The sequence below is a fragment of the Nomascus leucogenys genome, unplaced genomic scaffold (genome assembly GCF_006542625.1).
Source record: "Nomascus leucogenys isolate Asia unplaced genomic scaffold, Asia_NLE_v1 000599F_183625_qpd_obj, whole genome shotgun sequence".
Classification (NCBI taxonomy): domain Eukaryota; kingdom Metazoa; phylum Chordata; class Mammalia; order Primates; family Hylobatidae; genus Nomascus; species Nomascus leucogenys.
This window is the reverse complement of record NW_022096264.1, coordinates 43,179-114,510: the sequence shown is the minus strand read 5'-3', so window position 1 is coordinate 114,510 and position 71,332 is coordinate 43,179. Positions and strand designations below refer to the sequence as shown.

Below are 71,332 nucleotides of genomic sequence, written 5' to 3'. Positions count from 1 at the left end.
AGATGGGACCATAGCGCTGTGCCTCCCATTCAGGTGCTGGTCACCCCACTCTTTCATCTGTGGAATTATCTGTATGATCAAGTTTGGGGCTGGGGGCAGGGCAACCACGGTTAGGCAGGGGTCACTGATGCCAGACTGCCAGCTTTCAAATACTTCTAAGTGAAGTTCTTCTCACAGAGCCTTGGCTTCTTTACGTGTTAAGCAATGAGGATAATAACAGACCCTGGGCCGAGCATGGTGGTTCATGCCTGTAATCCCAGCACTTTGGGGGCCAAGGTGGCTGGATCACTTGAGGTCAGGAGTTTAAGACCAACCTAGCCAACATGGTGAAACCCCATCTCTACTAAAAATACAAAAATTATCCGGACGTGGTGGCGGGCACCCGTAATCCCATCTACCTAGGAGGCTGAGGCAAGAGAATTACTTGAACCGGGGAGGCGGAGGTTGCAGTGAGCAGAGATTACACTACTGTGCTCCAGCTTGGGCAACAGAACAAGACTCCATCTAGAAAATAAAAATAAAAATAAAAATAAAAAAATAAATAACAGAGCCTGCTCTGAGTTTGTCTTAAGGAAGAAAGGCCATGATGCAAGTGAGGCCCCTGGACTGACCTGGTACTTTCTAGAACTTAACTGATGCTGGCAACCATGGCAATGCTGGTGGTGGTGCTGGTTGTTGTAGTGGGTTAAACGGTGCACACCCCCCTCCCCTAATATGTCCATGCCCTAATCCCTGGCACCTGTGAATGTGATGTTATTTGGGAAAAGGGTCTTTGTTGATGTCATCATGTATCTTGGGAGGAGGTCACCCTCAATTACCCAGGTGGGGCCTAAATGCCATCACAAGTGCCTAGATTACACAGAAGAGGAGAAGCCGTGTGTAGACAGAGGCAGAGGGTGGAGCGACGCAGCCACGAGCCAAGGAGCACCTAGAGCTGCCAGACACTGGAAGTAGCAGGAAGGGTCCTCCCCGAGCCTGGGGAGGGAGCATCCCCCTGCTGACTTCAATCTCAGACTTTTGGCCTCCAGAACAGCAAGAGACTCATCTGTGTTGTTTTAAGCCACCACGTTTGTAGTGATGTGTTCCTCAGCCGTAAGGAAGGAAATGAATACAGGGGTGTTGAGAATGAGGATGAGGATTAGGATAAGGATGAGGACAGGGTGATGATAATGATGGTGGTGGTGATGCTGATGGTGGTTATGCACACGAATACCGTAGTGTCGAGGATGAGGATGAGGATAGGGTGTTGATGGTGATGCTGATGGTGATGCTGATGGTGGTTATACAAATGAATACGGGGGGTGTTGATGAGGATGAGGATGAGGATGGAGTGATGATAATGATGGTGATGGTGATGCTGATGGTGGTTATATTCACTTGCTAGAGCCGCCTCACAGTTCCAGAGGCCCGAGGTCCACTGTAAGGGTGTGGGCAGGGCCATGTTGCCTCTGAAGGCCCCAGGGAAGCCTCGGTCCCAGGCCTTACTCCAGCTTCCAGCAGCCTTGGCATGTGGCCGCATCACTCCTGTCCTCCAGTCCTCCCATCCTCTCGCCCTCCATCTTCGCATCATCTTTGCTCTGTGTGTCTGTTCACCTTTCCCCTTTTTCTAGGAACCTCAGTCTTACTGGATTAGGGCTCCCCAATGACCTCGCCTTAACCTAGTTACGTTACCTCTGTAGAGACCACACGAAGCCACATTCTGAGGGACTGGGCTTAGGACTTGAACCTAACATTTTTGTCTTTTATTTTATCTTTTTTTTTGAGACGGAATTTTGCTCTTGTTGCCCAGGCTGGAGTGCAATGACATGATCTCAGCTCACTGCAACCGCCACCTCCTGGATACAAGCAATTCTCCTGCCTCAGCCTCCCGAGTAGCTGGGATTACAGGGGCCTGCCACTACGCCTGGCTAATTTTTTGTATTTTTAGTAGAGACGGGGTTTCACCATTTTGGCCAGCCTGGTCTGGAACGCCTGACCTCAGGTGAGCCACGCACCTTGACCTCCCAAAGTGCTGGGATTACAGGCATGAGCCACGATGCCCGGCCGAACCTATTTTTTGGGGGGACACAATTTCCCTCACGACAGTGGTGATAATGGAGGTGATGGCAGTTGGTCATGGAGGTGATGAGTGTAGTCATGGAGATGACAGTGACCGCCGTGGTGATGGTCCTAGGCCTCAGCCCTGGACCCCTAAACCCTGCAGCTGCTCCTTGGGCTGCAGTGGTCAGTTCATAGTCTCTCTGGGAGTCCGGAGTTTGTTCTCTGCAATGGAGAGCAGAGTTGGATTGTCAACTGAAGGAGCAGAGAGGTGAGAAAGATGATCCCAGGATGCTATTACCAAGTTAGTGTCCTTTCTGCACCCTTCTGAAGCTCTGCCAGCTGCCAGCATGGAGGTCTGGGCTAGCCCTCTCATCTCTGCCAGCCACTGGCTGAGACCTGGGTTTGTGGAGGGAGCGGCTCAGCCCCAGGCCTCCGGGAGTCTGGGATGGCACCCGGTGGAGACATGGGATCCCAGCCGCCTCAGCCAGGAGGGCGTGCATCGGGGCGAGTGGACTGCGAGGCTGGGGCAGGTATGGGTGAGAGAGCTCTTCCCGCTCCTCCGCACCTGACTTTTCCATGTCATGTGCAAGCCCTTGCTATTTTTATACACAGCTAAGTCAGTGGTTGTCTCTGGCCCCTCCTTGCTGCCAGAAACCTCCTGGAGGGTAGGGACCATGAGCCGCACGTCTCTGAGTTGCCCAGAGCATGACCAGGTCCTCCACAAATGCAGAGTGAGTCTGGACCATATTTTCTAGAAGAACAGCAAGTACCTCCCTTCTCCCTCCATCTGGGCACTATGGAGATAAGACCGGGGAGGCCAGCTGTTTTTGGATGGGCTCTTTCTCTACTAGGTCCTGGGCTACCCAAGGAAGCTGGGCAGAACCACAGAGTCAGCCTGGCCTGGCCTTTCTTCTGGAGTCCACGGAGCGTGGTAACCATGGCAGCAGGAAGACAGAGCCCGGAGGACAGAAAGCCCACTGGTCTTTGGTCTTTGACGGAAGCTAGGCAGGAGCAGGCCACTGTTTGTTGTTGTTTTTTCTTATTAGACATAATTACATCAACCCTCTCCTCAATCTCTCTTCCTCTCACTTTTGCCAAGCAATATTGGTAATAATAGTCATAGTTAGCATTCATTCTTTTGTCCAATCAATATTTATGAGCACAGACACTTGCCAGGCACTCTTCTGTGCACCAGGAGACATTGAACAGCAAAGCCAAGTTCCAGCCTTTTCTTTTTTTTTTTTTTTTTTTTTTGAGACGGAGTCTCGCTCTGTCACCCAGGCTGGAGTGCAGTGGCGCCACATCGGCTCACTGCAAGCTCCGCCTCCCGGGTTCACGCCATTCTCCTGCCTCAGCCTCTCCAAGTAGCTGGGACTACAGGTGCCCGCCACCACACCCGGCCAATTTTTTTTTGTATTTTTAGTAGAGATGGGGTTTCACCATGGTCTCGATCTCCTGACCTCGTGATCTGCCCGCCTCGGCCTCCCAAAGTGCCGGGATTACAAGCGTGAGCCACCGCGCCCAGCTAGTTCCAGCCTTTTCAAGGCTGACCTTCTGGGAAAGAGACAAAGAATCAGGAAGCCAACACTAGGATCCAGGGAGCAAGGTGAGGGGCTAGAGCAGAGAACAAGAGGGCTGGAGTTTGGACAAGGAGGCCAGGGAGGTGAGGAGATGCCACTGGAGCTGAGACCTGCGTGGAGGGAGAGTGTGAGGCCTACAGGGAGCCTGGAACAGCAGGTGCCAAGGCCCTGGGGTGGGTGTGCCCGGCGTCCTGACCTTAAGGACACCTGAAGCCAGGGAGGGTGAGGGCAGGGGCGAGCCCAGGGTCAGTGTGTGTGTGTGTGTGTGTGTGTGTGTGTGTGTGTTTTGAGACAAGGCCTTGCTATGTCACCCAGGCTGGAGTGCAGCGGTGCGATCTTGCTCCCTGCAACTTCGACCTCCTGGGCTCAAGTGATCCTCCCACCTCAGCCTCCGGAGTAGTTGGGACTATAGGCACATGTCACCACACCTGGCTAATTTTTGTATTTTTTGTAGAGATGAGGTCTCACCATGTTGCCCAGGCTGGTCTCGAACTCCTGGACTCAAGTGATCCACCCGACTTGGCCTCCCAAAGTACTGGGATTACAGGCATGAGCCCCAGCACCCAGCTTGATTTGTATTTTTAAACAATCTCTCTGGTTTTTGAGTGAGAATAGACTGAAGCGGCCGAGGGAAGCTGGGGAAACTGATCAGAATTCTCAGCTGGGAGCTGATAGAGCCCAGAGGGGAGATAGCGGTGGCCTGGTTGGGGACAGCAGCAGTGCAGATGATAATGGCTGGGTTTTGGATATATTTTAAGTAGAGCCATCAGGATTTGTGAAAGGATCAGATGCAGATGTGGAAGAAAGAAAAACATCAAGCCTGACTCCTGTGCCATCAACAATGGGAGGTACCATTTCCTGGGATGAGGAAGACTACAAGAGAAGCTGGGGTGGGGTTGGGGTTTGGGGGGATCACTGTACCTCCATGGCCTTCTCGAAGCCTCACCCTGAGTGTCTTGTGAGACCAGCCCTCGCTCCCTGCTTTGGTTCACTTCCTCTTTCCGCTTCCCCCTGGCCTGGCTTGCCTCCTCTTCCTGGCTGGTTTCTGTGGATGTTCAGCCCAACAGCCACTCCCTGGCACTGCCAGTCCATCTCTCTCCCCTCCCCTCTTACTCTCCCCCCGCAAAACACGTTCCCTCCACCAGGAATGCCCTTCCCTGAGACCCCATCAAGAGTTGGGATTTGCCCAGTTATGCCCAAAAATCTCATGTGATGTTCGTATGTTACACACTTGCAGATATCGAATACTCCCTGAAACCATTTAATCCACATAACCACCCCGAGAGGTAGGCACTATGATCATCCCCATTTTATCGATGAAGAAACTGAGGCCCAGAGAGGTTAACTAATTTGCCCAAGGGTCAGGGCTGGTGAGGATGCAAACCCAGGCAGTCTAATCCCAAAACTGATGCTCTTGTTTGTTCATCCATTCATGCACCATCGCATGCCCTGTGTGCTAGGCCTTGCTCTAAGCTCTGGTACCTTCCATGGAGTACACTGTGAGGGCACTGGGGAGGCAATGGCAGGCAGGGCAGCCCAGGCTGAACCTGCATGGAGCTAACTTTCCAAGGAGACAGGCAGGTGACCTGCAAAGAGAAACACAGTGATGTGAGAGATCACGCTGGTGGGGCTAAGGGCTAAGTGCAAAGGCAGAAGGGAGTCACAGGGCATGCCCAGCAGGGAGGCGAGGCTGCCTCAGAGGAGGGGTGGGGTCTCAGGAGCAGCCATGCAAAAAGCAGTGGGAATGGCATTCGCAGCAGAGGGAACGGCCTATGCAAAGGATCTCTTGGTGGGAGAGCGAGTAGGGAGGACACAGTGATCCATTGGCAGTGCCGGAGAATGGCCGGGGGCTGAGCCAAGGAAACCACAGCAGGGAGTGAGGGCACTAGTCTCACAAGGCCCTCAGCCTGAGGCTTTGAGAAAGACATTGAGGTACCGTGACCCCTAAACCTGACACATCCAGTGCTGGCCCCGAACCCAGTGCAAACCAGGAGAAAGACTGCCAAGACAACATCCTGTTGCACAAAAGGGCCCCGGCCCACACAGGGTGGGGAGGCTCAGCCCCCAGCCCTGCTCCCTTTTCTACTGAAAGCATCAGGACTTGAACCCAGGGCTGATTCCACAGCCACGGCTGGAGCCTGTCCCACCCCCAGGCTGGCTATCAATGAGCAGGTCAGCATCTGCCCTCTGTCCAAGTCTAGAAAGGGCCAGGTGGAGATGGTGTTCTCAGGCCACAAGCCCCAGCTGCCCCAGAAGTCATTCATTCATTCACTCACTCACTCACTCATTCACCTGACAGCTGTTGGTGAATACCTCAATGTCCCAGGTGCCCTACCCCGTGCTGAGGATGCAGCAGAGAATGAGACCAGATCCCTTCCCTCAAGGAGCTGACATTCTGCTGGGGGGAGCCTGAGGATTAACAAACAAATATAAAGTCAGTAGAGGTACAGGTACCGTGAGAAGGAAGGGGGTGGAGACAGGAGAAAGACTGGCTTTGCTGTTGGAGCTGAGACAGACCCTGACTTTGGGGATGCCCCTGTGGCCTCAGGTCTTTCCAGCCCACCCTGTCCCCTGCTCATAGAGGTGCAGTGACCCTCTTACTCCCCACACTCTGCCTCCCTTGGAGCCCCTGCCCCTCCCTCCTTGGTTGGCTTCCAATCTTGGGGCAAAGCCAGATCTCTGAGGGAGCAGAGCACCCTCCCAATGTCCAGGGGTCTGTGTCAGAGCTGGGGAGGGGCTGGGCCCTGCTCACAGTGGGGGGCCCCCCTCCAGCCCTGGGGAGGGTGCAGGCTCCATCACCCCTTTGCTCCCCCACCCCATTTTCTGCTGGGCACAGAAAGCTGGGGAACAGGGCCCATGAGCTCTGGGCCCTGGAGCAGAAACTTCAGGTGGGCTGAGGGCAGAGGGAAGGGCTGAATACCTAAAGACTTGCCCAGCAGATAAAACAGCAAACAACCCCCACTCCCATTTCAACGTCAGCACTTGCTGAGCTCAGAGCATTCCAGGGTGATTTTAGCGCAGCCTCACACCTGGGAGGGTTGTGCTATTGTTATCCCCATTTTATGGAGGAAGAAACAGAGGCTCCGTGGGTCCAGAAATTCGCCCAGACTCCAACGCAGGGCCGACAACACTCAGCGGGCATCAGCAGAATGGCTGAGAGCCCCGGGCATCCAGTGAGAGGCCCCAATACCTAACTCACTGAGGCCCACCCTCCACCAGACAGAACCCCCCAAACCCAAAACATCCAGTGTGGGCTCTGACCCCAGTGCAAACCCAGAGAAAGGCTGCCAAGACCAGACCCTGCTGCAGAGGAGGGCCTGGGCGCACACAGGATGAGGAGGCTCACCCCCAGCCCTGCCCCCTTCTTGTACCGAAAGTGTCAGGACTTGAACCCAGGGCTGACTCCACAGCCACACCTGGAAGCACTGGGCTGTCCCACCCCCAGGCTGGCTATATGGAGGCCCCACTGTGTCCTGAGGGCAGGTGGCTGTATCATCCCCTTAGGGAGGGGGAGGGGGTCAGTCACCCCTCAAAGTTGCACAGCTAGTGAATGGGGGTGAGATTCAAACCCAGGACTGTCGGGCTCCTACCAGCACCTAGAGAGCAGTGGGGAAGAGGGCCTGGGACCTCTGGCGAGGAGGCTCCCCACATCCATGGCGGCGCTAGACCCAGGCATGGAGGCTCGGTCACCTCTGAGGCTGCATACAGTGGTCCTGGTGCAGGACCCATGGCCACCTGGCCGCCCTCAGATCCAGTGCTGAGTGGCCATCTCTGCTGCCCCTGCCCTGACTCAACCCCTCTGCTCTCAGGGCTGTGCCCACTTCCAGATCCCTGCCCTGGGACCAGCACTGGTCGGGCACGCTGGGGATTCCTGCCAGAATTCTGGAAGCTTGGGCCCCATCAAGGCTGTCTCTTGCCCCTGAGACTCAGAAGAGAGAGCCACAGGACCAGGGGAGCCTGCCCAGCCCGGAACCCCACCCCACCATGAGGCGCCTGCAGGCCTGGGGACACCGGGGCTGGGCAAGGAGTCCCCTTTCTCTGCCTCCTCTTGGGGCCAGGCGCTGACTCTCCACTGCTGCAGTAACAACTGCATGGGCTGCGTGTATGAGCTGCGTGTATGGGCTGCGTGTATGAGCTGCGTGTATGGGCTGCGTGTATGGGCTGCGTGTATGAGCTGCGTGTATGGGCTGCGTGTATGGGCTGCGTGTATGAGCTGTGTGTATAGGTTGTGTGTGTGGGCTGCGTGTATGGGCTGCGTGTGGGGGCTGCGTGTATGGGCTGCGTGTCTGCACCAGCCCCTGCCTGTGCCTCCATGTGTCTTTGCACGTGTGTGCATGTGCACATGTTGGGGTAAGCAGAAACAACAGGACAGGAGAGGGAGGGAGACAGGGGAGATGCAGGCAGCAGAGGGTTGGGGTGACACAGAGACCGTGCTGGAAATGCACAGAGAGCAGGGGACGTGCCACAGCTTAGGGGAGAGGCCCTCGGAGAGAGGGATGACAGACAGGACAGAGGGGTCCCAGCCAGGAGCCAGCCCAGGTGGCAGAATCGGGAAAGCAGAGGCCTGAGGGAGAGAAAAGGAAATGGAGAGAGGAGAGAGGAGGAGGAGGGAAGCTGAGTCCAGACCGCAGCAGGGGGCCCAGAGAGTGGGGCAGACAGAAGGGTGCCAAGGCTGGGGGTCTTGGATGGGATGAGGAGGACAAAGCCAGCACATGGTGTGGGGGACAGGCAGCACCTTCTCCACCAGCCATCCTGAGTCAGCCCCACAGAAAAGCCCGGGGGGTCGGGAGCAGGTGGGGAAGCAAAGCGGGGCGGGGGCTCCCTCAGTCCCAGCCCCATCCTGACCTGGGGAGAGGACAGGCATGAGACCAGCCCGGGAAGGAGATGGTGGAGTCCTCCAAGGCTGCAAGTTCCTCACACTTAGCCCCAAACACCTCTTCTCTGCACCAGCTGGGGCTATGTGACCTTGGGCAGAGGATGCTGCCTCTCTGGGTCTCTGAGCCCCGGGAAGGTATTGAGCCTGGTGCCTGAGTGAAGGCTCAGCGAGGTGACACCTGGGTCCTGTTCAGGTGGGTCTGCTGGCAGCGCCCGAGGTGCTGGGCACGTGCCTCCTTTATCACCAGGGAGAGTGAAATAGGGCCCGAGGTACATAGTTGCTGTGACCTGAGCAGAGAGATGTGCAAACTGTAAAGTGTTGAGGACAACAGGTTGCTTATTTTAAGTGATATTCACAAAGATAAATTCAGGTTGGTGCCAGATGGGGGAAGAGGTAGAGAGGTGCGTTGAGAAGAAATCTCTGAAGACCAGGGTTGGAGGGGCAGAGACAGCCTGGGGAAGAGGCAGGGCTGTGCTGGGTCCCTCCCAGGCCGCATGGAGGTCCCGCCAGAGCCAGGCTGGACCCCTGGGAGTCCCAGAAAGGCTTGAGCATCAGGGTGGGCCCTGCAGGTTTGCCTTGAAGACGTGGGCTCCAGGACCCCCCTCAGCCCCAGAATCCCCTCACAATGCCCCCACCTGATTCAGGGGCAGCTCTCAGGGAGAGTGATAAGCCCAGTAAAGCTGAGAAGGGGCACTGGGTCTGGCAGTGTGGGGGTTGCCGGAGAGCTTGGCAAGTGTGGTGGCATGAGAGCCTGACTGGCCTGAGGTCAGGAGAAGATTTTTTTTCTGATACTGTTACATGATATTTTCTATATTTATGGGTACATGTGAGTGCTTGTTACATGCATAGAGTGTATAATGATCAAGGCAGGGTATTTGGGGTCTCCGTCACCTTGAATATTTTTCATTTCTGGGTGTTAGCACCATAGTCCTCTCTTTGTTACTTTGAAATATACAAAATACTTGCTAAGCATCGTCACCCTGGTCTGCTATCAAACATTAGAACTTCTCCTGTCTTGGCTGGGCACGGTGGCTCACGCCTGTCATCCCAGCACCTTGGAAGGCCGAGGTGGGTGGATCACCCGAGGTCAGGAGTTTGAAACCAGCCTGGCCAATATGGCACAACCCCATCTCTACTAAAAATACAAAACTTAGCCTGGTGTGCTGGCATGTGCCTGTAATCCCAGCTACTCGGGAGGCTGAGGCAGGAGAATCGCTTGAACCTAGGAGGCAGAGGTTGTAGTGAACTGAGATCATGCCACTGCACTCCAGTCTGGGAGACAGAGCAAGACTCCATCTCAAAAACAAACAAAAAAGCAAAACAAACAAACAAACACTTCTGTCTAACTGCAAGGTGGAAGGAATCATGTGCTGGGTGTCAGACCTTCCGGGATGTATGTGCAGCTTCTAGGAATCGAAACCACCAGCTCTTGGAAACTTGTGCCAGGCTTCAGGGTGGAAGAGGCAGTTCTAGAGCCGCCGCCGCCAAGCCTGGGAGTAGCCAAATGGCCCCATCATCTCTGGCAAGAGCAAGAAAGTACCTGGGGGCAGAGGCCATAGTTGTACCTTTCTGGGCAAAGGGTCAGTGTCTGTAGTGTCCATATGAGCAGTGAGGCTCAGCGGGGAAGCAGGCCCAGGGGTCTGTCAGAACTGGAAGGCAAAACCCCTTTAGTCTAGGTGCCCCTGTACCCAGCATGTTGGGAGGCTGAGGTGGGAGGATTGCTTGAGGCCAGAGTTTGAGACCAGTCTTGGCAACATAGTGAGACCCCTGTCTCTACAAAAAACAAAAATAAAAAATTAGGCTGAGAGTGGTGGCTCACGCCTGTAATCCCAGAACTTTGAGAGGCTGAGGAGGATGTTAGGAGTTCAAGACCAGCCTGACCAACCTGGTGAAACCCCGTCTCTACGAAAAATACAAAAATTAGCAAGGCATGGTGGTGCATGCCTGTAATCCCAGCTACTTGGGAGGCTGAGGCAGGAGAATTGCTTGAACTCGGGAGGTGGAGGTTGGAGTGAGCCAAGATTGTGCCATTGTACTCCAGCCTGGGCAACAAGAGTGAAACTCCATCTCAAAAAATAAAAGCCATGTGTGGTGGGGTATGTCTGTAGTCTCAGCTACTTCAGAGGCTGAGGTGGGAGGATCGCTTGAGCCTGGGAAGCCAAGGCTGCAGTGAGCCGTGATTGCACCACTGCATCCAGCTGGGACAACAGAGTGAGACCCTGTCTCAAAACAGACAACAAACAAAAACCCTTATAGTTGGATGGAGAAACTGAGGCTGGGAGAGGGGACAGGATGGAGGTTAAGGCTCAGTCTTGCCTCTCTGGGGCAGTAGAAAAGAGGAAGGGAGCCCTTTCTTGGGGCTGGCTGTGTCTTGAGGGTGGCCTGTGCTTGACCTGGGTCAGGGCGGGACCTGCTCTTGCTTTGGCACATTCTGGTGGAGCCCATGAGTCTTACAGGATAAGGCTTTGTGGTCAGCGAGATGGGAGGGGGTCTGGCCTGGCACAGGATTTTAGACATGCAGGCACCTGCACAGACAGACACTTCATCCTGGGACAGCAAAACCCAGCCACATGCTACTGCTTCCCCTCCTGTGCCTTCCTCAGACATCCCTGGTCCATGTACACTCCTACCTGCTGAGCCTCTCCTAAAAAAAAAATTAAACATCCCCTCCTAAAATTAAAAATTAAATAAATAAATAAAATAAAAATCCCCTTCTGCTGGGTGTGGTGGTTCACGCCTGTAATTTCAGCTACTCAGGAGGCTGAGGTGGGAGGATTGCTTGAGTCCAGGAGTTCGAGATCAGGCTGGGCAAGATGGCAGGACCCCATCTCAAAAAAGGAAATAAAAATCTTTCCTCCTAAGCCTCATTGCCCCATCTGTAAAATGAGTCAGGGAATGTGCCTGGGATGCCGCCTGTGAGAGATTCCAATGTCCCCCGCTCAGGGTCACCAACTGTGGCTCTCTCTCCCCAGGGGGGCTGTCAGTGGCGGTGCCCGGGGAGATCCGAGGCTATGAGCTGGCACACCAGCAGCATGGGCGGCTGCCCTGGGCTCGCCTCTTCCAGCCCAGCATCCAGCTGGCCCACCAGGGCTTCCCCGTGGGCAAGGGCTTGGCAGCAGCCCTGGAAAACAAGCGGATCGTCATTGAGCAGCAGCCTGTCTTGTGGTATGTCTGTGGGTGCAGCCCCCTGACACAGGCAGTGCAGGCACATCCCAAGGACCTTGCAGGCCATAGCAGCAGTGGAGCGGCCCTCTGCCTTCACTGTCACTGCAAGAGTCTGCAGAAGGTTGGGCAGTTGTCAAGACAGATGGTTGCAGGTTAGGGACGAAGGGTGATTGGAACTGCAGGCAGGGGAGGTAGAAGGAGAGAGAGAGCAAACATCTCACCTTCTGCTAACCCCTCTGGGTGGCTCAGCATTCCACACGGTGTGACTTAGCCTCTAGGTGAGTCTCCAGAAGGATGGACAGTGGGTAAGAGGATGGAAGGTACCCTGGCAGGGGAAGGCTGGGGAGCCGGAGGAGGCAGAGAGAGGCACAGGGAGTGTGGAGGTAGGGGGATTTGCTTTTCCCACTGGACACTACCCCAGCAACATCCCAGCAGGCTAAGAGGCTGGATAAGCCTCCTCCGCTGGTCTTCATTTTGAAATTCCTCCTTAGAAAGTCCTCACAAATGGAATTTTCTGAGTTGACTATTTATGCCATAAAAATTCACATCTGCTTTCTAAAAGTTGCCAAACCCAATGTAGTTGTGAAGAGTTTGGCTTTGAAAGCCAGAGTGTCGGCATTTGAATCCCAGTTGCACTACGCGCTAGTAGGGTGACCCTGGACAAGTCTTTTAACCTCTCTGTGCTCATTTCCTCATCTGTGAAATGGAGACACATCTTCAGATGAGGGCTAAGATGATGACATGAGTTAAACCAAGTAAAGCCCTTAGCTCAATGCCCAGCACACATGAGGGTTCAATAGATGTTAGCTGTTATCACTGTCATTGGACATTCCAAATATCCTCTTATTTGCAGCTCTTATTATTTATTTATTTATTTATTTTTGAAACAGGGTCTCACTTTGTCATCCCCCAGAGTACAGTGGAGTACAGTGGTGGCTCACTGCAGGCTCAATCGCTCTAACCTTGTAAATACTTCCTGTGTCCTTAGTGCCTGTGCATGATCTCCTTTCATCCCCCAAACAAGTAGTTTTATTCTCTCCATTTCACAGATCAGGAAACTGAGGTTTCATAAATTGCCTGAGGCCACTCAATTCCCAAGTGACTGAGCCAGGACTTGACAGGAGTTCTGACTCTGAAGCTGTTTCTTCCAATGATTCTGTTCTGCCTCGTCTTATCTCTCTAGGAAAGAGGTGGGCTGTTTTAAAGCTCATTGTCAGTTGCCAGATCGAGGACTCTGACTGTCAGGAGTACAGAGCATGCCCTGTAGAAAATGTATTACAGAATGAATCCTGCCAGGGCTACCACACTGCACAACCTCAAGGGTGCCGTGCATGCTGTAACCTATCAGTTGGTGGTCCCTGGAGTTGGCACAGTGTGCCAGGACTTGGTGGCCCTGTCTCCTGCCTCTCTTTTTCTTTTCTTTTGTCGAGACAGAGTCTCCCTCTGTCACCCAGGCTGGAGTGCAGTAGCACGATCCCGGCTCACTGCAACCTCGGCCCCCTGGGTTCAAGCAGTGTTCATGCCTCAGCCTCCTAAGTAGCTGGGATTACAGACGTGTGCCACCACACCCAGCTAATTTTTAGTATTTTTAGTAGAGATGGGGTTTTACCGTGTTGGCCAGGCTGGTCTCAAACTCCTGGCCTCAAGTGATCTGCCTGCTTCAGCCTCCCAAAGTGCTGGGATTACAGGCATGAGCCATTGCACCCAGCTCTGCCTCTCTTTTTCACCCCACATTCTCCGTTTACAGGTGCCTAAACATATCCAGTGCCTTTCACAGTCTCAATGCTGTTAAATTAAAACAAACTCACTTTTGATTCATGCTTCACTTTTTAGAGACAGACAGCATGGCTCTTATTATAGTTACTTAAAGATCTGGAACTGGCCAGTGGAGTCTGAGAAGCTTGGGCCATTGCCAAAACACAGACTTCGGCATTTCTGGCCATGTTTTCCCTAAGAAAATGCTGGAGCTGGAGAACCGTATAGAAATTCATCATACTGCTTGCAAAGTCACTTTTGACTGGATTTTGCTATGTTTCTTGGTGTCAAGATGTCCAGTCCTTGGCAGAGACAGCAGAATTTGTTGTTTTGTAAATAAAACCTGGCTTTACAAGCAACAAAACAGCTCACTGATGGTAAATTAAGCACATACTGTCTTCCAGAACCTTCCTGAGCCTAGAGAATGTAAATTAAGACCTATGCTCTTGAAATGCTGATTGGAAATGCTGCGCTAAAAACTATCTGTCTCGCCCACAGAAATTGTCTCCCACGTTGGGCTGGGCTCCAGAGACGTGGTCTGAAATTCACCACCCCCAGTGCCAGTGATGTTTGCATCCATTTCTTCTTTTCCAGTCACTTGTGGGTTTTTCTTTTTATCTTGGCATCTGTAAAGGCAGAATCTCTACACAGAGCCTGAGGACAGCTCATTCACTGCATTTCCCCAATGTCGAACCCAGTGACACACTGCAGGTGTCCAGAAAATGGCAGCCAAAGGAATGTGTGAAAGAGGCTCCTGCACCAGCAACGCGCTGTGTACTTTCTATCCACCTATCCAGATCCAGTCTCCATCCCCTACTCTAAGGATGATGTCACCCGGCACCCTGCCTTCCAGCGTCTGTTAGATTTGGGTGATAGGAAGCACTAACTGGAGATCAGAGGATGGGAGGAGAGTGAAGACCCGGGAGTATTTATCCACTCTGCCAGGGTCACTTCAGGTTGGCTGCCTCCCTCAGCTGAAGATGTCAGCTCAGCTCCTGTTGGAGTCCCTCTCCTGCACTTGTCTCTCCCTTCCTCTTATAAGCCTAGGGCTAGTAACAGCTCCCAAGGCATGCCAGTCCCACCGTGTGGCACCATCCCTTAGCCCTGTCCACACCTTTGTGTTAAACTCTCATCAATTACCCTGCTTGAGGGTGCCATCTGCTTCCTGCTGAGTGTGATGGATACAGAAACGGATGCATCAGATACATCCTCACTGCAAACTCATACTAATGGAAAAATGTGCATATATTTCAGAATGTGCACAGATGATCTACTTTTGAAAATTACTGTTTTTCCACTTCATTCTTCCAATTAGCACAGCTGGCTAGCCTTAGCGGAAATCTGTCTTTATCCCCTAAACAACAGAATGAGTCCCTACTTCCTCCCTCAGTTCCAGCACCAGCTCATTTCAGTCCCTGCTCAGGCCCAAGCCTTCTCTTGCTGATCCACTCCTGTCCTGTGCTTCCTGTCACCATGAGCTTTCTAGAGCAGAGCACGTGGCTGCCGAATCAGGTCGGTAACTTTCCTTCTGGGAAATAATTGTCGATGCTGAGTCAAGCACCTCTCAGGACAGTTTCAGGCAGAAAGAGGCTGGTTTTCTTTCCTAAGAGTTACTGTTTCTGGCAACAACCACACTCCAGCAGGCTCGGGCCTGAGCTGATGAATGGGACAACCCGATGACCACCACAAAGTTGCGTCTGCTCCCATCCAGCTAATCCGAGGGCTCTCAGACAGACTGTGACTAATGGGGACATCTGAGGGCAGAACGTTCGAAGGCCAGGGAGGAACAAGTGCAGACAAAGTGTGAGCACACACATCTGGGGGGCTGGGGAGCCCATGTCACATTCCTGGCTGGATTTGGACTCCAGGAGGAAGGCATCAGGTTGGGCTTGCTCAGGCTGAGGCAGTTTGGGAGAGTGGGAGTGCAGGGGACTTGAGCATCTGAATGCCTGGGTTTGAATTCCACATCTGTTGCTTTTTGGCTCTGAGAGCTCTGGCAAGTTATGTAGCCTCCCTGGGCCTTGGTTTCTGCTTCTTTAAGATGGGGTTAACAATGAAGATTGGTGTGAGAATCACATATAAAGGTGCTGTCAAGAAATCTGGTAGAAGGCTGGGCGTGGTGGCTCATGCCTATAATCTCAGCACCTTGGGAGGCTGAGGCAGGCAGATCACTTGAGGCCAGGAGATCAAGACCAGCCTGGCCAATATGGTGAAACCCTGTCTCTACTAAAAATACAAAACTTAGCCAGGCATGGTGGTGCCCACTTGTAATCCCAGCTACTCGGGAGGCTGAGGCAGGACAGTCACTGAACCCAGGAGGTGGAGGTTGCAGTGAGCCGAGATCGCGCCACTGCACTCCAGCCTGGGCAACAGAGCAAGGCTCCGTCTCAAAAACAAAAACAAAACAAAACAACAACAACAACAAAACAGTACTGCACAGGGTTGTTGTATTAACTGAGTTAGTAAGTATAAAACTCTTAGAACTGTGCCTGACCCTAGTAATTGCTCAATTAATAAATGTTAAGCCACCCCTCCTTCCCCCGATGCCCATGGAAGGCTTATGTGTTCCAATCTCATTTAAGGGTGTAGGCTTCTTTGTGGCAGTGAGCTGGGTAAATGGTGATTACTTTTCTTTGATTTGCTACATAAGATTTGCCTCCTGTGGAGCTCGTATGACTTGGTGTGTGGATGCTGGGGGAGGATAGGGATGGATTTGAGTGGTATTTGGCACCCAGAAACTTTTCCTGCCTTAACTGCCTGGGACCCCTGAAGAAAACCATTGGCAGCTCTCCCTCCAGCCCTCTTGGATCACGGCTTAGGTGCCTATAATAGGGTGTGGATAGTGTGGGAGGGTGAGAAAGGGCTGAAATGAGAGATCACTGGCAGAGAATTTGTAGCCTAGACAGGGGCCTTACCTAGAAAACCTTGGAGAAAGTTCTCCTCCTGAACTGGGCTTCAGATCTTCTTGGCCTGTTCCAGGCATCCTGAGGGCAATAATGGTGCCAGAGAGGCAGTGTAGCCTAGAGGCCAGGAAGGTGCACCCTGGAGCCCCACTGCCTAGGTTCAAATCCCAGCTCTGCCACATGCCAAGTGATTTAACCTCTGTTCCTCATCTGTAAAATGACAATGATGGCACCTAACTCATGGAGTGTCATGTAATGTGCCTGGAGCAGTAAATGTCAGCTACTTGGAATATTCCACCAGCCAGTGTGTCCAGTGACTACGAGGGACAGCTACTACTGTGGTAGGCAGAACAACAGTCCTCAAAGATGACTGTGGCCTTGGCTGGACGCGGTGGCTCACACCTGTAATCCCAGCACTTTGGGAGGCCGAGATGCACGGATCACTTGAGGTGAGGAGTTCGAGACCAGCCTGGCCAACATGGCAAAATCCTGTCTCTACTAAAAAAAAAAAAAAAAAAATTAGCTGGGCGTGGTGGTGCATGCCTGCAGTCCCAGCTACTCAGGAGGCTGAGGCATGAGAATCACTTGAACCCGGGAGGCAGAGGTTGCCGTGAGCCGAGATCGTGCCACTGTACTCCAGCCTGGGCAACAGAGCAAGACTGTTAAAAAAAAAAAAAAAAAGATGACTGTGTTCTAATCCCTGGTACCTGTGAACATGTTACCTTACACATTAAATGGACTTTGCAAATGTGATAATTAGAGATTTTGAGATGGGGAGGTGATCCTGGGTTATCAAAGTGGACCCAATGTCATCACAAGGGTGGAAAAAGGAGGCAGAAGAGAGAATTTGAGTGATGTAGAGAGGGGAGGGCCCTGCCATCCATTGTCAGCTTTAAAGATGGGAGGGGCCACAAGCCAAGAAATGCAGGCAGGCCTGAGACGCTGAAAAAAGCAAGGAAATGGAGTCTCCCCTGGACCTCCACAAAGGACCTGGCTGGCCCTGCCAACACCTTAGTTTTAGCCTCGTGAGATCCTATTCTGTCCTCTAGAATTCTAAAATAATGAATGTGTGTTGTTTTACGATACTAAGTTAGTTGGTGGCAATTAGTTCCACAACAACAGGAAACTAATACAGCTGTTGAGACCCAACACAGCTGCGTACTTGGAGGCTGGACCATGCGGAGTCACTCCACGGTGTTTCCTGAGTACCTGTGGTTTAAGTGTCACCCACAGCCCCTGCCCTCTGGAGGTATGGGGAACACACTAGACCATGGAACTGAATGCGCCCTGGGTATGCGTATTGCCAGCGATGGAATATTCTGGGGCAAGAGGGTTTAGGGTGGATCCGTTGGTTTAAAAAGGCCTCTGGAGAAGCTGGACCCCTGGCAGAGCCTTGAAGGATGGAGGGTTTGGATAAGGACAGGGAGGAGGGCAGGGAGAAGGAAAGAAAGGCATAATTGGAAGCCAGGGAGGCTCACTCAGTTATTCATTCATTATTCGTTCATCAGCTCATTTAACACCTGTGCTCTAGGCTGTGGGGCCAGGGTGAGGCGGGTGCCAGGACAGTGAGGTGAACAAGATAGACCTAGTGGTTGTTCTTTTTGGTTTTGAGATGGAGTTTTGCTCTTGTTGCCCAGGCCAGAGTGCAATGGCGTGATCTTGGCTCACCGCAACCTCTGCCTCCCGGGTTCAATCAATTCTCCTGCCTCAGCCTCCCGAGTAGCTGGATTACAGGCATGCGCCACCACGCCCGGCTAATTTTGTATTTTTAGTAGAAACAGGGTTTCACCATGTTGGTCAGGCTGGTCTTGAACTCCTGACCTCAGGTGATCCGTCCGCCTCAGCCTCCCAAAGTGCTGGGATTACAGGCGTGAGCCACCGCACCCGGCTCTAGTGGTTGTTCTTATGAAATTTATACTCAGGAGTGGAAGACAATATGCAATTGCAATGAAACATGGCAAGCGTTACAGCAGGAGAGGTTTAGCTTGTGAAGGGGCACATCAGGGTGGACTTCCTGGAAGAAGTAGCCCTTTAGTTGATAACAGGATTAACTGAAGGTTTGTTTTATATCACTCCAGGCACTGCCGGGCTCTCTGCACTCAGCAGGTGCTGACTGAAGGGGTCAGTGATTATTTTTGTTATTCCCATCACAGCCTTTTTTTTTTTTTTTTTTTTTTTTGAGACGGAGTTTTGCTCTGTCACCCAGGCTGGAGTGCAGTGACGCGATCTCTGCTCACCACAATCTCTGCCTCCCAGGTTCAAGCAATTCTCCTGCCTCACCTCTCGAGTAGCTGGGATTACAGGCGTGCACCACCATGCCTGGCTAACTTTTGTATTTTCAGTAGAGATGGGGGTTTCACCATGTTTGGCCAGGCTGGTCTCGAACTCCTGACCTAAAGTGATCCACTCTGAAAGTGGGAGTATTCCCAAAGCTGGGATTACAGGTGTGAGCAACCACACCCAGCCCCAATCCTTTCTTAATCTGTCTTATTACACTAAGGAGAAAGCCTCATGTGGTGCTAGTTTGTCTTTAACACAACTCTCATTCTTGCTCATCTCCTTTTTTAGCCTAGAGAGCAGGCCTCAGGTATGTTCACAGGTGCTAAAGTTTAATAACACTGCTGCCTAGTCCCTTGCTTTTATTTGTTTAATTACCTTCCTTTTGTGGCAAGGGGTACTGATTTTCTATTTCTGGAAGTAGATTATAATTTCTTTTTTAAAAATAATATATTTGTGTAATAGAACCAAGAGTGGGATTTTCCCCCTTGCCTTGGAATTGACCACTGGGTCCAGGTCCTCTTTAGTGGTGGGGCCTGACTCCACTCCCTAATCAGGACTTCCACCAACAGCAGCCCCCTCCACCTCGCAATCTCCACCCCCCAGCACACACTGTCAGTACGGGGCAGCGGGGAGGGGAGGGGCGGGGAGTAGGAACCGGGGTTAGAGGGAGAGCACTTGGAGGCTCTGAGAGCTGGAAGTGGGGCTACTTTCTTTAGAAGGTGGGTTACTATCTGCTCTCTCTCCTCAGTCAGGAGCCCCAGGGGTCAATCGGAGGTAACAGAATTTGTACCACAGGGGCCTGGAAATGATGAACTCCGCCCAGGAAGTTGAGGAGCACAGATGGAATCTGAAAATACTGATGGTAAGACATAAGTTTCGAGTTTCCATTTTTTGAGTGGAGGTCCCGCGGTAATCCAGCTCCCAAGGTAAAATATTCAAATAAAAACATTGTGAATATACTGGACATGGAACTTGAGGGGGCTGAGATTTTTTGAAACTGGTTAGAAGGGAAAACCAGGATGAATACAGCAAAGCAACATTCTGATAACAGCTATGATTGGAGGATAATGGGCAGGGAGGAGCCACGCCTCAGGAGCCAAAGTAAAAAGCACCTGGTCTGGAGGGCGGGAAGTTGGGGAAGCCTTCCTGGAAGAGGTGATTCTGAACTGAAACCCAAAAGTGACTAAGAGGTATCCTAGGACTTCTCTCAGTGACTGGTGTGTATGATGCTGTGGATACAGAAGGGACCCTTGAATGTTGATGGTTGGGGCTTATTGGTCCAGGGGTGTATTGCTGGGGGTCACTTAGTTTGATTTTGATCATCTTGGGCAAGAAGGAGAAGCAGTGCAGACCTCCCCCCGGTCACTCTGAATTATAATCTGTCTCCCATGTAGAGTGTGAATTACACAGGCAGTGACCAGCTCCCTCCAGCTCAGGCCAAAGCCCAGCAGAGTGCCTGTTTTGCTGAATAAATGAATGAGGGAATAGATGGAAGGATAAAACGAGGCAGTTAAATAAAATAATGTGTGAAAAGTACCTGGCACCAGGCGGGCATTCAGTAAATACTAGTGTGCCCCTCCCTCCTCCTCTCGCCTCTCTCCTCTCTCCTCTCTCTGGGCCAGGGTGGAATAGCATTTCACCAGCTTTAAGGGATGCCACGGAGCCCAGACCTCCAGCCTGGGCCTGGGTCCTTGGACTGCTCCCGTAGTGTTCCTCTCGGTGCCTCAGCTGCAGCTGACCCATGAAAGGTCATGTCCTCAGCGGGTCCGGACAGTGCTGGACTTTTGAGATCTGCCCCCACTCCAGGAACCTTGGGCAAGGGAGCCCCTCTGGCCTGGTGTCCCCCCAGACACCACTCCATGACACCCTCAAGGTGGGAAGTCCCTGGGCCCCAAGAGCCCCATCCATTTGTATCCTATCCTAGCACAGAGACCTACCCCAGTCTTTCTCCTGCTCCACTTCCCCCGAAGGCCTTTATTCCACAGATTGGATTTGAATTTTCCGCCCTGGTAGCTGGCGGGGAGCCGGCCTCGCTGAAGGTCAGCCGTTCCCGGGTGCGTCCCCGCGCTGGCGCCGCCGTCAACCCTCGCCCCGGCCGCCCGGCGCACTCACCTCTGTCGGGTCCCGGGTGCAGGAAGCGCGGCCGCGGTTCGGCTGGGCCCGCGGGGGGGAGTGGCCGCGGGGACGGAGCCTGCGGGGCGTGGCGGGACCGGCGCGGCGCTCGCCGTGCGGGGTCCCCGGGCGGGAGACGGAGGCTCCGCTGCCCACCCGGCCACAGGGACAGAGTCCAGGCCCCGCCGGACACCAGGACACCTGCACCCCCCACCGGCCTGGGGAGGGTGCGGTTCCCAGGACAGCTCTTAGGACACCTCCCTCCCCCCGGGGCTCGAGGGGCCCAGGTTTCCCTCCCTGCGGCCGGGCTGGCTGGATCCCTGCCCCTATTTGTGGTCTTTTTGTGGGAGAGGAGATGGGGAGCAGGTAGCTGGTTCTGCCTCTGCTCTCAGATGTGACACGATGAACCCAACTTCGTGGGGCTGGGCCAAAAGGCCAGAGTTTGGACGGGGGACATTTCTGCGCTTGACTTCGGGCTATGGACTTTGCCCGGTGGAGACCATTGCACCCCATAGGGATGGAGAGGTGACAGGCTTGCCCCCGGGCCTGGGGTCTGTCATTCCCCTGGCGGACTCTTTCTGCTCTCTCTGGAGAACGGCAAGGAGGGAGGGTGGAAGGTGAGGGAGAAGCCAGGACAGAGTTTCCCAGCCTCCAGACAAGCCCGAGTGGCCATACTCTGTGCCTTGTGCACAGCCTAGGTTTGAGAGACGCGGTAATCCACGTGCTCTTCCAGGGCTGAGTTTGGGGGCCCTGGGTCCGAGGCGGCTGGGTTGTTCTGCTCTGAGCCTGCCACTGGGCCTGCCTCAGCAGAGCTTTGGAATCGGATCCCTGTGACCATCCTGCATACCTGGTACCCCCCTCTTTCAGGCCTTTCCTGGGGCTGGGAGAGCAGAAATGAGAAGGAAATGGCCGAGGAGACAGCCAGTGGCTGGCATAGCTGCATGCACCTTAGGACGGTCAGCTCCGCAAAGCCGCCAGCTTCTCTTCTCTTCTCGTTCCTTCTTCACCTTTGGTTATTTCTGCTCAGTCGTTCAGACTCTTCCCCTGCAGCCCATCCCTAAGAGGTGACACGCTCCCTGTGCCGAGCTGACCTGTGCTGGCTTGTGAAAGCACATCTGTGAATTTCCAGGAATTTTGCAAGCCAGTTGTTCAGCACAGCCATCATTAACAATTAACTTACGTAAACCTACCATCAAGTAACTTACATGAAAAGCAAAGGTAACATTCAAGACTCCCCACTTCCTGATTATTTTACTTTACCCATGCTTTCAGGTTACACCTATTGTATCTGTATGGTGGTGATATCATGAGGTACATCTCTTTCTGGTGAAGGAAATCCCAAAATATTTCACCCCAAAATATGGCTCCCTGGTATAGTGAGCATTTTGAATTCAACACCCTTAGAGATCAATAGGAAGAAACTTTCCCCCATCTACAAAAAGAAAGGACTGAATCACGAAGGAGAACAGTTGTTCTTGTTCGCCCCCCCGTTATCTCATTACCCTTTACAGCAAAGAAGACCCAGAATGTAACCACATCTGAACAGACCCTTTTTCAAGACAGTGACTGTTTCCAAGGATCCTATAAATTCCAAAGAATTTCACAAGTTACTTTCTGTTCCCCATCCAATCATTCTCCCTAGTAATCACTTACAATCCCTCAATAGAATTCTTCTCCCTCTCCCATAACCTGTTCTGCCAGGACCCAAGCCTCCATTCTGTCTGTAACCTCGAGACAGTATGTAAGTTTCTGGACTTCACAGGAGGGGGTCTAGTCTTTGTTCTGAAGGCTCTCGTGTATACCTATTAAGAATGATAGAGAAGATGTCTTGGGTGAATATTATGATATATAAGTTATATCTCAATTTTTAAAAAATTGAGGCCAGGTGCAGTGGCTCATGACTGTACAGTCCTGGCACTGTGGGAGGCTGGGGCAGGTGGATCATGAGGTCAGGAGTTCAAGACCAGCCTGGCCAAGATGGTGAAACTCCGTCTCTACTAAAAATAGAAAAATTAGCCCGGCGTGGTGGCGGGTGCCTGTAATCCCAGCTACTCGGGAGGCTGAGGCAGAGAATTGCTTTAACCCAGGAGGCAGAGGTTGCAGTGAGCTGAGATTGTGCCACTGTACTCCAGCCTGGGCGACAGAGCGAGACTCCATCTCAAAAAAAATTAATTAATTAAAAAAATTGAGAATTTTTTAATCTCAAAGATTGAGATCAGTTCCATGTTAAGTGATGTGTTCAGTGCTGGCAGCTTGACATTGGCCATGGTGAGAGTACTTATACCACAGGAATTGGTAAATGTTATAAACTTGGGCTTGATTTATGTTTTTTTCTTTTTTTTCTTTTTATTTTTATTATTATACTTTAGGTTTTAGGGTACATGTGCACCTGGGTGACAGAGCGAGATTCTGTCTCAAAAACAAACCCAAAACATTTTGCCACAGTTGATTTATCTCATCCTTTTTCAGTATCCCTCCCTTGTCCCTCTTTCCCCTCATTTGTTTTTAATGCTAAACTCTGCTATCTATCCCTTCATTCTTTCCTTTTTTTGCCAAATAATTTTAAAGCAAATCTCAGACCCCTTACATTCTACCCACAAATACTTCAGCGTGCATTTCTTCCTACATAGTATAACACCGTCATCATGTCTAGGCAAACTAACAAGAAGTTTTTACAATAATAGCCCATATCCAAGTTTTCTGGAGTATCTCAGAAATACCTGTCCCATTGGGCTGTTTGAATTGGCTCTGTTGTATTTGCTACTATGTTTCCAGAGTCCCTTTTCCACTAGGCCTCTGCCCTTTTCTTCTTTTATTTTTATTTGTATTTATTTATTTTTTGAGATGGAGCCTCACTCTGTCACCCAGGCTGGAGTGCAGTGGCATGATCTTGGCTCACTGCAACCTCCGCCTTCCCAGGTTCGAGTGATTTTTCTGCCTCAGCCTCCCAAGTAGCTGGGATTGCAGGTGCGTGCCACCATGCCAGGCTGGTTATATATATATATATATATATATTTTTTTTTTTTTTTAAGCGGAGGCGGGGTTTCACCATGTTGGCCAGGCTGGTCTCAAACTCCTGACCTCAAGTGATCTGCCTGCCTCAGCCTTCCAAAGTGCTGGGATTACAGGTTTGAGCTACCACGCCCAGTCATTTGCCCATTTTTTCTGAAATACCTTTCGTGGGCTTTTAAAACAAAGCAGAACCAAAACCTGTTTCTTTTTTGTTTTTTGTTTTGTTTTGTTTAATTCTAAAGTATACACTGGTTCTAAGAAATGTGGGACCTTCAGAAATAAGGGAGGGCATGTGCACCTCCACACCCAGGGAAACCCTTGAAAGTTAACCGTGGTTGGTTTTGCAAAAATGCTTTTTAAAAATAACTCTCCCCTGCCATTGCTCTCTGCATAGGCGAGTGTCTCCCTCAAACGCCTGAGGATCTTTCTCTCCCATGAGGAGCTGGAACCTGACAGCATCGAGCGACGGCCTGTCAAAGACAGTGTGTGTGTGTTCGGTCCTGGTTTCTGGAAGTGGCTGCCTTCCCATCTCCTACTGGGTCCTCCCTACTTGCATTTCTTTGCCTTGGCTGCCCTCAGGTTTGACTCTGCCCAGCCGCTTGTCTGCAAGACCCCGGGGGACATGGGTTCTGCAGAGCCGGTAGAAGGGAAGGGAAGCCTGGCCTCCTGGGCTTCTGTCCTGTCTTAGACTTCCCAGGAGGGTGAACTTGCACTTGCATTTTTGTTTTCTTGCTGAGGGACAGCAGCTGCTTGAGGCTTCCCCCTGAGAGTCACTTTCCAAGGCTTTGACCTTGATTCTATTCTGGGCTAAATGAGGACTCTGGAGGCTGGCCAGCCTCCACCACCCACAAGCTGTGTAGACTTAGGTCGGAACCTCAGTTTTATCTAGATAAGGGAAACAAAAGTACCTTTCTTTGGCCGAGTGTTACTTGGATTTTTGTTTGTTTGTTTGTTTGTTTTGAGACAGGGTCTCATTCCATCACCCAGGCTGGAGTGCAGTGGCGCAGTCACAGCTGTAACTGCAGCCTTGATTTTGCGGGCTCAGGTGATCCTCTGACCTTAGCCTCCCAAGTAGCTGGAACTACAGGCACACACAGCACCATACTTGGATAATTTTTTGGTATGTTTTGTAGAGACGGTTTCGCCATGTTGTCCGGGCCAGTCTCGACCTCCTCAGCTCAAGCAATCCACCTGCCTCAGCCTCCGAAAGTGCTGGGCTTATAGGCATGAGCCTCTTCTCCTGGCCTTTTTTTTTCCCCAATATTAAACTTTTTTATTTGGAGAGACAAGGTTTTGCTTTGTCCCTCAAGTTGATCTTGAACTCCTGGGCTCAAGGATCCCTCTGCCTCAGCCTCCCAAAGTGCTGAGATGACAGATGTGAGCCACTGCACCCGGCCATGCATTTTTATTGGCAGATTTGTTTGTTTTGTAGCTTGCTAATTTATCGTTTCCCAGCCCATCCCCCTGAGCCAGGGATGTTGTTTGTAACCATCTCTCTAGGCATTTAATAATAAATATTAGGCCAGGCACAGTGGCTCACACCTGTAATCCCAGCACTTTGGGGAGCTGAGGCAGGTGGATCACTTGAGGTCAGGAGTTCGAGACCAGCCTGGCCAACATGGGGAAACCCCGTCTCTACTGAAAATACAAAAATTAGCTGGACATGGTGTTGGGCACCTGTAATCCCAACTACTCGGGAGGCCGAGGCAGGAGAATCACTTGAATCCAGGAGGCGGAGGTTGCAGTGAGCCGAGATCACGCCACTGCACTCCAGCCAGAGCAACAGAGAGAGACTCCATCTCAAAAAAAAAAAATAATAATAATAATAAATATTAATGGCAGTAAGTGCAGTGACACGTTCACTTATAACGCCCCTGTCATGCACATTCTGTTCCAAGAATGTCAATGTCCCAACTTGTCCATTACCCACCGTGGCACCCCTGGAGGAGAGTGGTGGAAACCCCCATTTTCCAGATGAAGAAAGTGGTCTCTGAAACTTGCCTGAGATTGCACAGCTGATCAAAAGAAAAACCAGCATTCACACCCGCAGCCCGTCAGTAGAGTCCATGCTCTTCCTGGCCATAGGGTGTTACCTCACTGAGATTTACTGAGCACCTACTATGTGCCAAGCATTGTGGGAAGTGCTCTGTGTGCACTGCCTCATAGACACCCCACCACAGCCCTCTGAAGTTGATTGCATGATTGTCAGCCGTATTTTACAGATGAAAAAGTGAGGCACAGGCTGGGTGCAGTGGCTCGTACCTATAATCCTAGTACTTTGGGAGGCCAAGGCTGGAGGATTGCTTGAGGCCAGGAGTTTGAGACCACCTTGGGTAATGTAGTGAGACCTTGTCTCTACAAAAATTAAAAAATTCACCAGGCATGGTGGTGCACCTGTAGTCCTAGTTACTTGAGAGGCTGAGGCAGGAGTTACTGGCTGAGCCCAGGAGTTCAAGGCTATAGTGAGCTATGATCATGCCACTGTACTCCAGCCTGGGCATCAGAGTGAGACCCTGTCTCAAAAAAAAAAAAAAAAAAGCACAGAGAAGTTAAGTAACTTGCCTGTGGCTACCCAGCTACGAAGTGGTAGCCCCAGGATTCAAACCCATACAGTCTGGCTCCAGAGTCCAATGAGTGTGGTCAGAAGACTGAATGTGTGTAAATGTCGGTTATACCGCAAGAGCTGTGTCTGGCACCTCGCAGGCGCTCAGGTATCTTTAGTGGCACCTAAAATGTTTGACACAGCACCTGGTGTATAGAAGATGCTAAACAGATCACGGGAGTTGTCACGTCTCTGGTCTGAGCGAGATGGTCTCAGCATCTTCAGCTCAGCCCCCTGGTGTGGGGTTTCTTATCCTGGGTGCTACTGATATCTGGAGACACATTGTTCTTTGTGCTTGGGGACTGTGGGATGTTGAGCAGCAACTCTGGACTCTACCCATTAGATACAGTAGTACCCACCCCAATTTTGACTACCAAAAGTGGCTCCAGACATCGCCAGATGTGCCTTGAGGGGCACAGTTGCCTCCAGTTGAGAACCGTGGCCCAAGTGGATGCTGCCTCCCAACACCCCTGGGCTGTGGTCGTCTGGTTTCTGCTGTCCCAGTGTCCCGCATCCCCTCACATCATAAGGGAATGTTTCCATCTACTCTGGGGTCAAATTTCTCTGCTAAACACAGGCTGAAATTTGAGGTGGCCGGCGGTGGGCGGGGGGTGGTTTCTTGCTACTGAAGTTGTTCACAGCTCAATGCAAGCATCAGGAAACCCCTAGGCCCCTGGGTGCCGCCCACACCGCAGCCCCTCCTTCCTGCCCTAATAGTGGCCTCCTAGGTGGTTGGACTTTCTGGAATGTTTAGCACGCTCTAGCCAGTGGGGGTCCCCTTGGCTGCTCCCCGCTCCCAAGCTAACCGTTCTCTGCAACCTCTCTCTCTCCAGTGGCTTTTCTTAAATCTCTTAAATAGCAACTCCCAGTTTCCTCATTCCACATCCACTCTTTTAGAAGAGCTGAGGGAGAAAGTTAATCTAGGTTAACCAGCACCTTCCTCTCTCTGTAGGTTTTTTGTTTTTTTGATGTATGGAGGAAGTTATTTCTTCATTTGACAACTTAAACAAAAAATGCTACTGTGTTATCTCCAGATGGTCTTAAGGTGGCTTGTAATTCAGAGAGTTGCTTTTCTGTTTTATCTTTTTTCTTTTTCTTTTCTTTTTTTTTTTTTTTTTTTTTTTTGGAGACAGAGTCTCACTCTGTTGCTCAAGCTGGAGTGCAGTGGCACGATCTTGGCTCTCTGCAGCCTCTGCCTTGGTTTCAAGAGATTCTCCTGTCTCAGACTCCTGAGTAGCTGGGACTACAGGCATGCACCACCACACCCGGCTAATTTTTGTATTTTTAATAGAGATGGGGTTTCACCATGTTGGCCAGGCTGGTCTCGAACTCCTGACATCAGGTGATCTGCCCGCCTCGGTCTCCCAAAGTGTTGGGATTACAGGCATGAGCCCCTGCGACTGGCCTGCTTTTAAGTGAGAGATGTGAAGTAAAAGGAAAATAACAGGAAGAAGAGTAAAAGAAGACAGAGGTGCTAGGAGCCTTAGAAGTGTGGAGCTGGCCGGGCGCGGTGTCTCATGCCTGTAATCCCGGCACTTTGGAAGGCCGAGGCAAGCAGATCACTTGAGGCCAAGAGTTCGAGACCAGCCTGAGCAACATGTCAAGACCCCATCTCTACAAAAAATACAAAAAAATTAGCTGGGTGTGGTGGTGCACATCCTGTAGTCCCAATTGCTCAGGAGGCTGAAGTGGGAGAAATCGCCTGCGCCTGGGAGATGGAGGTTGCAGTGAGCCGAGAACGCACCACTGCACTCCAGCCTGGGTGCAGAAGCCAGATCCTGTCTCAGAAGAAGACAGAAACACAGAGCCAGTTAACGTGGGCTTTGTCTCCAACACTTTCCCCTCCCCCTTGCCCTCATACCACACTTCCTGTTCCGTATCCTCTTTTTTTGAGTTTGTCATGATGGGTGTTTTAGAAAGATCCACCTGCTGTGATGTGATGTGTGTAGGGTGGTGTGGCTGGGGGGGGGAAGACAGATAGAGGACATGGGGAGAAGGGTGAACGACCTCCCTTTGAACCTCAAGGAGGGCCCAGCGGTCTGATGCAGGCCACCCCAGTGGAGAGAGGTTTGCATGTGGACGCCATCTGTTTCCCACTGACCTTGGCCACTGCTCGGCCCTCCCAGCTGGACCTGCCCCGAACCTGCCTGAGAAGGGCCAGGGCGTCGAGAGCACTGAGTAATTCTTGTGGGGCCCCCGCCTGTGCAGTCATCTCCCAAGATGATCGTCCAGATGGCGCAACCCCATCTTACAAGGACAAAGCTTCTTGCAGTTTCCTTCTGCTTTCTGGGTCTGGGGCTGCCTCCAAAACTACAGGTTGAGTTTCTTCTTTCAGAACCTGTGGCTGATGTCACCAGATAATAATGCCTAGCGCTATTTGTGTTAAGCATCTGGGGTTGAACCACTCAAGCAGAGAAAGAGAGCGTTCTGTTCATGTGGAGTCCCACAGCTCAGCCTGTGCCTGACATGTTGTCTCTGCTTTGTAGGCGGGGGCACGAACAGCATCACCGTGAGGAATGCCACATTCACCTGGGCCAGGGGCGACCCTCCCACGCTGAATGGGTAAGCTGGGACGTGGACACACGTGATGGCGTGGAGAGAGCCACAGGGCTTTTGTCAGACGTGGATTCGAATTCCCAAGCACTATTCTACTAGTGTTCGTTTCTCCTGTGGCCCTGGAATCTGGGGCAGGGGTCTTTGTTTCCTTCCCCTTCCCCAGCTTTTAGCTCAGCACCTGAGGTGTGGCAGGCCCTTTGCACATGCATGTTAAAGGACCGTGTGCACAGGTTCAGCTGCTCCTGAATGCTGTTATCGCAGGTGCATGTCCCACCTTCAGACCTGAGTTCTGCCCACCAGGTGTTCGTCGGCTCATTCCTCTGCCAAGCTAGGCAGTCTCACACATGTGCACTGACGTGGCCGGGTGTCCCCTTTGCCCACAGACGCGGATCTTGGTCATGCACAGCATGAGCTACTTGCCACAGGTGGATGTCATCATCGTCATGAGTGGCGGCAAGATCTCTGAGATGGGCTCCTACCAGGAGCTGCTGGCCCGAGACGGCGCCTTCGCTGAGTTCCTGCGTACCTATGCCAGCACAGAGCAGGAGCAGGACCCAGAGGAGAACGGTAGGGGCAGCCCCAGGGTTCCTCCCGCTCGGGGTGTCTGGCGCCTTGAAGGGCCACATTGGCCTCTTTGAGGTTGCCACCAGCCACTCGGGGAAGGCGGCTCATCGGGGCATGAGGGTGGGAGCTGGATGGAGCCCCCTAAAGAAGCAACGTGGAAAACCACCTTAGTCCCTGCAGCACTGAATTGAGAGAGAGTCTCGGTGCTTTATGGCCAGGGGACGGGAGCACCAGGCTTCAACTCAGCTGACCTCAGGGCAGGGTCTAGCGCCTTCCTGGAACAGGACCTTGGACCTGATGAGTTTCAGGGTCCTTATGGCAAAAATGGGAATGATGGTAATTAAAGTCCTGGCTCTCGGGGCTGAGAGAAACTGAGGACATACGTGATGCAAGAGATATGAGGGTTGTGAGGTGAAGCACGGAGTTAAGCTGGCAGGCTCGGGTTGGTGACGTCTGGGTTCAATCCCCGGCCGCTCATCTCCCCAGCTGTGTGACCTCAAGCCTGCCCTTCAGACCCATCTGAGCTTCACTTCCCTCCCTCATAAAGCAGTTCAGCAGGGCCAGACGTGGTGGTTCCCAACACTTGTAATCCCAACGCATAGAGAGGCTGAGGTGGGAGGATCGCTCCAGCTCAGGAGTTTGAGACCAGCCCCGGTAGCATGGCGAAACCTCATCTCTACAAAAAATACAAAAAATTTGCCAGGCGCAGTGGCTCACGCCTGTAATCCCAGCACTTTGGGAGGCCGAGATGGGTGGATCACTTGAGGCCAGGAGTTCAAAACCAGCCTGGCCAACATACTGAAACCCCAACTCTACAAAAAAAAAAAAAAAAAAAATTCAGATACTATTAAGTGCTTTGAAGGGGGAAAAAAAAGACAATGCCGTGGGTTGAGGAGTGATGGGTGTCATTGTGGCAGCCCAGGCAGGGGATAGGGAAACCCTCTCTGGGGAGGTTACATTGACATAGGAAGGAGCCAGCAGGGAGAAGATGTGGGAACAGTGTTGTGGGCAGAGGGAACAGCAAGTGCAAAGGCCTCAGGACCAGCATGAGCTCAATTTGTTTACAAAACAAAAAGGCTGGTGTGGCCAGACCATGGTGTGCCAGGACATGGGGGGCAGGAGAAGAGGTCAGCACAGTGATTGTCCTGCAGGGCCTTCCAGGTGGGTTTTGGTCTAACTGCCCTGGGAAGCCACTGAATGTCAGAGAGGCAAAGTGACCAGCCCCAGGATACACAGCAGCTGCTGGCAGGGTTGGTTCTCAAGTTGGTCTCTGAGTTTCTCATCCTCTCTCTGGGGTGGGAGCTCCTTCTCTGCAGAGGTCCTAGTGGTCTCTAATAAGTGCTTTCTTGAGATGTAATTCACACACATAGGCTGGGCGCAGTGGCTCATGCCTGTAATCCCAGCACTGTGGGAGGCTGACGCAGGTGGATCACGTGAGGTCAGGAGTTCGAGACCAGCCTGGCCAACATGATGAAACCCCGTCTCTACTAAAAATACAAAAATTATCCTGGCATGGTGGTGCATGCCTATAGGCCCAGCTACAGGGGATGCTGAGGTAGGAGAATAGTTTGAACCTGGGAGGCAGAGGTTGCAGTGAACCGAGATCGTGCCACTACACTCCAGCTTGGGCAACAGAGCAAGACTTAGTCTGAAAAAAAACACAAACAAAAAACCAAAAAAAAAAAAAATTCATACAACATACAATTAACCCACTTAAATCACACAGTCCAACCATCACCACAATCAAGTTTAGAACTTTTTTTAATCACCCCCAAAAGAAACCCCAATCCATCAGCCGTGACTCCCTGTTTTCCCCAGCACCCCCCAAGCCCTAGGCAACCACTAATCTTTCTCTCTCTCTTGATTTGCTTATTCTGGACATTTCATATAAATGGCATCACAATAGGTGGAATGTTGTAACTGGCGGCTTTTACACTTAGCGTGATGTTTTCAAGGTTCAACTATGTTGTAGCTTCATTTCCTTTTATTGTGGAATAATATGCCATTGTGCAGATAGACCACACTGTGTTGATCTGTTCACTGGTTGATGCACATTCGGGTTTTTTCCACTTTCTGACTCTTATGAATACTGTTGTCATGAGCCCTGGTGGTTTTAAAGCAAAAGTTGGTGGCCAGGGGAAGATTACTATCCCAAAATCACCACGTTGGTGGGGGAGCAGGGTTGCCAGAGAAAACATAGGACATCAAGTGAAGTGTGAGTTTCAGACAAACGGAAGAATTTCTCAGTGTATGTCCCAAATATTGCATGAGACTTAGACTAAAACCTTACTCATTCTTTATCTTCAAATGTAATTGGGCATCCTGTATGATGATTTACTAAATCTGACAACCCTCGTGAGGGATGAAATGAAGATTAGGAAAATAAGCACAATAAGAGGAAATGCCAAATGAGAACAACTCTATTCCCATTTTGCAGACAAGGGAATTGCACCTTAGGGAGGTGACTTGCCCCAAGGCCACACTCAAAAGTGTCGGGGTCAGGATTTGAACCAGGTCCTGATTCCATAGGTCTCAACTTCACCGTTGTGGCCGGGAACACCCCCCATTCCCACTTGTGTGTGTGCACGATCTGTCTTGAAACTCTCTCCCCATCGTGTAAGAGGGCCGTTCCCCTCCCTGACATTGAAGGACCCCACCTTCAGCAGGCATCTCCTGACACAGCAGACCCCCATGAACACAGATCCCTGGGACCTGGTGGCTGCCCTTGTCAGATTCCCTGACATTCCCATCTTAGGACCCAAGTCTGATCACCTTCGGGATCTGCAGCTGTGTTAGAGGAAAGGGGTCCTGATCCAGAGCCCAAGAGATGGTTCTTGGATCTCGTGCAAGAAAGAATTCAGGGCGAGTCCATAAAGTGAAAGCAAGCATTTGTTTGTTTGTTTGTTTGTTTGTTTTTTGAGATGGAGTCTCACTCTGGCGCCCAGGCTGGAGTACAGTAGTGTGATCCTGGCTCACTGCAAGCTCTGCCTGCCGGGTTCAAGCTATTCACCTGCCTCAGCCTCTCGAGTAGCTGGGATCACAGGTGCCCACCACCACGCCTGGCTAGTTTTTATATTTTCAGTAAAGACTGTGTTTCACTATGTTGGCCAGGCTGGTCTCGAACTCCTGACCTCAGGTGATGCGCCCACCTCAGCTTCCCAAAGTGCTGGGATTACAGGCATGATCCACCGTGCCCGACCAAAAGCAAGTTTTTTAGGAAAGTAAAGATATCAAAGAATGGCTACTCCATAGACAGAGCAGCCCAGAGGGCTGCTGGTTGCCCATTTTTATGGTTATTTCTTGATGATATGATAAACAAGGGGTGGATTATTCATGCCTTTCCTTTTTAGACCATATAGGGTAACTTCCTGATGTTGCCATGGCATTTGTAAACTGTCATGGTGCTGGTGGGAGTGCAGCAGTGAGTATGCCCAGAGGCCACTCTCGTAGCCATCTTGGTTTTGGTGGGATTTGGCCGCCTTCTTTACTGCAAGCTGTTTTATCAGGAAGGTCTTTGTGACCTGTATCTTGTGCTGACCTCCTATCTCATCCTGTGACTTACAATACCTTAATCGTCTGGGAATGCAGCCCAGTAGGTCTCCGCCTCATTTTACCCAGCCCCTATTCAAGATGGAGTCGCTCTGGTTCACATGCCTCTGAGAGCTGGGCTCCTCGGGATCTCCTGACATCCTGCCCCTTCTGTCCCCAGCTCCTGGGCCCCTCTGCCCTCACTGCCATCGCTGTCTTCCTGAGCCTCCTCCCTCTGAATTTCTTCATTACCAAGAAGAGGAACCACCATCAGGTTTGGCTTTTGGGAAAGGGATGGACCAGGCAGGAAGTAGGGAGGAAGCAACAGGTCCTGGGGTGGGAGATGGGGAGGGGAGAGTTGAGTGCGAGCCCACCGGTCTGGCTTTGTTCTTGTCGTCTGTGAGCTGCCCATCATGCAGACCTGTACCCCCTCCCCCCACCACCTCAATGGACAGTGGCTCCGTCCCTCCAGTGTTCAGGCCACAGGCCCTGGGTCAGTTCAATGCCTTTTTCTCTCACATCCCATCTGTCAGCAGATTTGCTTGGCGTCACCTTCAAAATGCATCCAGAATGTCACCCTTCCCAGCACAGGCTCTCCAAACCCCATGGTCTCTAACCCAGGTCACAGCAGCAAGCCCCCTGGCTCACTCTCCGCTTCTGCCCTCAGCCTCTCTCCACTCCCAGCCAGAGGAGACCGATGCAGACCGAATATGTTGCACCCCTCCTCTACTCAGACCCACAGCGGCCCCATTTTCCTCAGACTGAGCCAAAGACCCCACAGTGGCCCACCAGGCCTGCCCTGAGCTGGCCTCATTGCTTCCAACCTCACCTTCTACCCGTCTCCCCTCCTTCCCTGCCTTCCCGCCCCCACATCCCCCATCCTCAAACCTGCCCGATTTCACACATCCCTCCAGGACTTCCCTTTAGCTGTTCCCTCCGCCTGGATCACCCTCACTCCCAAAGACCCTCTGTCACCTCCCTGCAGTCAGAGCAGCTTCCCTCACCACCCTCCAGCAAGGAAACCACACGTCCATCCCTCTCCTCCCAGCAGCAGCCTCTCCTTTGCCTGCCCTGGGTTTGTTTTTGCTTCCCCCCCCCCCCCCCCCCCCCCCCCGCAACAGCACTTCCCACATCCTACAGGGCCCTGCAGGAAGCACCCGGCAGGGGTTGATTGATTGCCTTGTTCACCTTAACCGGAAGCTTTGCAACAGCACAGGCCACTCACTGTGGCAGACTCGGCATCTAGTTAGTGCTTGGCAGGCAGAAGGTTCTCAGTAAGTGTTTGTGAACTATGGAAGAAAGGTGGGAGGGAAGAAGGGAAGGAGAGAGGAAGGGAAGAAGGAAAGGAGGAGAGGAAGGAGGGAGGGGAAGGAGAGAAAAGGAGGGAGGGAAGGAAAGACAGGAAAGGGGAGGAAGGATGGAGGGAGGGAGGGAAGGAAAGAATTGAGGGAGGAAGAGAAGGAATGAGGGAGAGAAGGAAGAAAGAGGGGAGGGAGGGAAGGAAAGAAAAGGAAAGAGGGAAGGAAGAAAGGGAAGGAGAGAGGAAGAAAGGACATAGGGAAGGAAGGAAAGGCGGGAAAGAGAGAGGGAGGGATGGGGGATGGATGGAAGGAACTTATTTCCTCTCTTGGCCCAGCTGTCCCAGTGTCCGTCTGTCACCTGTGCTGTTTCTCCAGCCTCCTGCATGGCCTCCTCTAAAACACTGTAGGCTGGGCACAGTGGCTCACGCCTGTAATCCCAGCACTTTGGAAGGCCGAGGCGAGCAGATCACCTGAGGTCAGGATTTCAAAACCAGCCTGGCCAACATGGCATAACCCTGTCTCCACTAAAGAAATACAAAAATTAGCCAGGCGTGGTGGCGGGTGCCTATAGTCCCAGCTACTCAGGAGGCTGAGGCAGGAGAATCCCTTGAACCCAGGAGGCAGAGGTTACAGTGAGCCGAGATCGCACCGCTGCACTCCAGCCTGGGCGACAGAGCAAGACTCCGTCTCAAAAAGAAAAACCTTCTCCAGGCAGCTGCCCCTCTGATGATGCCCCCCCCGCCCCATGGTGTGAAGCACAGGAGACCCTGAATTCCTCTGCCTGACCGTAAAGTGCCAAGCGACCCTGCCGACGCGCTCCTCTGGCCACACGGAGTGTCCTCTGAGTCATGCCATTCCCTGTGCCTGGGTTTTAGCTGCCTCCCCCAACCTCCGCACCCCCAGCCCCCACCCCCACCCCCGTCTCAAGCCCCTCCTCTCCCTCTTCTCCAGCTCCAGCCTCTGCCTGCTCAGCACCCACTTCCTGGTCATTTAAGATGTAGCTCAGGCTGTAATCCCAGCATTTTAGGAGGCTGAGGGCAGAGGATCACTTGAGCCCAGGAGCTCGAGGCCAACCTGGGCAACATAGCGAGACCCCACCTCCACAAAAAATGTAAAAGTTAAAAAAAAAAAAAAAAAGACGTAGCTCGGGCATCAACCACCTCCAGGTAGCCTTCCTGACGGTGCCATACCCAGGTGGGCTCAGGCGGGCTCAGGCTGCCTCTGTTCTCCGGGCATCAGAGGCTTCCTCCATGGGGCGCATTGTCCCAGGGTCAGCTCTCCTCCCACCTGAGAAGTGGTGTAGGTTTCCAACCTGGGACTGGAGGCCCAGGACTGAGGGTCAGAGATGCTGAGAGGCAGACAGGTTTGGGACGCAGCTTGGCGAGATGAATGGGATTTGCTGAAGGGTGGCTGTCGGGGTGCAGGGAAGAATTCTCAACTGTCCCTGTCTTCATCTCTCTTTTTCCCTCCGATCCCAGGAAGAGCAAATGAGGCAGAAGGACTCACGGGCACGGCTCACCAGCTCTATCCTCAGGAACTCGAAGACCATCAAGTTCCATGGCTGGGAGGGAGCCTTTCTGGACAGAGTCCTGGGCATCCGAGGCCAGGAGCTGGGCGCCTTGCGGACCTCCGGCCTCTTCTTCTCTGTGTCGCTGGTGTCCTTCCAAGTGTCTACATTTCTGGTGACGTCATTCGTCTCTATGCTGGGCAGCACTGGGGAAGGAGTGCGGGGGTGGGGGCAGGGTGAGGTAGGTGGAGCCCCCCAGATCCTACCACCGTGTCCCTCAAAACCCACTCATTCTGGATCCTGTTCTCTCTGGGTCCCTGCTGTCTTCTACAAGAACTAATTAAGCATATTATTCTAGCAAAGGTGGCAGTGGCCGATAAAGTCTGCTGAACTCTCAGAGAGAGTTCCAGGCTTCTACCGATGTGGGGAGGAGGGTACAGATGCAGGGGGGCGGCAGAGGTAGAATCCTGGGTCAGAGTGACTTCCCTGATGCTGGCCAGCAGATGTCCGTAGCCACCCTGTCACTGGACATGATCCTTGTCCTGCCATTCTGTAATTTATTTCATATTGCTGTCAGAACAACCTTCCTAAACCACAACTTTAAAAACTTTGATACATAGGGCATGGTGGCTCAGGCCTGTCGTCCCAATACTTTGGGAGGCCGAGGTGGGTGGCTCACCCGAGGTCAGGAGTTCGAGACCAGCCTGGCCAACATGGCGAAACCTGTCTCTACTAAAAATACAAAAATTAGCCGGTTGTGGTGGTGGGCGCCTGTAATCCCAGCTACTTGGGAGGCTGAGGCAGGAGAATCACTTGAACCCGGGAGACAGAGGTTGCAGTGAGCCAAGATCATGCCACTGCACTCCAGCCTGGGCGACAGAGCAGGACTTCATCTCAACAAAGAAAAAAAAAAAGGACCACAGACGACACCAACACCTAGAGCCCTCAAGTGCTGCTCCTGCCTGCAACTTTAGAGTCATCTTCCAAGGGACCCTAGAATCACAAGTTCCACCATGTCTCGAACAACAACAATGCTACCAAGATCAAAAACTCTGCCGTCCCCCAATGCCTGGAACCTAGAGGCATCAGGTTCTCCCCAGGCTCGTGGGGCTGCACATTCATTGCCTTTAGCAATGCGCTGTGTGTTTAGAGAGAGCCTTGCATAGCTTATGACTGAGGAGAGGACGTGTGTTAGCAGGACTGGAAGTGGGATCTATGGAGGGAAGCACATGTGGACATGGCGGGTGGGCCACATGCACTGTGCAGGCACCACAGCTTGCCCGGGCTACCCTGTCTATGCTTGTGTGTCTCACTGTTGCCCCACGTGTCCCCCCCACCCCACCCCCCAGGTCGCACTGGTGGTGTTTGCTGTCCACACTCTGGTGGCCAAGAATGCTATGGATGCAGAGAAAGGCTTTGTGACTCTCACGGTTCTCAACATCCTCAACAAGGCCCAGGCTTTCCTGCCCTTCTCCATCCACTCCCTCGTCCAGGTGAGGTGGGTGCAAGGGCTGGAGCCATCCTGGGAGAGTGCGTGGGCTACACCTGGCTCCAGCTTCCCTACGCCTGCCATTTGCAGAGGGGAGGGAAGACAGGGTGGGAGGCAGACGGATGGTGTGGAGCTGGAAAAGAGGCGAGCAGGGGCAAGAACAGAGGCGGGCAGAGAGTACAGCAAATACATCTGGAAGGGGTCAGCCTTTGGAGGGCAATGTGCAGACCTCTCCACAAACACCCTCAGAACATGCATACTTATCCATCTGCCCAGCAATTCCACGTACGAGCAATCATGTCAGTTCCCTTTTTTATACAAAGCAATTTTGTTTCTCTTCCTTTGCTATCTCTAGTCCTTTCAGCATGATGAAAACAAGAAACGGCAGCATACCTGAGCCATCTCTATGTTTCTTATTTTTTATTTTTATTTATTTATTAGAGATGGAGTCTCACTCTGTCACCCAGGCGGGAGTGCAGTAGTGGAATCTCAGCTCACTGCAAGATCTGCCTCCCAGATTCAAGTGATTCTCCTGCCTCAGCCTGCCAAGTAGCTGGGACCACAGGCACGCACAACCATGCCCAGCTAATTTGTTTTTTTGTATTTTTAGTAGAGATGAGATTTCACCATGTTGGCCAGGCTGGTCTTGAACTGCTGACCTCAGGTGATCTGCCCACCTTGGCTTCCCAAAGTGCTGGGATTATAGACATGAGCCACTGCACCCAGTCTTATTGATTGACTGATTGATTGATTGTGTTTTTAGTAGAGACAGGGTTTCACCATGTTGGCCAGGCTGGTCTTGAACTCCCAGCCTCATGTAATACGCCCGCCTTGGCCTCCCAAAGTGCTAGGATTACAGGCATGAGCCACCGTGCCCGGCCGCCTTATTTGTTTATTTATTGATTGATTTGTTTATTTGTTGAGACAAGGTCTCATTCTGTCACCCAGTCTGGAGTACAGTGGCACGATCTCAGCTCACTGCATTCTCAAACTCCTGGACTCAAGTGATGCTTCTACCTCCCAGCCTCCTGAGTAGCTGGGACTACAGGCATGGGCCACCACATCCGGCTAATTTTTTACTTTTTTGTAGAAACAAAGAGTCTCGCTATGTTCCCCAGGTCTCCAACTCCTGGCCTCAAGTGATCCTCCTGCACTTGGCTTCCCAGAGTGCTGGGATTACCGGCATGATTACGTGGCCTAATCTCGATTTTAACAACTGGTCTCTTTCTTCCCCAAAAATGGGTTTGTGACTGGGAGAGAGCGCCCCCAGGTGGACAACATTTGAAATTGTTCCACATAATGGCTTGATAACCTTGTTGGAAAAGCCACCATCCTCTTCCCAGATCTTGTCTGCAGAATGGCAGCTGGCTTGTTCTGGTGTCACTGATTTGTAGGAGCGCAGAGGTGGGAGATCGCCACCATCAAGGTCATCACTCGGGTTGCATCGTTTCCCATAACTAGAAAGCTTTGTCCTCACGCCTCCTATGCACAGAGCTTGGTAGACAGGAAGCTGTTGCCACACATCTTGTGACACCGACACCCAAAACCCGAGTTCTTTGCTCTTCTTGCTGGGTGACCTGCGGCTTCGGTTTTCCTAGGCCCGGGTGTCCTTTGACCGTCTGGTCGCCTTCCTCTGCCTGGAAGAAGTTGACCCTGGTGCCATAGACTCAAGTTCCTCTGGAAGCTGTGAGTGCTGAGTCTGGCAGGAGGGGTGTGGGAGGGATGGGGGATGTGGGGGCCGCCCCGGCCCATAATGGCAAGCCGGCATCAGCACTGGGGGGAGGTGGGGGCTGCGGGCAATGGATGGCACGTGCAGATCACGCCATCTGCCTGTCACTTGGAAACTGGCACCGTGCTGCTGTTCTTTCTGCTAGCCGTTCAGTGACCACTCATTGAGCGCCCACTTTCTACCATCCTGGGTGTACAACAGGGAACACACTAACATAGTGGTCCCCAAGCTTTTTGGCACCAGGGACTGGTTTTGTGGAAGACAGTTTTCCCATGGACCGGGGTGAGGTGCGTGGTTTTGGGATGATTCAAACACATTCCATTTATTGTGCCCTTTATTATTATTACATTGTACTATATAATGAAATAATTATACAACTCACCATAATGTAGAATCAGTGGGAGCCCTGAGCTTGTTTTCCTGCAACTTGATGACCCCAACGGGGGTGATGGGAGACAGAGATCATCAGGCATTAGATTCTCACAAGGAACACACAACCCAGATTCCTCACGTGCGCAGTTCACAAGTGTTCGTGCTCCTATGAGAATCTATTGCTGCTGCTGATTTGGCAGGAGGCGGAGCTCAGGCGGTGATGGGAGTGATGGGGAGTGGCTGTAAACACAGATGACACTCTGCTTACCTGCCCTGCACTCACCTCCTGCTGTATGGCCCAGTTCCTGAGAGGCTGCAGACTGGTACCAGTCTGTGGCCTGGGGGTTGAGGGCTCCTGCTCTAACAGACCAGGTCCTTGTCCTCATGCAGAAAGTCCAAGGTAATAAGCATGGCAGCATTTTGATCAAGCTAGAAAACAGCAACATTTCAAGCACCATTGCACGATGAGACTTACCAAGCTCAAGTTACCTGGGCTTCCCCCTCCACCCCATCCTTCTGTTAGGCCACGGGCCAAGACACCCTCCCCCTTGTTGCACTGAAGAACCTGGGCAAACTGTGTACCTGGAAAACACCCACATAGTGGTAAGAAGCCTAGCCTGTGGCATTGAACTGCCCAGGTCCAAATCCCAGCCCCAGCACTGACTAGCTGGGTGGTCCTGACAAGTAGATAATCTCTGTGAGCCTCCGTGTTCCCATCTCCAAAATGGGCCTGTCAGTCGTCATAGCAGCTAATTGTGAGGATGGATTTAATTGATCTGGGCTAAGCCATGAAAGCTTTGATTCTTAGAAAATCTTTCAGGCGATTCTATGTGTTAAGGATCAAGAACCACTAATCTAATTACATTTGTTATCACAGTGAAATAATAATAATAATAATTATCAAAATAATTTTGAGACAGAGTCTCCCTATTTCACCCAGGCTGGAGTGCAGTGGCGTGATCTCTGCTCACTGCAACCTCCACCTCCCTGGTTCAAGCAATTCTCCTGCCTTAGTCTCTAGTAGCTGTGATTACAGGCGCCCAGCACCACACCTGGCTAATTTTTGTATTTTTAGGTAGAGACAGGGTTTTGCCATGTTGGCCAGGCTGTCCTCAAACTCCTGACCTCGAGTGATCCTACCACGTCTGCTTCCCAAAGTGCTGGGATTACAGGCATAAGACACTGTGCCGGCCACAGTGAAATTAATAACAGCCCCTTCACTCTGGGAAGGCTGGGATTTGATGATAATTTATGTCAGAAATTCACTAACTTTTTCCATAAATGACCAGATAGTGCATATTTTAGGCTTGTGGGCCACACAGTCTCTGTCACAACTGCTCAAAGCATGAAATATAGAAATGAATGGTTGTGGCTGTGTTCCAATAAAACTTTATTTATAAGAATAGGCAGCAGGCAGGATTTGGTCTCTGGGCCACAGTTTGCCTCCCCCTGGATTATATAGCCATGGGACACGGACAGAACAAGAACCCTGCAGGGTCACACACAAGCCAGTGAGTAGCAGGACAATTTGTTCAGTGGGAGAGATTTCTTCCTGCAGCCTCTGCCCCTGAGGGGGCGGGGGCTGGTGCCTGGGGGCCTCTCAGATGCAGAGGCTGGCCAGGTCAGGGGTCTCCTGTAAATGGCCTCTTGTGCCCTGCAGCTGCTGGGAAGGATTGCATCACCATACACAGTGCCACCTTCGCCTGGTCCCAGGAAAGCCCTCCCTGCCTCCACAGGTACAGAACGACACCCGTAGTAACCAGCCTCATGTTTTTAGGGAGAAGATGTGTGGGGCTCCTGCCACCTCCCACCTGAGAGGTGGTGTAGGTTTCTAGCCTGGGACTGGAGGGTGGGTTAGGCTGGGCTGGGGCTCTGCTGGGGAGGTTCCCAGGATGCATCTATACCTCTTGAAGGTGGGGACCTGCACAGCATAGACCAGTATCTCCTGCAGATGGGGACCAGGGCATCTGAGCCTCCCCCATCAGGGGGAGACACCCTTGTGCTCCCAGGCTGGCCAAGACAATGCCAAGGGAGGGCTGGCCGAGAGGAGCCCCAAGGTTCAGCCCTATCAGCTGTGCTCACTTCTGTGCCTCCTGTATCAGTCCGAGGTCATGATCACCTATAGCCCCCAACTCTATCGCTTGGTCTTTGTGTCCAAAAATCTCAGCCAGCCCTGAAACTCCCTAAGAAGGGAAGGAATATGCCCTGGGTAGTATTTGTATTGGTTGTCATTCACTCACTTCATCGATAGAGCACTAGATACGGGCCACGCTTTGTTCTAGGTATTGGGGATAGGGTGAAGAAACAGACAAGGGCCCTGCTCTCTTGGGGTGACATGCTGATAGAGGTGAGGCCCAAACGGAAAGCCAGAGCAACGGGACAGAGTACGATGGCATGTCTAGCGAGGGAAGGCTTGGCATTCAAGCTGAGATCATAAGGAAGGAGTGTCTGGGAGAAGAGCTGTCTTTTTTTTTTTTTTTTTTTTTTTTTTGAAACGGAGTCTTGCTCTGTCTCACAGGCTGGAGTGCGATGGCATGATCTCGGCTCACTGCAACCTCCGCCTTCCAGGTTCAAGCAATTCTCCTTCCTCAGCCTCCCGAGTAGCTGGGATTACAGGCACATGCTACCACACCCAGCTAATTTTTGTATTTTTAGTAGAGATGGGTTTTAGCATGTTGGTCAGGCTGGTCTCCAACTCCTGACCTCCAGTGATCCACCTGCCTCAGTTCCGAAAGGACTAGGATTACAGGCATGAGCCACCATGCCCGGTCTGGGAGAAGAACCTTCTAGGCGGTGGGAATGGCATCAGCAAAGGTCCTGGGGCAGGAGAGTGCCTGGACCTGGGTTTCTCAACCTCAGCATGGTTGATATTTTGGGCTGAAACTTCTTTGTTGGGGGCTGTCGTGTGCATTGTGGGATGTTTAGCAGACCCCCAATCTCTACCCACTAGATGCCAGCAGCACCCCCTACCGGTTGTGACATCCAAAAATGTCTCTAGATCTTGCCGAATGACTCCGGGGGGATGCAGTCACCCCCAGGTGAGAACCACTGACCTATTGTGTTCAAGAAACAGCAAGGAGGTCGGCGTGGCCAGGGCCGAGCAGCTGAGGCACAGAGCGGAAGGAGGCAGGAGACGTCATTCCTGATCGTCAGGACTGTAGCTTTGACCCTGAGTGAAATGGGAGAGCTGGCGGGTTTAGCTGGGAAGCGTCATGATCTGACTTGGGTTTTAACAGACCCCTCTGGTCACTGGGTGGAGGATGGGCCGCGGGACACAGACAGGAGTGGGGCGGGACCAAGAGCAGGGGGAGGGAGGGAGGAAAGAGCCTATTTATCGCAAGAGCCAAGGCAGGAGGCCAGGCTGGTGAAACCCTCAGGCTATAGTCAACTGTGTGTGTGTGTGTGTGCATGTGGGTTGACATGCAGCCATGTGTGTGCATGGTGTGCATGTGTGCACACATGTATGTGTGTGAGCATGGATTGACTGGGTATGTGCACACACTTGTGTGTGTGTGGATGTGTGCCCACACTGTGTTGCTGTGCACGCTAGCATGCTTGTGGAGTGTGCAAATGTGCATGCATGTGTGCACGCTTTGTGTGCGTGTGCACGCGCACAGAGTGCACAGGATGGTTGCTCAAATGGCTAGACAAGGACTGTGAAAAAGAACGGCCCCACAGGCCCTCTTGGAGACTCCCAGAGCAGGAAAGCCCAGCTCCATCTGCGGCTCATCCTCCCTCACAGGTGGGCTGAACCCTAACCAAGGTCATGTCTCCCCTCTTGCATGTCCAGAATAAACCTCACCGTGCCCCAGGGCTGTCTGCTGGCTGTTGTGGGTCCAGTGGGGGCAGGGAAATCCTCCCTGCTGTCCGCCCTCCTTGGGGAGCTGTCAAAGGTGGAGGGGTTTGTGAGCATCAAGGTGAGGCCACCCCCAGCCTGTCTGCTAGGATGTCCCCATCCTGAAAGTCCCCCTTCTTCGCTGCCTTCCCACCCTCCCCATCCCAGCCAAGCTCACTTTCACTCATTCTCTCCACCTCCCACCCACCACTGAGAGCCCAGCTCCCACTGCTCCTCAAAATCTATCCCACCTCTGTCCCCATCATCCTCCTCTGACCAAAGTAAGTTGTGTTTTAGGGTGCTGTGGCCTACGTGCCCCAGGAGGCCTGGGTGCAGAACACCTCTGTGGTGGAGAATGTGTGCTTCAGGCAGGAGCTGGACCCACCCTGGCTGGAGAGAGTCCTAGAGGCCTGTGCCCTGCAGCCAGATGTGGACAGCTTCCCTGAGGGAGTCCACACTTCAATTGGAGAGCAGGTGAGAGTTTTGGGGTCTTTTTGGGACAGGGAGACATTGCAGTTGGGGGTCATTTGGGTCCCTGACTCATCATGGGCAGTATGATGGAGAAATGGGAGGAATGGTCAGGGAAGTAGGGGCAAAAAAGGGCTCAGCTCAGCGTCAAGCACATGCTAGGTGCTCAATACATAATCATTAATTGATAAACAGAAATAGAAAGAGAGAGGCAGGGAGTTGTGGCAGGGATTGGCAGCGAGGAGCTCTCTGACAACTGAGAGTAGAAGACCTAGACTCCTGTCTTACTCTGTCCTGCCTTGCTGGGTAATGTTGGTCTAATTGCTTCCCCTCTCTGGGCCTCACCAAAGGGTCTGGATAGAGATGTCCAGGAAACAGGATATATGCATCTGGAGCTATGGATTGGGCAGGGATTGGCAAACTGTGACCCCCAAGCCAAATCCAGCCCGCCACTTGTGGTTTTGTGTTTTGTTTTGTTTTGGAGACAGAGTCTTGCTCTGTTGCACAGGCTGGAGTGCAGTGCTGCAGTCTCGGCTCACTGCAACCTCCGCCTCCCACGTTCAAGCAATTCTCACACCTCAGCCTCTTGAGTAGCTGGGATTACAGGCGCACGCCGCCACACCCGGCTAAGTTTTGTATTTTTAGTACAGACAGGGTTTCACCATGTTGACCAGGCTGGTCTCAAACTCTGGACCTCAGGTGATCTCCCCATTTACCTCAGAGTCAAAGCCCAAGTCGTGACAATCCCTGGCAAGGTCCCTGTGACCTGGCTGTGGTATCCATTAGCCCCATCTCCCATCATCATCTCCCAGCTTTACTCCAGCCACCTGAGTCTCTGTGATATTCCCTGATCCGCCACAGCACACTCTGACCCCAGGGCCTTTGCACCTGCTGTTCAGTCTGCTGGAAAGCTCTCTCCAGGAGTCCCCGGGGCTCATCCCTCACTTCTGTCACCTTCACAGAGAGGCCTTTCGTGACCACCTTATCAACCACCACAGCCACCCTGCTAATGTTAGTGCATCCTACACCTGCACCTGCTTTTTCCCTTTTTTTTTTTTTTTCTGAGATGGAGTCTCGCTCTGTTGCCCAGGCTGGAGTGCAGTGGCACAATCTCAGCTCACTGCAATCTCCACCTCCTGAGTTCAAGCAATCCTCCCACCTCAGCCTCATGAGTCTAGGATTACAGGCATGTGCCACCACACCTGGCTAATTTTTTTTGTACTTTTAGTACAGATGGGGTTTCACCATGTTGGCCAGGCTGGTCTCGAACTGCTAACCTCAAGTGATCCACCCACCTCGGCCTCCCAAAGTGCTGGGATTACAGGCGTGAGCCACCGCACCTGGCTCCCCCTGCTTTAGTATTTATTCTTCATAGCACTTTCCACCTGATGTGCTGGCTGTGTTACTTGTTTATGGATTGCCTGTCTCTGTCCCCTTCATTAGAATAATGGATCCATTAAGAGAGCAGCAACTTTGTTTTGCTCATTGCTGTTTCCCCAGAGCCTGGAACCATGCCTGGTTTATGATAACGAGGCAGTAGTTATTAGTGGAATGACTGAATGTAAGAATGAATGAATGGCTGGGTATGGTGGCTCATGCCTGTAATCCCAGCACTTTGGGAAGCCAAGGCGGGAGGATTGCTTCAGGCCAGGAATTTTTAGACCAGCCTGGCCAACATGGTGAAACCCTATCTCTACTAAAAATACAAAAATTAGCCAGGAATGGTGGCACACCTATAATCCCAGCTACTTGGGAGGCTGAGGCAGGAGAATCGCTTGAACCCAGTAGGCAGAGGTTGCAGTGAGCCGAGATCAAGCCATTGCACTCCAGCCTGGGTGACAGAGTGGAACTCCATCTCAAAAACAAATAAAAATAATTTAAAAAAGAATGAATGAAAGACAAGAAGGCCTAGATAGAAGGAATAAGTTATAGTAATCGATAGTACACAAGGGAAATTATAGTTAATGATCATTTATTTGTATATTTCAAGATAGCCATAAGAGAAGGATTGTTGTGTTCCCAATACAAAAGATAAATATTTGAGGTGATGACTATCTCAGCTACCCTGATTTGATCATTACATATTGTCTACAGCAGGGGTCCCCAACCCCCCTGGCCATGGATCAGCATCAGTCTATGGCCTGTTAGGAACTGGGCAGGCAGCACAGCAGGAGGTGGGCAGAGGGCAGGCGAGTGAGGTTTCATCTGTATTTACAGCCACTCCTTATTGTTCGCATCACTGCCTAAGCTCCGCCTCCTGTCAGATCAGTGGCAGCATAGATTCTCATAGGAGCACAAACCCTACTGTAAACTGCATATGTGAGGGATCTAGACTGTGAGCTTCTTATGAGAATCTAATGCCTGATGATCTGTCACTGCCTCCCATCACCCCCAGAAGGGACTATCTAGTTTCAGGAAAACAAGCTCAGGGCTCCCACTGATACTGCTTGATGGTGAGTCATTATATATTACAATGTAATAATAATACAAGTAGGCTGGGCACAGTGGCTCACGCCTGTAATCCCAGGACTTTGGGAGGCTGAGACGGGTGGATCACCTGAGGTCAGGAGTTCGAGACCAGCCTGGCCAACATGGTGAAACCCCGTCTCTACTAAAAATACAGAAACTAGCCAGGCATGGTAGTGGGCACCTGTAATTCCAGCTACTTAGGAGGCTGAGGCAGGAGAATTGCTTGAACCCAGGAGGCAGAGGTTGCAGTGAGTCAAGGTCATGCCATTGCACTCCAGCCTGGGTGACAAGAGCAAAACTCCATCTCAATAATAACAATAATAATAATAATAGAAGTAAAATGCACAACAAACGTAATGTGCTTGAATCATCCTGAAACCATCCCCCAGACCATCCCCCTGCCCCCAGGTCCATGGAAAAATTGTCTTCTACAAAACCGGTCCCTGGTGCCAAAAAGGCTGGGGACCACTGCCCTACAGGTATCAAAATAACCACTTGTGCCCCGCAAATAGTTACAACTATTACATATCAATAAAAACTAAAATAATTAAAATTTAAAATAAAAAAGTAGGACTGAAAAGCTCCCACTGGATAAGGGAATAGGGAAATGGATGGTGGTCTCAGTGGAGAAAGGGAAACAGAATTTGGACTCAAAGGGATACAGAGAGTGAGCAGGAGGAGACAGAGTGGATTGGGAAGTGTAGGTAACTCCTCCAGGAAGCATGCCTGGGAAGGGGAGAAGTGAGGTCGGGTAAGGATGGAGGCATTGTTGTCTTAAGAGCAAGTGCCTTTGAAGCTGGGCCTGTCCCCAGGGAATAGGCATGTTGAGCTCTACCTCACCCTGATGGGCAGGTGTGCCCTGACCTGCCCCAGCCTGGGCACCCCAGTTTCACCCTATAGATGCTGACTCAGGCCACTGTTCCTTTTGTGGCCACAGGGCATGAATCTCTCCGGAGGCCAGAAGCAGCGGCTGAGCCTGGCCCAGGCTGTATACAGAAAGGCAGCTGTGTACCTGCTGGATGACCCCCTGGCGGCCCTGGATGCCCATGTCGGCCAGCATATCTTCAACCAGGTCATGGGGCCTGGTGGACTACTCCAGGGAACAGTAAGTTTGGGAACGTGTCAGAGGGCACAGGGCAAAGGCAGAGGAAGCCCTTAGCATCCAGTCCTAAACCAAGTTTATCTCACCTCCCCCTTCCACTTGAGTCCAGTCTTCCTCTTTGTATTGGTCAGCTTTTGCTGTGACAATGCTATGCAACAAACAACCCCCAGATCCCAGCAGCTTACAATAGCAGGTGTTTCTTGCTTGTGGATCTGTGATTTAACCACTACAGCTTTGCCTTGGATGATTGGCCAGGGTCAGATGGACTCCCTGTCTTCTTGTTTTGAGACCCAGGCTAAAGGAGTCCCCTCTGTTTCTCTACTTGGACATGCTGTTTACAAGAAAGGTGGCAGGAGCACAAGAAGGGGAGCCGTCCCCACTCTGAGTCCAGGGACAATACCCCCACCCCAACCCCCAGCTCAGGAGGCTGGCCAAGCACATGTGTGTAACTTTTTTCTTTTTTTTTTTTTTTGAGATGGAATCTTGCTCTGTCTCCCAGTCTGGAGTGCAGTGGTGCGATCTCCGCTCACTGCAAGCTCTGCCTCCCGGGTTCACGCCATTCTCCTGCCTCAGCCTCCCGAGTAGCTGGGACTACAGGCGCCCACCACCACGCCCGGCTCATTTTTTGTATTTTTAGTAGAGATGGGGTTTCACCGCGTTAGCCAGGATGGTCTCGATCTCCTGACCTTGGGATCCGCCCACCTCAGCCTCCCAAAGTGCTGGGATTACAGGTGTGAGCCACCGCACCCAGCCTTAACTGTTTTCTTTCTTTTTCTTTCTCTCTCTCTCTCCTTTCTTCCTTCCTTTCTTTTCTTTTCTTCTTTCTTTTCTTTTCTTTCTTTCTTTCCTTTCTTGACAGAGGCTTGCTCTGTCACCCAGGATGGAGTGCAGTGGTCCAATCTCACCTTACTGCAAGCTCCGCCTCTCAGGTTCAAGTGATTCTCTTGCCTTAGCCTCCAAAGTAGCTGAGACTACAGGTGTGCACCACCTTACCTAGCTAATTTTTGTCATTTTAGTAGAGACAGGGCTTAGTCATGTCAGCCAGGCTGTCTCGAACTCCTGGCCTCAAGTGATCCACATGCTTTGGCTTCCCCAAGTGTTGGGATTACAGGCATGAGCCACTGTACCCGGCCACATGTGTGTAACTTCTACCCCTTCCCTGCCCAGACACGGATTCTCGTGACCCACGCACTCCACATCCTGCCCCAGGCTGATTGGATCATAGTGCTGGCAAATGGGGCCATCGCAGAGATGGGTTCTTACCAGGAGCTTCTACAGAGGAAGGGGGCCCTCATGGGTCTTCCGGATCAAGCCAGACAGCCAGGAGATACAGGAGAAGGAGGTACTAGGTGGGCTTTGCTGATTCTCCATGCCTGGCTCCTGCCATCCTTGGGGGAAAAAGCTCAAAGTGTCCTACTGGTGTGAATGGAGTGCTCTGGTCACACCCTCCCTGCAGCCTAGGCCTGGAAGTAGACAGCTCTCCCAATAGGTCACCTCTCTCCAAGAAGAGCCAGTAACACCATCTATGAGCCAGGGGCTGTGCTAAGTGCTTCTGTAAAAAATATACTATTTCATTTGATTCTCACAGTACCCCCAGAGGCATGTGAAGTTATTGCTGTCATTTTACAGATGAGCAAACTGAGGCAAAGAGAGTTAAATCACTTGCCCAAGGTCACAAGATTAGAACTTGAGTGTGTCCAGCTCCAGAGTCTATGCTTGCGGTTGCTTTAGAGACAGCCCAAGAAGGACTTTGATGCCTAGAAAGCTACACCATGCTAGCTAGGGTTTCTAATAATCCAAAGAACACAGAGTGTGTTGGATACATGACAAGGTTCTGGAAGTAATGTTGCCAAGCCAAGCTCACCCACAATGACTGACAAGCAGCAACTAACAGCACATCACATACGTTAACTCATTTAACCAACGTAATGCCCCTGTGAGGCTGGTACTAGAATCATTTCCATTTCACAGATGAGGAAACTGAGGCCCAGAAGTTAAGGAACTAGTCCCAGGTTACAGGGCTTATAAGTGGCAGCACTGGGATTTGAACCCAAGCAACTTGATTCCAGAGAATGTGGTTTTTAATTGCTACACTCTATACTATCCCTTCATGACAAAGCAAGGATTCACATCCAGGTCTCCCTCAATCTCAGGCTTTGCTTCTTCTGAGAACATCTGCTTAGCACTGGCCCACCCTGGTAAAAACCTTAAGTGTTGATTCACAGTGTCACAGTCCTGAAGCTTGAAGAGAGAACTTGCCTGTTTGTATTGGTCAGCTTTTGCTGTGATGATGCTGTGTAACAAATAGCCCCCCAAATCTCAGCAGCTTACAGTAGCAGTTATTTCTTGCTTACAGGTCTGTGGTTAAACTACTACAGATCTGCTTTCAGTGACTGGCCACACGTGGGGGATAGTGGTGGGGAGGTGTCCTTCCTAGGGGAGATGGTACCTGAGGGTACGTGAGAGTTAGCCAGAAAAGAGCATTCCAGACACAAGGAACTGCTTGAGCAAGGCTGTTGGGGGAAAGAGAGATAATTTCACTTTGTACAGTGTTAAATGCTGTTTTTCCAACCTCAAGTTCATAGCAGGTGCTCAGTTACATTCACTGATTGAAGAAATGAATGAGTGAGTGAATGCCTGAAGGATGTTCCTGGAAGAACTCAGAGTGGGGTGTTGAGAGAGGTTGCTGAAGAGGTGGCAGGAGCCAGATCAGGGGAAATGGATGGTCAGAGCGGTTAAGGCCACATAGTCAGTGGGTGTCAAAATGGGTATCTGGGCCGTGTTGTGTGACAGGACTCTCTTGACCTTGCAGAAACAGAACCTGGGACCAGCACCAAGGACTCCAGAGGCTCCTCTGCAGGCAGGAGGCCCGAGCTTAGACCCGAGAGGTGAGTCCACCATGGTGCCACACTCAGAAGGGCACAGGCTGAAGCTGAAGTAGCTGAAGGGACCACCCGCATCTCGGGCAGTTAGGGGGGCAACCAAAACCATTATGGATAGAGAACCTTCTGAAGTCCCCCCATGGTGCCCTGCTGAGGGATAATTTACCAAAATTGGTCCAGTTGCCCAAGATGATGAGGTCCCCATAGGGCCAGTTCATGGAATGAACAATATGCCTTCCAATGTGATGGATGTCTTCAAGTGGGCCGAGGCCAGCTTGCTGGAGTTGTCCCAATGCTGCAATAGGGCAGGACTGGTTCCTCCCTATAGCTGTAAACCACCATGCCAGGCCCGGCCACTTATGTTTTGACAGGCTGGCTATGCACAGGGCTTCGGTCTGTATGCACAGCATCACTTGATGCTGGCCAGAACACGTGGGCAAGGGAGCAGGAGGAGGCCTCCGGTCCCCCTTTCTCTCAGCTCCCTCCAACTGGGACACAGCTGGGCTCACTGTGGGGCTGTCTGCAGCAGAAGGACCTGCTTGCCTCATACTCTCCCCCTCAATGAGAGGGGTCCTGGGAAGCAGAACAACAGGCCACTGGTACCTGTGGCCTGAGCTTAAGTGCCTGCTATACAAGGGTGGGGGGGCGACAGCAATCTTGAGGGGCCTCAGTCCCCGGGGACCACTGGGGCTGATCCCCAACCCAGCTAGCCACCCTAAGGGCACTTCTCAATCACACACACACTGAGAAACCCCACTACCTTCACAGTGCACAGGAATCTGAAGTAAGATCAGATGGATAGGTAGTCATGCTAAAAGAAAACCAGTAGACACATTAAGGCTGGGCACGGTGGCTCACACCTGTAATCCCAGCACTTTGGGAAGCTGAAGCACGTGGATCACTTGAGGTCAGGAGTTCAAGACCAGCCTGGCCAACGTGGTGAACCCGTCTCTACTAAAAATAAAAAAATAAAAATAAAAAATAAAATTAAAAAATAAATAAATAAATAAATAAAAAATAAATAAATTTTTTTTGTTTGTTTTGTTTTTTTTTTTCCTTTTTTATTTTTTATTATACTTTAGGTTTTCCTTTTTTATTTTTTATTATACTTTAGGGTTTTAGGGTACATGTACACAATGTGCAGGTTTGTTACATATGTATCCACGTGCCATGTTAACTTCCTGCACCCATTAACTCGTCATTTAGCATTAGGTGTATCTCCTAATGCTGTTCCTCCCCCCTCCCCCCACCCCACAACAGTCCCCAGAGTGTGATGATCCCCTTCCTGTGTCCATGAGTTCTCATTGTTCAATTCCCACCTATGAGTGAGAACATGCGGTGTTTGGTTTTTTGTCCTTGCGATAGTTTACTGAGAATGATGTTTTCCAGTTTCATCCATGTCCCTACAAAGGACACGAACTCATCATTTTTTATGGCTGCATAGTATTCCATGGTGTATATGTGCCACGTTTTCTTAATCCAGTCTATCGTTGTTGGACATTTGGGTTGGTTCCAAGTCTTTGCTATTGTGAATAGTGCCGCAATAAACATACGTGTGCATGTGTCTTTATAGCATGCATGATTTATAGTCCTTTGGGTATATACCCAGTAGTGGGATGGCTGGGTCAAATGGTATTTCTAGTTCGAGATCCCTGAGGAATCGCCACACTGACTTCCACAATGGTTGAACTAGTTTACAGTCCCACCAACAGTGTAAAAGTGTTCCTATTTCTCCACATCCTCTCCAGCACCTGTTGTTTCCTGATTTTTTAATGATGGCCATTCTAACTGGTGTGAGATGGTATCTCACTGTGGTTTTGATTTGCATTTCTCTGATGGCCAGTGATGATGAGCATTTCTTCATGTGTTTTTTGGCTGCATAAATGTCTTCTTTTGAGAAGTGTCTGTTCATGTCCTTTGCCCACTTTTTGATGGGGTTGTTTGTTTTTTTCTCGTAAATTTGTTTGAGTTCATTGTAGATTCTGGATATTAGCCCTTTGTCAGATGAGTAGGTTGCAAAAATTTTCTCCCATTCTGTAGGTTGCCTGTTCACTCTGATGATAGTTTCTTTTGCTGTGCAGAAGCTCTTTAGTTTAATGAGATCCCATTTGTCGATTTTGGCTTTTGTTGCCATTGCTTTTGGTGTTTTAGACATGAAGTCCTTGCCCATGCCTATGTCCTGAATGGTATTGCCTAGGTTTTCTTGTAGGATTTTAATGGTTTTAGGTCTAACATATAAGTCTTTAATCCATCTTGAATTAATTTTTGTATAAGGTGTAAGGAAGGGATCCAGTTTCAGCTTTCTACATATGGCTAGCCAGTTTTCCCAGCACCATTTATTAAATAGGGAATCCTTTCCCCATTTCTTGTTTTTGTCAGGTTTGTCAAAGATCAGATAGTTGTAGATATGTGGCATTATTTCTGAGGGCTCTATTCTGTTCCATTGGTCTATATCTCTGTTTTGGTACCAGTACCATGCTGTTTTGGTTACTGTAGCCTTGTAGTATAGTTTGAAGTCAGGTAGCGTGATGCCCCCGGCTTTGTTCTTTTGGCTTAGGAATGACTTGGCAATGCAGGCTCTTTTTTTGGTTCCATATAAACTTTAAAGTAGTTTTTGTCCAATTCTGTGAAGAAGGTCATTGGTAGCTTGATGGGGATGGTATTGAATCTGTAAATTACCTTGGGCAGTATGGCCGTTTTCATGATATTGATTCTTCCTACCCATGAGCATGGAATGTTCTTCCATTTGTTTGTATCCTCTTTTATTTCATTGAGCAGTGGTTTGTAGTTCTCCTTGAAGAGGTCCTTCACATCCCTTGTAAGTTGGATTCCTAGGTATTTTATTCTCTTTGAAGCAATTGTGAATGGGAGTTCACTCATGATTTGGCTCTCTGTTTGTCTGTGATTGGCGTATAAGAATGCTTGTGATTTTTGCACATTGATTTTGTATCCTGAGACTTTGCTGAAGTTGCCTATCAGTTTAAGGAGATTTTGGGCTGAGACGATAGGGTTTTCTAGATATACAATCATGTCATCTGCAAACAGGGACAATTTGACTTCCTCTTTTCCTAATTGAATACCCTCTATTTCCTTCTCCTGCCTGATTGCCCTGGCCAGAACTTCCAACACTATATTGAATAGGAGTGGTGAAAGAGGGCATCCCTGTCTTGTGCCAGTTTTCAAAGGGAATGCTTCCAGTTTTTGCCCATTCAGTATGATATTGGCTGTGGGTTTGTCATAGATAGCTCTTATTATTTTGAGATACGTCCCATCAATACCCAATTTATTGAGAATTTTTAGCATGAAGGGTTGTTAAATTTTGTCAAAGGCCTTTCTGCATCTATTGAGATAATCATGTGGTTTTTGTCGTTGGTTCCATTTATATGCTGGATTACATTGATTGATTTGCGTATGTTGAACCAGCCTTGCATCCCAGGGATGAAGCCCAGTTGATCATGGTGGATAAGCTTTTTGATGTGCTGCTGGATGCAGTTTGCCAGTATTTTATTGAGGATTTTTGCATCGATGTTCATCAGGGATATTTATTGGTCTAAAATCTCTTTTTTTGTTGTGTCTCTGCCAGGCTTTGGTATCAGGATGATGCTGGCCTCATAAAAGGAGTTAGGGAGGATTCCCTCTTTTTCTATTGATTGGGATAGTTTCAGAAGGAATGGTACCAGCTCCTCCTTTTACCTCTGGTAGAATTCGGCTATGAATCCATCTGGTCCTGGACTTTTTTTGGTTGGTAAGCTATTAATTATTGCCTCAATTTCAGAGCCTGTTATTGGTCTATTCAGAGACTCAACTTCTTCCTGGTTTAGTCTTGGGAGGGTGTATGTGTTGAGGAATTCATCCATTTCTTCTAGATTTTCTGGTTTATTTGCGTAGAGATGTTTATAGTATTCTGTGATGGTAGTTTGTATTTCTGTGGGATCGGTGGTGATAGCCCCTTTATCACTCAATGAAACTTTTTACAGATAAAAACTTTACTCAAAACCCTGTTATATAAAACAGAGCTGATCTGCTAGGGAGCTAGAAGCTCCAACTGCTTACCTAATGCTTCCTTCTCGGAGTTCTCCCAGGGACCTTAAGGCTCAGGAGAACACAGCTGGAAAATCCCTGGACTAGATCCCTTAGGTCCCTTCTAGAATGTAACAATTTCTGAATCTTATATTGATAAATGGAGTGGAATTTCTTACAAACAATTTTGAGGAGGCAATGCAGTTTTAAATACATACGTATTGTATGCCACGCTGTAAGATATTGCAGATACAGTGAGCAACAGGAAAAGGTAAACACAGCTCTTCCTTTAAGCAGCACACTTAGAAGAGTAAGAGGGGAACAAAAGAGCTATAACTTATATATGATATTATATGTATTATATGTAATATGATATATGTATTATATGTAATATGATATTATATGTATTATATGTAATATAATATATATTATATGATTTATTGTTATAACACAACTCATACTACATGGAGATTTTCTCCCTAAAAATAATTACAGAGATTAAGAATAGAGAAAGGAAAATGAATGTGTATGTTTTAATTCTGCAAAAAGGTCGGGCACGGTGGCTCATCCTGTAATCCCAGCAGAAGGATAACTTGAGCTCAGGAGTTCGAGACCAGCCTGTGCAGCATAATGAGACCTTGTATCTACAAAAAAATTTTGAAAATTAGCCAGGCATGGTGGCAAGCACTTGTATTCCCAGGTACTCAGGAGGCTGAGGCTGGAGGTCAAGGCTGCAGTGAGCCACGATCAAACCACTGTACCCTAGCCTGTGTAACAGAGCGACTGTCTCAAAAATAATAATATTTGTCAAAATAGCATGTCTTTGTATCACTGCCACCTTGCTTGTCTGAAGCGAAGCGGACTCACTTTGTTATCAGAAGTGATCTCACCAAAGACCAAGTTGTCCAGTTGCCTTGGAGTATAGGTCATGCGTTGCCGGTACCCTGGGGCTGTGTACAAAGGCCAGGCTGAGGGGACCTTGTGGTTACCCCCATGGGACTTGTAACTTGTCAAGTGGGAAGGTGGCACCAAGTGAAGAAGGGTGGGCTCCTTGGTTTTGGCCTCACGTGGTTCTAGCATGGTGGCGTGTGCCTGTAGTCCCAGCTACTCGGGAGGCTGAGGCACGAGAATCGCTTGAACCTCGGAGGCGGAGATTGCAGTGAGCCGAGATTGTGCCAAATTAACCTCTGGCAAATTTAATGTGTCTGAGGCTTTTTTTCTGGGGGCGGATTTGAGACAGAATCTTGCTGTGTCGCCCAGGCTGGAGTGCGATGGCACAATCTCGGCTCACTGCAATCCCCATCTCCCAGGTTCAAGCGATTCTCATGCCTCAGTCTCTTGAGTAGCTGGGACTACAGGCACATGCGACCAGGCCCGGCTAATTTTTGTATTTTTAGTAGAGACAGGGTTTTGCCATGTTGTCCAGGATGGTCTCAAACTCCTTACCTCAGGTGTTCCGCCTGCCTCAGCCTCCCAAAGTGCTGGGATCACAGGCATGAGCCACTGCACCTGGCTAACAGAGCTTAACTAAGCAAAGAATGATCCGCACATCGGGTAGTCCCTGAACCAGAATACATCCAGAGAGGCTCTGGTACAGCCACGGGGTCAAAGATTAATAGACAGAAAAAGGACGGTGAAGGACAGAAAACAGAAGTGAGGTACAGAAACAGCTGGATTGGTTACAGCTCAGCGTTTGCTTTATTTGAACATGGTTTGAACAGTTGGCTGCCTTTGATTGGCTGAAACTCAGTGATTGACACAGGAGTAGGTTGCAGTCTGTTTGAGTCCAATTAGGTTACAGTTCGCTATGTATGGGAAAAGCTTTAGGCCAAACTTAAAATATGTAAGGAGGCAGCTTTGGGCTAACCTTAATTTAATAGAAGGTAGGTAGACATGTATATGTAGATATACAGGTATGTAGATGAATGGATAAATGGATGGATGGATAGATAGATGATATTCCTATTTTTACAGCTGAGGAAACTGAGGCACAAAGGTTAAGTCAGCCCACTCATCCACAGATAAAACATTCAAAAAGTCTTTAGCATCTGAATTGTGCATAATTTATATTCTGCCAGTTGGACTGACAAATCTGATGGTAAACAGTAGGAGCAAAACAATTGCACCAAAGCTTAAGCCAAAATAAAAATTCTGAGAACAGGCTGGGCGTGGCGGCTCATGCCTGTAATCCCAGCACTTTGGGAGGCTGAGGCAGGCGGATTGCTTGAGCTCAGGAGTTTGAGACCAACCTGGGCAATGCGGCAAGACCCCGTCTCAAAAAAAAAAAAAAAAAAAATTCTGAGAACAGAGTTCCAATGGTGGGCAAGTTAAGTTCATCCTGTGAAATGGCATCAGAAGAATGGGCTTGCTTGACCCTGGGGTAATAGACGGCATTTAGCTGGGTACCACACAGCAAGAAGGGAAGTGTGATATCTGGTCAGTATTCTGTTAGAGGAATGAATGAATGAATGAGTACAGAGTGTACCCAGAGCTCAGTGGCTGTCAGTGGGCCTGAGGGTTAGGCACATACACCCCACCATTGGGAGAGACACTGACTTTGTCTTCATTTCCTCTAAATGACAGGTCCATCAAGTCAGTCCCTGAGAAGGACCGTACCACTTCAGAAGCCCAGTCAGAGTTTCCTCTAGATGACCCTGACAGGGCAGGATGGCCAACAGGAAAGGACACTATGCAATACGGCAGGGTAACCACCAGCTTCACCCACCCCTCCCCACCCACTGCTGCCACCTCCAGGGGCCCAAGTCCTCCCACCAAATGTAGCACTTGGTGGTGATACTCATCTTTCTTGAGCACCTACTATGTGCCAGTAGCATTCTAGACCTTCATTTTCTTAATCCTCACAACCACCCTCAAAAATAGATATGATAGCTCTGTTTCAGACATAAAGAAACTGAAGTGTTTTAAAATTTATTTTATTTTGCTTTTGAGACAGTGGCTCGCTCACTCACCCAGGCTGGACTGCAGTGATGTAATCATAGCTCACTGCAGCCTCGACCTCCTGGGCTGAAGCAATCCTCCTACCTCAGTCTCTCAAGTAGCTGGGACTACAGGCGTATGCCACCACGCCCAGCTAATGTTTGTATTTTTAGTAGAGATGGGGTTTTGCTATGTTGCCCAGGTTGGTCTCGAACTCCTGGGCTCAAGTGATCCTCTGGCCTCTGCTTCCCGAAGTTCTGGGGTTACAGGTGTGAGCCACTGTGACCAGCCAAGAAACTGAAGTCTTAAAGAGTTAAGAGACTTGTCTGCGTTTTCATAGCTAGCCTGGGACACAACCTGGGACTCAAATCTGGGACTCAAATCTAGGCCAGTCTGAATCTGAAGCTTACACTGTTTCTCCTCTTCTCTACTGCTATGTATCTCCACCCACCTACTTACCCATCCCATCATCCACCTAGATGCTCATCCACCCACCCACCTATCCATCCCACCCACTCATTTATCCATCCCATCCATTCACCTACCCACTGATTTATCCATCCCACCCACCCATTTATCCATCCCACCCCCTCATTTATCCATCCCACCCACTCATTTATCCATCCCCTCCATTCACCAACCCACTGATTTGTCCATCCCACCCACCCATTTATCCATCCCACCCACTCATTTATCCATCCCACCCACTCATTTATCCATCCATCCCACTCATTTATCCACCCATCCCACCCCCTCATATATCCATCCCGCCCACTCATATATCCATTCCACCCACTCATCCATCCCACCCACTCATTTATCCATCCATCCCACCCACTCATTTATCCATCCCACCGACTCATTTATCCATGCATCCCACCCCCTCATTTATCCATCCTACCCACTCATTTATCCATCCCACGCACTCATTTATCCATCCCACCCACTCATTTATCTATCCCACTCATTTATCCATTCCACCCCCTCATTTATCCATCCTACCCACTCATTTGTCCATCCATCCCACTCATTTATCCATCCATCCCACCCCGTCATTTATCCATCCCGCCCACTCATTTATCCATCCCACCCCCTCATTTATCCATCCCACTGACTCATTTATCCATCCCTCCCACCCCCTCATTTATCCAGCCATCCCACCCCCCATTTATCCATTCCACCCCCTCATTTATCCATCCTACCCCCTCATTTATCCATCCATCCCACCCATTTATCCACCTCCTCATTTATCCATCCCGCCCACTCATTTATCCATCCCACCCACTCATTTATCCATCCCACCCACTCATTTATCCATCCCACCCACTCATTTATCCATCCCACCCCCTCATTTATCCATCCATCCCACCCCCTCATTTATCCATCCCGCCCCCTCATTTATCCATCCCTCCCACCAACTCATTTATCCATCCCTCCCACCAACTCATTTATCCATCCCACCCACCAACTCATTTATCCATCCATCCCACCCCCTCATTTATCCATCCATCCCACTCATTTATCCATCCCACCGACTCATTTATCCATCCATCCCACCCTCTCATTTATCCATCCTACACACTCATTTATCCATCCATCCCACTCATTTATCCATCCCACCGACTCATTTATCCATCCCACCCCCTCATTTATCCATCCATCCCACCCCCTCATTTATCCATCCTACACACTCATTTGTCTGTCCATCCCATCCACTCACCCACCTACTCATTTATCCATCCCATTCACTTACCCATCCATCTATCCCACCTAACAATACATCCAACCATTCCCTCACCTATGCATCTGTCTGTTCAGCTGCTCATCCATTCATTGATCTTCCCATCCATCATCCACTCATTCATCTACACACCTACCTACTTACCCACTCACTCATTTATTCACCCACCTACCCGCTCATCCATCCAGCAAACAGGTACACAATACCCACTATGGGCCAGGCTAAGTCTCGTAGAGATTAGGTACTAGTGAGGATAGATGGAGAGTAAATAATTATGCTAATAAGTAAGCTATATCCAATAACAATAAGTGCTATAAAGAAAATAAGAATGATCAGGCGCAGTGGCTCATGGCTGTAATCCCATCACTTTCAGAGGCTGAGGCAGGAGGATTGCTTGAGGCCAGGAGTTCGAGGCTGCAGTGAGCTATGATCATGTCACTGCAAGCCAGCCTGGGTGACAGAGTGAGACCCTGCCTCTTAAAAGAATGATGAAATAGAGACCACTGAGAAACCATACCATGGTTGGTATGGATAGGATGCTCTGAGAAGTGACATTTGAGCTTCCCCGAAGAATGTGTGAAGGAACCAGTCATACAAAGGGCAGGAGAAAGAGCGCTCCAGGCAGAGAGAGCAGCAGGTGCAGTGGCTCTGAGGTGGGAAGTAGCTTAGGGTGCCAGAGAAAGGGGTCCCATGAGGCTGGCAGGCAGTGAGTGGGGGCGAGATAAGAAGCTTGGAATTTCTTTTTTTCTTTCTTTTTGAGACAGGGTTTCACTCCTGTCGCCCAGGCAGGAGTGTAATGGCGCAATCTCGGCTCACTGCAACCTCTGTCTCCCAGTTTCAAGTGATTCTCCTGCAGCTTCCCAAGTAGCTGGGACTACAGGTGCCCGCCACCACATCTGGCTAATTTTTGTATTTTTAGTAGAGACGGGGTTTCACCACGTTGGTCCAGGCTGGTCTCAAACTCCTGAGCTCAGGTGACACACCCGCCTTGGCCTCCCAAAGTGCTTACAGGTATGAGCCACCTCACCTGGCTGGGATTTCTTCTAAGAGCAAGAGATAGCCATGGACAGGCCAGTGACAAGATATAATTAGATTAATGTTTTCAACAGTCCTGTCTGGCTGCAGCTGTGCAGAGAACTTCAGATTTGTAGGAGCAGGACCTTAAGCCAGTGGCTGAACCCCTCTGCGCCTCAGTTTCCTTATCTGTGAAATGGAGGTTATTATGAGCAGAGACACGTGCCTGACCCATGGTGGGTGTTGAAGAAAACCCTTCTAGCTGGGTGTGGTGGCTCACACCTGTAATCCAAGCATTTTGGGAGGCCAAGGAGGGAGGATTGCTTGAGGCCAGGAGTCTGAGACCAGCCTGGGCAACATAGCGAGACTCCATCTCTTTAAAACTATGAAAATTAACAAAACATGGTGGTACAAACCGATAGTCCTGACTACTCGGGAGGCTGAGGCGGGGGGATTACTTGAGCCTAGGAGTTCAAGGCTGCAGTGAACCACAATCATGCCAGTGTACTCCAGCCTGGGTGACATGGGTGACAAAGCAAGACCCTGTCCCCAGAAAAAAAAAAAAAAAAAAGAAAAGAAAAAATATTAATACTAGTTCTCTGGGGATTGTGTAGGAGATGGGGGTTCTAAGGCTGGCTGGGGCCTACCGGGGAGATAGTGCTTCTGGTGGGAGGCACGGCGGGAGAACCGGTGAGGTCTGCATGGTGGTTCCATCTGCCTACAGGCATGTTTTCTGGGAGCCTCGCCTGGCCTTGCCTCAACTCACGCCTCCCGCCGGGGGCTCTCTCTGCCTCCCTCTCCCTCATGTGTGCTACAGGTGAAGGCCACAGTGCACCTGGCCTACCTGCGTGCCGTGGGCACCCCCCTCTGCCTCTACGCACTCTTCCTCTTCCTCTGCCAGCAAGTGGCCTCCTTCTGCCGGGGCTACTGGCTGAGCCTGTGGGCTGACGACCCCGCAGTGGGTGGGCGGCAGACGCAGGCAGCCTTGCGTGGCGGGATCTTCGGGCTCCTCGGCTGTCTCCAAGGTACGCCTCACCTGCCGTCCTCATCCCCCTCCTCCCAGCTCCTCCGAGGGGTGCTCAGGGCTCCTTTGCCCCACCCCTCCCTGGGTCACCCTGTCCCCCTGGAACAATGTGCAAAACATCCAGGGTCCACGCAAAGGTCTGTGTCCTTAAGATGAGGCTGGAGGGAACGGGAGGACAGGGCACATCCCTCCTTTTCTGGAAGCTTCGTGTTGCCCTTTTGCAACCATACCCACCCTCCTCCTGCCTCGCCCACCCTGTCCCTAACCCCTGGTTCTTCTCCTTGTAATACGTGGCCTGGCTGAAGGGAGTAACAGGAGTGCACACGTGAGTTTGGCTTATTTATACACACACACGTATATATAGACTGGGTCTGGCTTTGTCACCCAGGCTGGAATGCAGTGGCACGAACTCGGCTCACTGCAACCTCTGCCTCCGGGCTCAAGCAATCCTCCCACCTCAGCCTCCCGAGTAGCTGGGACTACATGCACATGCCACCATGCCTGGCTAATTTTTGTTTGTTTTTGATAGAGACAGGGTTTCACCATGTTGTCCAGGCTGGTCTCAAACTCCTGGGCTCAGGCAATCCTCTGCCTCAACCTCCCAAAGTGTTGGGATCACAGGCATGAGCCACCACGCCCGGCCTGGCTTCATCTTTAAAGGACAAAGGACAGTTGCCTCATTTTCATGTTGATTCGTCCTCATTCACTGGGTGACCTTGGCCACATCACCAAAATGCTGTGAGCCTGTGACCTTCTCTATAAAATGGGGGGTGCCAGGCCTGAACTTGAGGACTCTTCTACTCCTAAGAACCTGTACACCTACTCACCACAACTGCATGTACAGTGGAATACTCAAGGCGAATGGTTATTTAACCAAGAGGAAATTAGGGATTCTCAGAGTCAGCCGAGCCCTGGAATTAACCCAAATCCTCATTTGGGTGGCAAATAGCCCTTTCAAAATCCTTCCACTTCCATCCCTCATTTGATAGCTAAGGGCAAGTCTTACTCTCCCCTAAAGATGGAGAGACGGGAGCTGAGAGAGAAATTGGTTATGACTCTCGAATACAAAGAATAAAAAATTCAGCTCCAGGCCAGATACGGCGGCTCATGCCTGTAATCCCAGCACTTTGGGAGGCCGAGGCGGGTGGATCACTTGAGGTCAGGAGTTCAAGACCAGCCTGGCCAACATGGTGAAACCCCGTCTCTACTAAAAATACAAAAATTAGCCGGGCGTGGTGTCAGTGCTTGTAATCCCAGCTACTTGGGAGGCTGAGGAAGGAGAATCACTTGAACCTGGGAGGTGGAGTTTGCAGTGAGCAGAGATTGCACCACTGCACTCCAACCTGGGTGACAGAGCAGGACTCCGTCTGAAAATAAACAAATTCAGCTCCAATTCAAAGTGTTTAAACAACAAGAGAATTGATTGGCTCTTGGGACCAGTATCCATGGATTTCTGGCTTCAGGTATGGCTGGATGTAGGGGTCCAAACAAGAAATCGCTTCATTTCCCTCCTCTGTGAGAGCTTCCTGCCAGCTCAGCTGCTCCCCCTGGCAGTAAGATGATATTCCACAGCTCCAGCTTGGCCACCTCCAACAACCAAGTACCACTTTTCCAAAAGTTCTAGTGAAGTCCCAGGTCTCCCTGTCATTGGCCTGACTTGGGTTATGTGTTCATCCCTGAACCAATTGCAGTGGTTTGGATTGGCCATGGGTGAAATTTGACCCACCCCAGAGGAGAAGTTAGCCCCATCCCAGGCATGCAGATTAACATTGGGAGGAAGGATGTGCATTTCTCTCATAGGGTTACTGCCAAACAAGTTGCCACAAACTTGGGAGCCCAGCACAATTGAAATTTGTTCTGTCGCAGTTCTGAGCCTGAAGTCTAAAATCAAGGTGTCAGCAGCATTAACTCCTTGTGGAGGGTTTTTTTTGTTTTGTTTTGTTTTGTTTTGTTTTGTTTTGTTTTTTTGAGACAGAGTCTTGCTCTGTCACCCAGGCCGGAGTACAGTGGCACAATCTCGGCTTATGGTTCACTACAACCTCTGCCTCCTGGGTTCAAGTGTTTCTCCTGACTCAGCCTCCTGAGTAGCTAGGACTACAGGTGCCCGCCACCACGCCCAGCTAATTTTTGTATTTTTATTAGACAGTAGGGTTTAGTGGGGTTTCACTATGTTGGTCAGGCTGTTCTAGAACTCCTGACCTCACGTGATCCACCCGCCTTGGCCTCCCAAAGTGCTGGGATTACAGGCATGAGCCACTGTGCCTGGCCCCTCGTGGAGGTTCTGAGGGAGAATACGCCCCAGGCTTCTCTCCTGGTTTCTGGTGGTCGCCGGCAGCCTCTGGCATTCCTTGGCTTGTAGATGTGCCCTCCCATCTGTGTCGCCATCTTCATATCTCTTGCTGTGTCTCTGAGTATCCTCTAGTAGTCTCATATAAATGGCAGTCACTGAATTTAGGACCCATCCCAAATGAATTTGGGGGGACACTCTTCAACCCATTACATCAAGAAACAAGCAGGGTACAGGCACAGTGGCTCATGCCTGTAATCTCCGCACTTTGGGAGGCCAAGGCAGGCAGATCACTTGATCCCAGGGGTTCGAGACCAGCCTAAGCAGCATAGCAAGATCCCATCTCTACAAAAAATACCCAAAATTAGCCGGCATGGTGGCGTACACCTGTGGTCCCAGCTACTCGGAGGCTGAGGCGGGAGGATCGCTTGAGTGCAGGGGGTCAAGTCTGCAGAGAGCCATCATCATGCTACTGTACTTCAACATGGGTGACAGAGTGAGACCCTGTCTCAAAAAAATGTAATAATCAAGGTGGCCAAGCCATAAGATGTCCACCATGGGGTAGCGGGAGAGACCTGTGCAAGGCCCTATGGGGCGCTCCTGAGGTTCTCCAGCCTTCATGCTCTTACCTCCTCTCCCTCCCCAGCCATCGGGCTGTTTGCCTCCATGGCTGCGGTGCTCCTAGGTGGGGTCCGGGCATCCAGGTTGCTCTTCCAGAGGCTCCTGTGGGATGTGGTGCCATCTCCCATCAGCTTCTTTGAGCGGACACCCATCGGCAACCTGCTAAACCGCTTTTCCAAGGAGACAGACACGGTTGATGTGGACATTCCAGACAAACTCCGGTCCCTGCTGATGTATGCCTTCGGACTCCTGGAGGTCAGCCTGGTGGTAGCAGTGGCTACCCCACTGGCCATTGTGGCCATCCTGCCAGTTTCTCCTCTACGCTGGGTTTCAGGTACGGAGAGGTCAGGGAGGCTTCTGGGACCAGCTGAGGTCAACTCAGCCAGTCCCCTGTCTCTGGGGAAGACTCCATATATGAGGTTTCACCTAGCTGGGCATTTAGGGGCCGTTCCTGGGTTCAAGCGATCCTTCTGCCTCAGCTTCTTGAGAAGCTGGGATTACAGGCCCTACATTATTTGACCAGAGTTGAAGTGACAGAATTTGAAGATATTAAATCAGGTTACAGAATAGATTGTTATTTTGATGAAAATCCTTACTTTGAAAATAAAGTTCTCTCCAAAGAATTTCATCTGAATGAGAGTGGTGATCCATCTTCAAAGTCCACCGAAATCAAATGGAAACCTGGAAAGGATTTGACGAAACGTTCAAGTCAAACGCAGAATAAAGCCAGCAGGAAGAGGCAGCATGAGGAACCAGAGAGCTTCTTTACCTGGTTTACTGACCATTCTGATGCAGGTGCTGATGAGTTAGGAGAGGTCTTCAAAGATGATATTTGGCCAAACCCATTACAGTACTGCTTGGTTCCCGATATGGATGATGAAGGAGAAGGAGAAGATGATGACGATGATGATGATGAAGAGGAGGAAGGATTAGAAGATATTGATGAAGAAGGGGATGAGGATGAAGGTGAAGAAGATGAAGGTGATGATGAAGGGGAGGAAGGAGAGGAGGATGAAGGAGAAGATGACTAAATAGAACACTGATGGATTCCAACCTTCCTTTTTTAAAATTTTCTCCAGTCCCTGGGAGCAAGTTGCAGTCTTTTTTTTTTTTTTTTTTTTTTTCCTCTTGTGCTCAGTCACCCTGTTCTTGAGGTCTCTCTTCTCTGCTCCATGGTTCTCAACTTATTTGGGGGGAAATACCTTGAGCAGAATACAATGGGAAAAGAGTCTCTACCCCTTTCTGTTCGAAGTTCATTTTTATCCCTTCCTGTCTGAACAAAAACTGTATGGAATCAACACCACCGAGCTCTGTGGGAAAAAAGAAAAACCTGCTCCCTTCGCTCTGCTGGAAGCTGGAGGGTGCTAGGCCCCTGTGTAGTAGTGCATAGAATTCTAGCTTTTTTCCTCCTTTCTCTGTATATTGGGCTCAGAGAGTACACCGTGTCTCTATGTGAATATGGACAGTTAGCATTTACCAACATGTATCTGTCTACTTTCTCTTGTTTAAAAAAAGAAAAAAAAAACTTAAAAAAATGGGTTATAGAAGGTCAGCAAAGCGTGGGTTTGAGATGTTTGGGTGGGTTAAGTGGGCATTTTGACAACATGGCTTCTCCTTTGGCATGTTTAATTGTGATATTTGACAGACCTCCCTGCAGTTTAAGATGACACTTTTAAAATAAATTCTGTCCTAATGATGACTTGAGCCTTGCCACTCAATGGGAGAATCAGCAGAACCTGTAGGATCTTATTTGGAATTGACATTCTCTGTTGTAATTTTGTTCCTGTTTATTTTAAAATTTTCTTTTTGTTTCACTGGAAAGGAAAGATGATGCTCAGTTTAAAACGTTAAAAGTGTACAAGTTGCTTTGTTACAATAAAACTAAATGTGTACACACACACACACACACACACACACACACACAGAAAAGAGTGTCTATACCTCTCATGAATTGGAAAGAAATGCTTTCTCTGAGCTGGGCACGGTGGCTCACGCCTGTAATCCCAACACTTGGGAGGCTGAGGCAGGCGGATCACTTGATGTCAGGAGTTTGAAACCAGCCTGGCCAATATGGTGAAACCTGTCTCTACTAAAAATACAAAAATTAGCTGGGCACGGTGGTGCATGTCTGTAATCCCAGGTACTCAGTAGGCTGAGGCAGGAGAATCACTTGAACCCGGAGACAGGTTGCAGTGAACCGAGATTGCACCACTGCACTCCAGCCTGGGCAACAGAGCAAGACTCCATCTCAAAAAGAAAAAAAAGAAAAGAAAAGAATATCTCTGAATTTTAGTCCATGTTCTCAATGATTTCTGACTTTATTGTATTAACTCTTAATAATGATCATAATTCATTTTGTAAATTTTGCAGCCAAAGGGACAACAATTTATTTTGTAAATTTGGGATTGGATTTGCAAAATAGGGGTTGTAGACTGTGAGTGGCTTCATGGAATCATTCCCACATTCAGAGCCAATGTTTGCAGTTGAGCATCCTGCGGAGTCCTGGTGAAAAGAACTTTAACATCACAAAGGTACTGATAGCGAAGGAGAAGGTTTCCTAGGGTTATTCCAAGGTTTGAAGCAAATCAGCCATTTTACTGTTTGCTCAGCACAAATATATACAGTCCAGTCCAATATATATTTATTCATTGATTCAGTTAGTATTTATTGAACAGTGTCCTTAAGGCCTGGCAAAATCAGGGATGGTTTTCATCTCTGCCCTAGAGCATGTTTGATTGCATTCATCACAAGGAGGTAAATCTTTGGGATTACAGAATGTTCACAGACCGGCCTAGGGCGTCACATGTTCTTCATTCCCTATCAAAAGCAGGGTTGAGCCACACCCAGCTATTACCTCCACAGCTTCTAGCATCATCTGTTGGATGGTACCAAACCCCTGAGGCAGCATTACTTGATGGCTAGAGGCAGAGGATGGAGAGGTTTGAAGTCAGAGGCTTCCCCTGAGCCTCTATACTCAGGAACAGTAACTACAAGAAATGTGTTCAGAACTCTTGTGATTTCTCTTAGGGCAGAAATTGAGGACCCCGTGGTGACAACCAAATGTGATTTTCTTCTGTTTTTTTTTTTTTGTTTTTTGGTTTTGTTTGCTTGTTTGCGTTTTTAATTTTTTTTTTTTTTTTTGACATGGAGTCTCACTCTGTCGCCCAGGCTGGAGTGCAGTGGCACCATCTCGGCTCTCTGCAACCTCTGCCTCCTGGGTTCAAGCAATTCTCCTGCCTCAGCCTCCTAAGTAGCTGGAATTACAGTCTTGCACCACCACATCCAGCTAATTTTTGTATTTTTCGGTAGAGATGCAGTTTCATGATGTTGGCCAGGTTGGTCTTGAACTCCTGACCTCAGGTGATCCGCTTGCCTCAGCCCCGCAAAGTTCTGGGATTACAGGTGTGAACCACCATGCCCAGCCACTTCTTCTGTTTTACTTTGGGAAAAGGAACAAGTTTTTCCATTATGTTGTAAAGTCTATGGAGATACGTACATCTAACTTTTTTTTTTTTTTTTTTTTTTAAAGAGCAAGGGCCAGGGGCGGTGGCTCACACCTGTAATCCCAACACTTTGGGAGGTGGAGGCGGCTGGATCACAAGGTCAGGAGATGGAGACCATCCTGGCTAACATGGTGAAACCCTGTCTCCACTAAAAATAAAAAAAATTAGCAGGGCATGGTGATACGAGCCTGTAGTCCCAACTACTTGGGAGGCTGAGGAAGGAGAATCACTTGAACCCGGGAGGCGGAGGTTGCACTAAGCCGAGATCACGCCACTGCACTCCAGCCTGGGCGACAGAGCAAGACTCTGTCACAAAAAAAAACAAAAAAAAGCAAGAGGTAGCCGGCTCACACTTGTAATCCCGGCATTTTGGGAGGCTGAGGCAGGAGGATCGCTACAGCTCAGCAGTTTGAGACCAGCCTGCGCAACACAGTGAGACCCCATCTCTACAAAAATAAAATTAGCTGGGCATAGTGGGAAGCGTCTGTGTTCCCAGCTGCTCAGGAAGCTGAGATGGGAGGATTGCAAGCCTGGGGGGTCGAGGCTGCAGTGAGCTGTGATTGCACCGCTGCACACCAGCCTGAGTGACAGAGTGAGACCCTGGTTCAAAAAAAAAAAAAGAAGCAGGAAGTAGAATTGGGAAAGAAAGAAGCTTCAGGCAGGGATTTGTAAATGAACAAAACCACAGGAATATTTGCATACTGTTTTCAAAAGACAGTGGTTACAGTGATTGAGTCTCACCTACCCTCAGGGAAAGAAAGAGGGTATACTAGCAGTCTAAAGCCCAGGCCATCTGGAGATTTTTGGGGAAGATTTACTGTAATAAGAAATTGTCGACTGGGCACGGTGACTCACACCTGTAATCCCAGCACTTTGGCAGGCCAAGGCACGTGGATCACTAGGTCAAGAGATTGAGACCATCTTGGCAAACTTGGTGAAACCCCGTCTCTACTAAAAATACAAATATTAGCCAGGCACGGTGGCGGGTGCTTGTAATCCCCGCTACTCAGGAGGCTGAGGCAGGAGAATTGCTGGAACCCGGGAAGCGGAGGTTGCAGTGAGCCGAGATCGTGCCACTGCACTCCAGCCTGGCGACAGAGGGAGACTCCGTCTCAAAAAAAAAAAAAAAAAAGATAAAAAACTGTCTTCCAAGTGCTGTCCTAGGTGTTAGTGGAAGATACCCAAAAAACCATATAAAACAGAGATTCTGTCCTAAAGGGACTTAGAATCTAGCGGGATAGATCGATAAATAGACAAGTCATTAACGAGAGTTGGACGAGAAGTGCTCTCAGAGCCCATGGGTACTTAGCACAGTGAGGAGGTGTGGGAGTAGGGATCAAGGAAGTCTTGCTGGGGCCAGGCACGGTGGCTCATGCCTGTAATGCCAGCACTTTGGGAGGCCAAGGTGGGTGGACTGCTTGAGCTCAGGCTGCTTGAGACCAGCCTGGGCAATATGACGATGAAACCTCATCTCCACAAATACAAAAATGAGCTGGGCGTGGTGACTCGCACCTCTAGTCCCAGCTACTCAGGAGGCTGAAGTGGGAGGATCTCCTGAGCCCAGGAGGTCGAGACTGCAGTTAGCTATGATTGTGACACTACACTCCAGCCTGGGTAACACAGCTAGACCCTGTCTCAAAATAAAATAAAAATAAAAAAAAGATCTGGAGTTAGGCACATACTGGAGGACAGGTCATTCCAGGGGCAGAAGAGCTGAGTAGAGCTATTGACAATGTGTAAAGCACCATAGTATGCCTGGAGGGGAGAAACCACAGGCAGTTTGGTGTTCACAGAGTATTTGTTGAGCAACGTGGAGTGAGTTTGGATCCTGGAGACTGTTGAACACCCGGAGCTGAGGATCTTGAACTTCACGGTTAGGTAATGGCAGCAGAGGAAACCAAAGTGGGGGGTTATTGTAACCAAGTTCACATAAGAAATAAGGAAGCACGTCCGGTGTGGTGGCTCACGCCTGTAATCCTAACACTTTGGGAGGCTGAGGCGAGAGGCTCCCTTGAGGTTAGGAGTTGGAGACCAGCTTGGGCAACATAGCAAGACCCTGTCTGTATTTAAAAAAATAAAACCGGCCTGGCATGGTGGTTCATGCCTGTAATCGCACCACTTTGGGAGGCCGAGGTGAGCAGATCACTTGCGGTCAGGAGTTCGAGACCAGCCTGACCAAAATGGTGAAACCCCGTCTCTACTAAAAATACAAAACATTAGCCAGGCATGGTGGCGCATGCCTGTAATCCCAGCTACTCAGGAGGCTGAGGCAGGAGAATGACTTGAACCTGGGAGGCAGAGACTGTAGTGAGCCGAGATTGCACCACTGCACTCCAGCCGGGGTGACAGAGCAAGACTCCATCTAAAAAAAAAAAAATGAGGTGAGTTCAGTTTGGGAAATGTTGAATGCCAGATGCCTTTGGCCTATTCAGAGGGAGATTGCCGAAGCACAGAGAAGAGTTCATGGCAGGGTTTAATCATTTTTAGTGCTCACATGTCCCAGATTTGGCCAGTGGGAGTCCCTCCAAGCTGGTTCCTGTGTCCTGTGATATCACCCATCTTCTTTCTCCTTTTCTTCTTTCATAAGCCACTTCCTTTCTGGCATAACAGTGTGTTCCAGGACCATCTTGTACCTTGCACCTGCCCTGCCCTGGCCCTAGAATCAGCCAATTCTCTGAGGCGTCCTGATTCCTTTTTGTTGGGGAATGATTTGAGAACAAAATATACTACTACATGATACTACGTTCTGACAAGAAAGAACACAGCCGTAAGAATAAAGCCATGGCCAGGCATAGTGGCTCCTGTAATCCTAACCCTTTGGGAGGTGGAGGCGGGAGGATTACTTGGGGCCAGGAGTTCAAGACCAACCCGGCCCACATAGTGAGCCCTCGTCTCTATTAAGAAAAAAAAAAAGGAAAGCCATGTTTGGATGAGTTTAGTCTTCTGATTATTTTTGCTAAAGTTTTAAATTATTATTTTTTTTTTTGGGACAGAGTCTCGTTCTGTTGCCCAGGCTGGGGGCAAAGGTGCAGTCTCAGCTCACTTCATCCTCCGCCTCCCGGGTTCAAGCGATTCTCCTGCTTCAGCTTCTTGAGTAGCTGGGATTACAGATTCCGGCCATCACGCCCTGCTAATTTTTGTATTTTTATTAGGGACGGGGCTTGTCAATGTTGGTCAGGCTGGTCTCAAACTCCCGACTTCAGGTGATCTGGCCACCTTGGCCTCCCAAAGTGCTGGGATTACAGGGGTATATTTTATATTTAAAATATATTTAAAAATTAAGGGCCAGGCTCAGTGTCTCACGCCTGTAATCCCAGCACTTTGGGAGGCTGAAGTGGGTGGATCACCTGAGCTGGGGAATTTGAAACGCACAAGAGCAAAACTTCGTCTCAAATATATATATATATATAAAATATATTTATGGCCAGGCGTTGTGGCTCACACCTGTAATCCCAGCATGTTGGGAGGCCGAGGCGGGCAGATCACCTGAGGTCAGGAGTTCGAGACCAGCCTGGCCAATATCGCGAAACCCAGTCTCTACCAAAAACACAAAAAATTAGCCGGGCGTGGTCCTTTGCACCTGTAATCCCAGCTGCTCGGAGGCTGAGGCAGGAAAATCGCTTGAACCTGGGAGGTAGAGGTTGCAGTGAGCCGAGATCACACCATTGCACTCCAGCCTGGGCAACAAGAGCAAAGATCCGCCTCAATAACAAAACAAAACAAAACAAAACAAAACAAAACAAAAATATATATATATACACACATCGTATGTAATATCTACTTTTAAATATAAACATAATTATAAAGCTTTTATTGCAATTGTTCATTTTAGAAACTTCAGAAAATACAAATTAGTAAAAAGAAGAAAATACGTCTGTAATACCACTTTTAAGAACTATTTTAAAAACCTCTAGGTTTTTTTTGACATACAATTTACATACCAAGACTTTTTTTAAAAAATAATTCATAATGGTGACTTTTTTATCGGACTGTATAGGATAAAGTTTGTTAAAATGTCTAAGATATTTTGTAATATATGAAAATTTCAGCTAAACTTG

The 71,332-nt window shown here is 50.2% G+C and overlaps 1 protein-coding gene across 1 annotated transcript; it reads left to right on the top strand.

Moving 5' to 3' along the window:
* The first annotated feature begins 32,136 nt into the window (after positions 1–32,136).
* Positions 32,137–65,285, top strand: LOC100602723 (multidrug resistance-associated protein 6). Its single transcript, XM_030808681.1, is given in 16 exon segments — positions 32,137–32,172; positions 33,155–33,247; positions 35,753–35,956; positions 37,131–37,274; positions 38,869–38,956; positions 41,032–41,107; positions 43,162–43,288; positions 43,504–43,680; positions 47,081–47,248; positions 48,413–48,587; positions 50,058–50,133; positions 56,731–56,851; positions 60,657–60,864; positions 63,797–64,079; positions 64,081–64,105; positions 64,275–65,285. Coding segments are annotated over 16 exon segments (2,529 nt in total). The 3' UTR covers positions 64,803–65,285.
* The last annotated feature ends 6,047 nt before the right edge of the window (positions 65,286–71,332 follow it).